Here is a 72089-nt window from a genome sequence, read left to right on the forward strand (position 1 = left end):
GGTTAACGCAAGACAGAAAGCTGTTCCTGCGCTAACACACAGCAGAAAGCAGAATTCTCCGCATTTTCCGCTGTTGGAGGACTTCCGGACCTCCGAATCCAATTCCGTAAAAAGCTCTACGTCCAGTAAATTACGACACACTCATTTACGGGTTCAATTACAGTTTTTACACAACTTATTCATACAAATATTCAGCACTCATCAAATCCCAATTAGGGTCAATTCAAGGTTATCACTACCTATTACATATGACCCCATAATACCCGTTAATCAATGATAAACCCCCCTTACCTTAACAATCCGGCAAAATCTTTAAGCTTCAAGCTTTCGTTCTCCAACCTTTGCTCTTCAGCTCCTCTTCTCTGCCCTTTTCCCTTTTCACGATGCTTCTCTGTTTCACGTGAATGTTTTTCTTCCAAAAATGAGAACTTTTCCTTATTCCAACATATATATATTTTCCAATAATAATAATCCAAAATAATAATAATAAATTTTCTAATTATTCAATTAAATTAATAATTACATTATTAACTCAATTTAAATAATTATTTTATTATTATCGGGGTGTTACAATCATCAGATACGTGTGAAAACTGAGGATATTCAGAAGACTGCTTTCAGAACAAGGTATGGACATTATGAGTATTCTGTAATGCCTTTTGGTGTGACTAATGCGCCTGGAGTATTTATGGAGTATATGAATAGGATTTTCCATCCGTACCTAGATAAGTTTGTTGTAGTGTTTATTGATGATATTTTGGTGTATTCGAAATCTGAAGAAGAGCATGCTGAGCATTTGAGAGTGGTTTTAGAAGTTCTCCGAGAAAAGAAGTTATTTGCTAAACTCTCTAAATGTGAATTTTGGTTAGAAGAGGTTAGTTTTCTTGGTCATGTGATTTCAAGAGGCGGTGTTGCTGTTGATCCTTCTAAGATAGAAGCGGTAGCTAAGTGGGAAGCTCCGAAGTCTGTTGCTGAGATTCGAAGTTTCCTTGGATTGGCTGGTTATTATAGGAAGTTCATTGAGGGATTTTCGAAGTTGGCGTTACCGTTGACGATGTTGACCAGAAAGGGGCAAGCATTTGTTTGGGACTCAAAATGTGAAGAAGGTTTCCAAGAGTTAAAGAGAAGGTTGACTACTGCTCCTATTCTGATATTACCGAGTTCGTCGGAACCGTTTGAGGTTTACTGTGATGCTTCATTGTTGGGTTTGGGTGGTGTGCTGATGCAGAATAAGCAGGTTATAGCTTATGCTTCGAGACAACTGAGGGTTCATGAGAGGAACTATCCGACACACGATTTAGAGTTGGCAGCTGTGGTATTTGTTCTGAAGTTATGGAGGCATTACTTGTATGGGTCAAGATTTGAAGTTTTCAGTGACCATAAAAGTTTAAAGTATTTGTTTGATCAGAAAGAGCTGAATATGAGACAGAGGAGATGGTTAGAATTTCTGAAGGATTATGACTTTGGTTTGAATTACCATCCGGGTAAAGCAAACGTAGTAGCTGATGCATTGAGTCGGAAATCATTGCATATGTCTATGTTAATGGTTAAGGAATTGGATTTAATTGAGCAGTTTAGAGACTTGAGTTTGGTGTGTGAGAGTACTCACAATAGTGTTAAATTGGGAATGTTGAAGTTAACGAGTGGTATTCTGGATGAGATTAGAGAAGGTCAGAAATCCGATATGCTCTTGGTTGACAAGTTGACTTTAGTGAATCAAGGTCAAGGTGGTGAATTCAGAGTCGATGAGAATGGTGTCTTGAAATTTGGTAATCGGGTGTGCATTCCGGATGTTATTGAACTTAAGAAGAGCATTCTTGAAGAAGGACATCGTAGTGGTTTGAGTATTCATCCTGGAGCTACGAAGATGTATCATGATTTGAAAAAGTTATTTTGGTGGCCGGGAATGAAGAGAGAAATTGCGAGTTTTGTTTATTCTTGTTTGACTTGTCAGAAGTCAAAGATTGAGCATCAGAAGCCGTCTGGGTTAATGCAACCGTTGGCTATTCCAGAGTGGAAGTGGGATAGTATCAGTATGGATTTTGTTTCTGGTTTACCGAGGACAACTAAGAATTTTGAAGCTATTTGGGTGATTGTGGACAGGTTGACAAAATCGGCTCATTTCATTCCGATCAGAATGGATTATCCGTTAGAGAGATTGGCGGAGTTGTATATTGAGAAGATTGTAAGTTTGCATGGTATTCCGTCGAGTATTGTTTCGGACAGAGATCCTAGATTTACATCGAAGTTCTGGGAAGGTTTGCAGAGGGCTTTGGGAACTAAGCTGAGATTGAGTTCTGCATATCATCCGCAGACTGATGGTCAGACTGAGAGGACGATTCAGTCATTAGAGGATCTTTTGAGAGCTTGTGTTTTGGAAAAGGGAGGTGCTTGGGATTGTTATTTACCTTTGATTGAGTTTACCTACAACAATAGTTTTCATTCGAGCATTGGTATGGCACCGTTTGAAGCTTTGTATGGTAGGAGATGTCGGACACCTTTATGTTGGTATGAGTCCGGTGAGAGTGCTGTGATTGGACCGGAGATTGTTCAACAGACTACGGAAAAGATTAAGATGATTCAGGAGAAGATGAGAATTGCTCAGAGTCGTCAGAAGAGTTATCATGACAAGAGGAGGAAGTCACTTGAGTTCCAAGAGGGAGATCATGTATTTCTTCGTGTTACTCCGATAACTGGGGTTGGTCGAGCTTTGAAGTCGAAGAAGTTGACACCTCGATTTATTGGTCCTTATCAGATTTTGGAAAGGATAGGGGAAGTAGCCTATCGTATCGCTTTACCGCCGTCGCTTGCGAATTTGCATGAGGTTTTTCATGTGTCTCAGCTGAGGAGGTACATTCATGATCCGTCGCATGTAGTCCAAATAGATGATGTACAGGTGAGAGATAACCTGACTGTTGAAACATCACCTATGAGGATTGAGGATCGAGAGTTGAAGCAGTTGCGGGGTAAAGAGATTGCCTTGGTGAAGGTAGCTTGGGGAGGACCAGCAGGTGGCAGTGTGACTTGGGAACTGGAGAGTCAGATGAAGGAGTCTTATCCAGAGTTGTTCGCTTGAGGTATGTTTTCGAGGACGAAAACTCTTTTAGTGGGGGAGAGTTGTAACACCCAATAAAATGAAATAATTATTTAAATTGAGTTAATAGTCTATTATTAATTTAATTAATAATTGGATTAATATTATTGGATTATTAATATTATTATTTGGATAATATTATTGGGTTTTATTATTGGAGTATATAAGTTGTAACAATAAAAAGTCCCAATTTTTGGAAAAAGGGTTTTCACGTGAAAAGGAACAGAGAAACGGCTGAAAGAGAGAAAGGGCAAAGAGAAAGAGCAAGGGAAGAGGAAAAGCTTGAGGCTAACGGAATTGCCGGATAAACTCAGGTAAGGGGGGTTTATCATCGTTTGATGGGTCTTATGGGATGGCATGTGCTGGGTAGTGATAAACCTCCGATTTTGACTCTGATTGAAATGATATGTGATGAATTTGTGAAATATTGATGAACGAAATTGGATGATAATTGATGAAAATTCGTAGGGATTAGATGTAGTAAGGTTAGTGATTTGAGAAGTTGAATGTGTCTGACCTGTATCTGATAAAACGAACGAAGTGTATGAAAATTTAACTGTAGAAGGTCGGAATTAGAGAGATCTCGTAGCAGAGAAAACCCATAGCAGATCTGGAAATTTGATTCTGGTCATACGCGTATGGCACTAGGCAATACGCGTACGGAATGGCTTGAAAATGGGAGTTTTGGCGCTGGTACGCGCCATACGTATGTGATACGCGTATCCCTGGGTTGGTACGCGTATGGTGTATACCATACGCGTATGAGTGAAAAAGATGATGTTTTGAACGTGAAATTGTCTCTGTTGGTACGCGCATGAGGATGTGGTACGCGTAGCATACGCGTATGAGAGTGGGCATTACGCGTATGGACTTTGTCAGGTTTGGGCAATACGCGTATGGGCGTAGGCAATACGCGTATGGGCAGAATTGTGGTTTTTCTGAACTGTTGCTGTGCAGTTTTTGGTTGTTTAGGCTGAGTGATGTACTTAGCTGAGGTATGATGTTGTAGGGATCATTTCCCGTTATTTTGAATAGTACAGGTATTAGTAGAGTGTGCTAACACTATGATTGATTATGTGGCATGATATGATATTGCTTTTGTTGATGATATGTGATGGTATACAGGATGATGTGAATGTATGCATATTGTGGCCTTTAAGGTGGTAGCTAATTCCCATGGTGAGGAATTAGTGAGTAAATCATTTTGGTTGTTGTTGTTGATGTTTGCATGCTAGGTGATTAGCGTGCATAGCATGGCCCATTTGGGGTGGTAGCTAATTCCCATGGTGAGGAATTAGTGAGTGAGTCACTATGTCTCAAATGAGTGGGACTAGTGAGCTTGGTAGCCGTGCCTGGATTTGGACGGTGAGGTTGAACTATATGTTCACAAAATAGTCGGTACCGCATGCATGGAGTCTCATTGCATAATATATGTATGGCGTGTAATATGAATGGATGTATTCCAATATTACACGTGTGTTTGTGTTGGTATTGTTGTGTTGTTATTAAGTATGATGTTGGAATTAATATGCTGTTCCTGAATGGGTGCTTTGATTAGGGTGATGAAGTGTGTTGAATCACTTAACATAACATGATATTTATAATACTCATTATATTGATTGAGGAACTCACCCTTACAACTGTTTTTCAGGTAACGAGCAGTGATTGAGTAGGAGCTAGTACTTGGAGTCTAGAAGTAGTTCCTTAGTGGGTCATGCTCTGATAGATGTAACATCGGGACGGGACGTTTTACTTGTTTTCGTTGATGATTGTTGAATAAGCTTACATGTATTGTGTTGCATGTTTTGTATTGATATTGGATTTTATTCCGCTGCGAGTTATGCAAATGTTTTATTTGATTAAATAAATGAGCATGACAGGATAATTTGGAACATGGTGTGAAAATGTTGTGTGACACCCTTCGGGGCATAATTACTCTGATTGATATTTTCATTATTTTAATTAAACATTTGGGGTATTTTAGAAGGGTGTTACATTAGTGGTATCAGAGCATAGTCGGTCGAGTCGAGTCGTAATTATTCTGTTTCCCCTGTACGGGATAGGTGTTGTGTAACCCTATCAGTACTTATTGTTTTAACTTGTTGGGTTTTCAGAATAGAGATGGCTGGAAGAGGTAGAGATGATGCTGCAATTGCTGAGGCTCTGGGTATGCTAGCTGGAGTACTTGGAGGAAATCCGAATGTTGTGGGAATGGGAGCTGCTCGTAAAATTTCATGGGTCTTTCATCATTCCCATAATTCAATCAAATTTCATGGGTTTAACAATAACATTTTCATCATTCCCATAATTCAATTAAATTTCATCGGTTTAACATCAACATTTTCATCATTCACAAAATTCAATTAGTTTTATGGGTTTAACAAAATAATTTTCATCATTCACATATTTCAATCAAATTTCATGGTTTTAACAACAATATTTTCATTTAATCACACAATTCAATCAAATTTCATGGGTTTAACATCATCATTTTCGTCATTCCCACAATTCAATCAAATTTTATGGGATTAACATCATCATTTTCATCATTCCCTCAATTCAATCAAATTTCATGTTTTTAACTTCATCATTTTTATCATTCACACAATTCAATCGAATTTCATAGGTTTAACAACAACATTTTCATCATTCACACAATTTAACCAAATTTCATGTGTCTAATAACAACATTTTCATTATTCCCACAATTCAATAAAATTTCATGGGTTTAACAACAACATTTTCATTATTCACAGAATTCTTTCAAATTTCATGGGTCAAACATCAACATTTCATCATTTCCACCATTCAATCAAATTTGATAGATGTAACAACAACGTTTTCATCATTCACACAATCCAATTCAATTTCCTGGGTTTAACATCAACATTTTCATCATTCCCAAAATTCAATCAAATTTCATGGGTTTAACATCAACATATTCATTATTCACAAAATTCAATCAAATTTCATGGGTTTCACATCAACATTTTCATCATTTCAACAATTCAATCAAATTTCATAGGTTTAACAACAACATATTCATCATTCACACAATTCAATCAAATTTCATAGGTTTAACAACAAAATTTTCATCATTCCCATAAATCAATCAAATTTCATGGGTTTAACAACAACATTTTCATCATTCCCATAATTCAATAAAATTTCATGGGTTTAACAACAACATTTTCATTATTCCCACAATTCAATAAAATTTCATGGGTTTAACAACAACATTTTCATCATTACCACAATTCAATCAAATTTCATGGGTTTAACATCATCATTTTCATCATTCACACAGTTCAATCAAATTTCATGGGTTTAACATCAACATTTTCATCATTTCAACAATTTAATCAAATTTCATAGGTTTAACAACAACATATTCATCATTCACAAAATTAAATCAAATTTCATAGGTTTAACAACATCATTTTCATCATTCCCATAATTAAATCAAATTTCATGGGTTTAACAACAACATTTTCATCATTCCCATAATTCAATCAAATTTCATCGGTTTAACATCAACATTTTCATCATTCACACAATTCAATCAGTTATATGGGTTTAACAAAAAAAAAATTCATCATTCACACAATTCAATCAAATTTCATGGGTTCAACATCAACATTTTCATCATTCACACAATTCAATAAAATTTCATGTGTCTAATAACAACATTTTCATCATTCCCACAATTCAATAAAATTTCATGTGTTTAATAACAACATTTTCATCATTCCCACAATTCAATCAAATTTCTGAGGTCTATTATCAACATTTCATCATTTCCATAATTCAATCAAATTTGATAGATGTAACAACAACGTTTTCATCATTCACACAATCCAATTAAATTTCCTGGTTTTAATATCAACATTTTCATCATTCCCAAAATTCAATCAAATTTCTTGGGTTTAACAATAACATTTTCATTATTCACACTATTCAATCAAATTTCATGGGTTTAACATCAACATTTCATCATTTAAACAATTCAATCAAATTTCATAGGTTTAACAACAGCACTTTCATCATTCACATAATTCAATCAAATTTTATAGGTTTAACAACAACATTTTTATCATTCCCATAACTCAATCAAATTTCATGGGTTTAAAATTAACATTTTCATCATTCTTACAATTCAATCAAATTTCATGGGGTTAACAACAACATTTCTATCATTCACACAGATCAATTAAATTTTATGGGTTTAACTACAAAATTTTCATCATTCACATAATTCAATCAAATTTCATGGTTTTAACAACAATATTTTAATTTATTCCCACAATTCAATCGAATTTCATGGGTTTAACATCATCATTTTCATCATTCTCACAATTCAATCAAATTTCATGGGTTTAACATCAATATTTTCATCATTCCCACAATTCAATCAAATATGGTTTAACATCATCATTTTCATCATTCCCACAATTTAATCAAATTTCATGGGTTTAACATCAACATTTTCATCATTCCCATAATTCAATCAAATTTCATGTGTTTAACATCATCATTTTCATCATTCCTGTAACACCCCGATGAAATAAGGATAATTATTTAATTTAAATTAATATAATATTTTAATAGTTTAATTAATTAATTGGATTTTATTATTGGAATTGTTATTATTGGGTTATTATTTTATTGGAATAAAAGTTGGAATTTAGAAAAGGTTCCATTTGGTAAAAAGAGTTATTTTCACGTGAAAAGGGAAAAGAGACAGAAAAGTGGAAAAGGGCAAAGAAAGCCAGAGAACAAGGGTTGAAGGAAGGAAAAGCTTGAAGCTCAGAGATTTGCCGGATTAACTCAGGTAAGGGGGGTTTATCATCGTTTAATGGGTATTATGGGATAATATGTAATGGGTAGTGATAAACCATTGATTTACCTCTGATTGGAATGATTATGCTGAAAATTGTGAACTTTTGGGATGAACGAATCTGGATTAAAATTGAAGGAAATTCGTAGGAATTAGATGCAATAGTGTTAGGATTTGTGAGATTGAATAAGATATGATTTGTGTTAGAAGATATGAACGAATATTGTGTAAAATTGAACTGTGGAAGGTTGAATTGGATAGACCTCGTAGCAGAGAAAGCCATAGCAGATCTGGAAGTCTGGTTCTGGTCATACGCGTATGGCACTAGGCAATACGCGTATGAGATGGTCTGGTACGCGTATGGCCCTAGGCAGTACGCGTATGGATGAGGAAGATGATGTTTTGAACGTAGTTTGGTCTCTGTTGGTACGCGTATGGGGAAGTGATACGCGTAGCATACGCGTATGAGACGGTGTTACGCGTATGAGATTTGATCAGGAGATGGGCCATACGCGTATGGGACTAGGCAATACGCGTATGGGCAGGATTGTGATTTTTCTGTGCTATTGTTGTGCAGTTTTTGGTTGTTCAGCTGAGTAATGTAATTTAGCTGATGTATGATAGAGTAGGGATCATTTCCCGTGGTTTGAGTAGCATAGGTATTAGTAGAGTGTGCTAATGCTGTGATTGACTATGTAGTATGACATGATATGATTATGTGGTGAATATGTTGATGATGTATGATGATATGCATAATGTTGTGAGTGTATCTATCATGTATGAAATTATGAATGGACTGTTTATGGCTTACAGTGTGAGCATATGTCCATTGTGGATGATTGTTGATGTTTGCATGACTAAGTGATTTAGCTTGCATATTGTGGCCTTTATGGTGGTAGCTAATTCCCATGGTGAGGAATTAGTGAGTTAGTATTGTGGATTGTTGTTGATGTTTGCATGCTAGGTGATTAGCGTGCATATCATAGCCCTTGGGGTGGTAGCTAATTCCCATGGTGAGGAATTAGTGAGTGAGTCACTAGGTCTCAAATGAGTGGGACTAGTGAGCTTGGTAGCCGTACCTGGATTTGGTCGGTGAGGTGAACTCTATGTTCACAAATAGTCGGTACCGCATGCATGGAGTCTCATTGCATAATATGTGTATGGCGTATAATATGAATGGATGTATTCCAATATTATACGTGTGTTGTATTGATATTGAGTATGAGCATGAGTTGTATTGTATTGAGTATGATAATTGAATTGATGTGCCGTTACCGAATGTGTGATGTGATTAGGGTGATTAATGTGTTAAATTACTTAACATGACATGATATTTTATAATGCTCATTATATTGATTGAGGAACTCACCCTTACAACTATTTTTCAGGTAACGAGCAGTGATTGAGTAGAAGCTAGTGCTTGGAGTCTAGTGTAGTCTCCTTAGTGGTCATGCTCTGATAGATGTGACATCGGGATGGGATGTTTTAATTGTTTTATTGTTGGTTGTTGAACTAGTTTACATGTAATGTATTACATGGTTTGAATGTCGCTAGTTTGTATCCACTGCGTATTATGCAAATGTTTTATTTTGATTAAATAAATGAGCATGACAGGATATCTTGGAAAATATTGTGAAATGATTGTGTGACACCCTTGAATTGCATATTTACTCTGACTTATGTTTACAATGTTTTAATTAAATATTGGGGTGTTTTAGGAGGGTGTTACAATTCCCATAATTCATATAAATTTCATGGGTTTAACATCAACATTTTCATCATTCCCACAATTCCATCAAATTTCATGGGTTTAACAACAACATTTTCATTATTCCCACAATTCCATCAAATTTCATGGGTTTAACATCAACATTTTCATCATTCCCAGAATTCGATCAAATTTCATGGGTTTAACAACAACATTTTCATCATTCACACAATTCAATCAAATTTTATGGGTTTAGCAAAATAATTTTCATCATTCACATATTTCAATCAAATTTCATGGTTTTAACAACAATATTTTCAATTATTCCCAAAATTCAATCAAATTTCATGAATTTAACATCAACATTTTCACCATTCCCACAATTTAATCAAATTTCATGTTTTTAACATCATCATTTTTATCATTAACACAATTCAATAAAATTTCATGGGTTTAACAACAACATTTTCATTATTCCCACAATTCAATAAAATTTCATGGGTTTAACAACAACATTTTCATTATTCACACAATTCATTCAAATTTCATGGGTCTAACATCAACATTTCATCATTTCCACCATTCAATCAAGTTTGATAGATGTAACAACAACGTTTTCATCATTCACACAATCCAATTCAATTTCCTGGGTTTAACATTAACATTTTCATCATTCCCAAAATTCAATCAAATTTCATGGGTTTAACATCAACATATTCATTATTCACACAATTCAATCAAATTTCATGGGTTTCACATCCACATTTTCATCATTTCAACAATTCAATCAAATTTCATAGGTTTAACAACAACATATTCATCATTCACACAATTCAATCAAATTTCATAGGTTTAACAACAAAATTTTCATCATTCCCATAAATCAATCAAATTTCATGGGTTTAACAACTACATTTTCATCATTCCCATAATTCAATAAAATTTCATGGGTTTAACAACAACATTTTCATTATTCCCACAACTCAATAAAATTTCATGGGTTTAACAACAACATTTTCATTATTCACACAATTCATTCAAATTTCATGGGTCTAACATCAACGTTTTCATCATTCCCACAATTCAATCAAATTTTATGGGATTAACATCATCATTTTCATCATTCCCACAATTCAATCAAATTTCATGTTTTTAACTTCATCATTTTTATCATTCACACAATTCAGTCGAATTTCATAGGTTTAACAACAACATTTTCATCATTCACACAATTTAACCAAATTTCATGTGTCTAATAACAACATTTTCATTATTCCCACAATTCAATAAAATTTCATGGGTTTAACAACAACATTTTCATTATTCACACAATTCATTCAAATTTCATGGGTCAAACATCAACATTTCATCATTTCCACCATTCAATCAAATTTCATGGGTCAAACATCAACATTCATCATTCACACAATCCAATTCAATTTCCTGGGTTTAACATCAACATTTTCATCATTCCTAAAATTCAATCAAATTTCATGGGTTTAACATCAACATATTCATTATTCACACAATTCAATCAAATTTCATGGGTTTAACATCAACATTTACATCATTTCAACAATTCAATCAAATTTCATAGGTTTAACAACAACATATTCATCATTCACACAATTCAATCAAATTTCATAGGTTTAACAACAAAATTTTCATCATTCCCATAATTCAATCAAATTTCATGGGTTTAACAACAACATTTTCATCATTCCATAATTCAATAAAATTTCATGGGTTTAACAACAACATTTTCATTATTCCCACAATTCAATAAAATTTCATGGGTTTAACAACAACATTTTCATTATTCACACAATTCATTCAAATTTCATGGGTCTAACATCAACATTTCATCATTTCCACCATTGAATCAAATTTGATAGATGTAACAACAACGTTTTCATCATTCACACAATTCAATAAAATTTCATAGGTTTAACAACAACATTTTCATCATTACCACAATTCAATCAAATTTCATGGGTTTAACATCATCATTTTCATCATTCACACAGTTCAATCAAATTTCACGGGTTTAACATCAACATTTTCATCATTTCAACAATTTAATCAAATTTCATAGGTTTAACAACAACATATTCATCATTCACAAAATTAAATCAAATTTCATAGGTTTAACAACATCATTTCATCATTCCCATAATAAATCAAATTTCATGGGTTTAACAACAACATTTTCATCATTCCCATAATTCAATCAAATTTCATCGGTTTAACATCAACATTTTCATCATTCACACAATTCAATAAGTTATATGGGTTTAACAAAAAAAAATTCATCATTCACACAATTCAATCAAATTTCATGGGTTCAACATCAACATTTTCATCATTCACACAATTCAATAAAATTTCATGTGTCTAATAACAACATTTTCATCATTCCCACAATTCAATAAAATTTCATGTGTTTAATAACAACATTTTCATCATTCCCACAATTCAATCAAATTTCTGAGGTCTATTATCAACATTTCATCATTTCCATAATTCAATCAAATTTGATAGATGTAACAACAACGTTTTCATCATTCACACAATCCAATTAAATTTCCTGGTTTTAACATCAACATTTTCATCATTCCCAAAATTCAATCAAATTTCATGGGTTTTACAATAACATTTTCATTATTTACACTATTCAATCAAATTTCATGGGTTTAACATCAACATTTCATCATTTTAACAATTCAATCAAATTTCATAGGTTTATTAACAACACTTTCATCATTCACATAATTCAATCAAATTTTATAGGTTTAACAACAACATTTTCATCATTCCCATTACACAATCAAATTTCATGGGTTTAACAATAACATTTTCATCATTCCTACAATTCAATCAAATTTCATGGGGTTAACAACAACATTTCTATCATTCACACAGATCAATTAAATTTTATGGGTTTAACTACAAAATTTTCATCATTCACATAATTCAATCAAATTTCATGGTTTTAACAACAATATTTTAATTTATTCCCACAATTCAATCGAATTTCATGGGTTTAACATCAACATTTTCATCATTCACAAAATTCAATTAGTTTTATGGGTTTAACAAAATAATTTTCATCATTCACATATTTCAATCAAATTTCATGGTTTTAACAACAATATTTTCATTTAATCACACAATTCAATCAAATTTCATGGGTTTAACATCATCATTTTCATCATTCCCACAATTCAATCAAATTTTATGGGATTAACATCATCATTTTCATCATTCCCTCAATTCAATCAAATTTCATGTTTTTAAATTCATCATTTTTATCATTCACACAATTCAATCGAATTTCATAGGTTTAACAACAACATTTTCATCATTCACACAATTTAACCAAATTTCATGTGTCTAAGAACAACATTTTCATTATTCCCACAATTCAATAAAATTTCATGGGTTTAACAACAACATTTTCATTATTCACACAATTCATTCAAATTTCATGGGTCCAACATCAACATTTCATCATTTCCACCATTCAATCAAATTTGATAGATGTAACAACAACGTTTTCATCATTCACACAATCCAATTCAATTTCCTGGGTTTAACATCAACATTTTCATCATTCCCTAAATTCAATCAAATTTCATGGGTTTAACATCAACATATTCATTATTCACACAATTCAATCAAATTTCATGGGTTTCACATCAACATTTTCATCATCTCAACAATTCAATCAAATTTCATAGGTTTAACAACAACATATTCATCATTCACACAATTCAATCAAATTTCATAGGTTTAACAACAAAATTTTCATCATTCCCATAAACCAATCAAATTTCATGGGTTTAACAACAACATTTTCATCATTCCCATAATTCAATAAAATTTCATGGGTTTAACAACAACATTTTCATTATTCCCACAATTCAATAAAATTTCATGGGTTTAACAACAACATTTTCATTATTCACACAATTCATTCAAATTTCATGGGTCTAACATCAACATTTCATCATTTCCACCATTCAATCAAATTTGATAGATGTACCAACAAAGTTTTCATAATTCACACAATTCAATCAAATTTCATAGGTTTAACAACATCATTTTAATCATTTCCATAATTAAATTCAATTTCATGGGTTTAACAACAGCATTTTCATCATTCCCATAATTCAATCGAATTTCATCGGTTTAACATCAACATTTTCATCATTCACACAATTCAATCAGTTTTATGGGTTTAACAAAATAATTTTCATCATTCACATATTTCAATCAAATTTCATGGTTTTAACAACAATATTTTCATTTAATCACACAATTCAATCAAATTTCATGGGTTTAACATCATCATTTTCATCATTCCCACAATTCAATCAAATTTCATGGGTTTAACATCAACATTTTCATCATTCCCATAATTCAATCAAATTTCATGTGTTTAACATCATCATTTTCACCATTCCCACAATTTAATCAAATTTCATGTTTTTAACGTCATCATTTTTATCATTCACACAATTCAATCAAATTTCATGTGTTAAATAACAACATTTTCATTATTCCCACAATTCAATAAAATTTCATGGGTTTAACAACAACATTTTCATTATTCACAAAATTCATTCAAACTTCATGGGTCTAACATCAACATTTCAACATTTCCACCATTCAATCAAATTTGATAGATATAACAACAACGTTTTCATCATTCACACAATCCAATTAAATTTCCTTGGTTTAACATCAACATTTTCATCATTCCCAAAATTCAATCAAATTTCATGGATTTAACATCAACATTTCATCATTTTCACAATTCAATCAAATTTCATAGGTTTAACAACAACACTTTCATCATTCACACAATTCAATCAAATTTCATAGGTTTAACAACAACATTTTCATCATTCCCATAATTCAATCAAATTTCATGGGTTTAACAATAACATTTTCATCATTCCCATAATTCAATTAAATTTCATCGGTTTAACATCAACATTTTCATCATTCACAAAATTCAATTAGTTTTATGGGTTTAACAAAATAATTTTCATCATTCACATATTTCAATCAAATTTCATGGTTTTAACATTAATATTTTCATTTAATCACACAATTCAATCAAATTTCATGGGTTTAACTTCATCAACTTCATCATTCCCACAATTCAATCAAATTTTATGGGATTAACATCATCATTTTCATCATTCCCACAATTCAATGAAATTTCATGTTTTTAACTTCATCATTTTTATCATTCACACAATTCAATCGAATTTCATAGGTTTAAAAACAACATTTTCATCATTCACACAATTTAACCAAATTTCATGTGACTAATAACAACATTTTCATTATTCCCACAATTCAATAAAATTTCATGGGTTTAACAACAACATTTTCATTATTCACACAATTCATTCAAATTTCATGGGTCAAACATCAACATTTCATCATTTCCACCATTCAATCAAATTTCATGGGTCAAACATCAACATTCATCTTTCACACAATCCAATTCAATTTCCTGGGTTTAACATCAACATTTTCATCATTCCTAAAATTCAATCAAATTTCATGGGTTTAACATCAACATATTCATTATTCACACAATTCAATCAAATTTCATGGGTTTAACATCAACATTTTCATCATTTCAACAATTCAATCAAATTTCATAGGTTTAACAACAACATATTCATCATTCACACAATTCAATCAAATTTCATAGGTTTAACAACAAAATTTTCATCATTCCCATAATTCAATCAAATTTCATGGGTTTAACAACAACATTTTCATCATTCCCATAATTCAATAAAATTTCATGGGTTTAACAACAACATTTTCATTATTCCCACAATTCAATAAAATTTCATGGGTTTAACAACAACATTTTCATTATTCACACAATTCATTCAAATTTCATGGGTCTAACATCAACATTTCATCATTTCCACCATTGAATCAAATTTGATAGATGTAACAACAACGTTTTCAGCATTCACACAATTCAATAAAATTTCATAGGTTTAACAACAACATTTTCATCATTACCACAATTCAATCAAATTTCATGGGTTTAACATCATCATTTTCATCATTCACACAGTTCAATCAAATTTCATGGGTTTAACATCAACATTTTCATCATTTCAACAATTTAATCAAATTTCATAGGTTTAACAACAACATATTCATCATTCACAAAATTAAATCAAATTTCATAGGTTTAACAACATCATTTTCATCATTCCCATAATTAAATCAAATTTCATGGGTTTAACAACAACATTTTCATCATTCCCATAATTCAATCAAATTTCATCGGTTTAACATCAACATTTTAATCATTCACACAATTCAATCAGTTATATGGGTTTAACAAAAAAAAATTCATCATTCACACAATTCAATCAAATTTCATGGGTTCAACATCAACATTTTCATCATTCACACAATTCAATAAAATTTCATGTGTCTAATAACAACATTTTCATCATTCCCACAATTCAATAAAATTTCATGTGTTTAATAACAACATTTTCATTATTCACAAAATTCATTCAAACTTCATGGGTCTAACATCAACATTTCAACATTTCCACCATTCAATCAAATTTGATAGATGTAACAACAACGTTTTCATCATTCACACAATCCAATTAAATTTCCTTGGTTTAACATCAACATTTTCATCATTCCCAAAATTCAATCAAATTTCATGGGTTTAACATCAACATTTCATCATTTTCACAATTCAATCAAATTTCATAGGTTTAACAACAACACTTTCATCATTCACACAATTCAATCAAATTTCATAGGTTTAACAACAACATTTTCATCATTCCCATAATTCAATCAAATTTCATGGGTTTAACAATAACATTTTCATCATTCCCATAATTCAATTAAATTTCATCGGTTTAACATCAACATTTTCATCATTCACAAAATTCAATTAGTTTTATGGGTTTAACAAAATAATTTTCATCATTCACATATTTCAATCAAATTTCATGGGTTTAACTTCATCAACTTCATCATTCCCACAATTCAATCAAATTTTATGGGATTAACATCATCATTTTCATTATTCCCACAATTCAATGAAATTTCATGTTTTTAACTTCATCATTTTTATCATTCACACAATTCAATCGAATTTCATAGGTTTAACAACAACATTTTCATCATTCACACAATTTAACCAAATTTCATGTGACTAATAACAACATTTTCATTATTCCCACAATTCAGTAAAATTTCATGGGTTTAACAACAACATTTTCATTATTCACACAATTCATTCAAATTTCATGGGTCAAACATCAACATTTCATCATTTCCACCATTCAATCAAATTTCATGGGTCAAACATCAACATTCATCTTTCACACAATCCAATTCAATTTCCTGGGTTTAACATCAACATTTTCATCATTCCTAAAATTCAATCAAATTTCATGGGTTTAACATCAACATATTCATTATTCACACAATTCAATCAAATTTCATGGGTTTAACATCAACATTTTCATCATTTCAACAATTCAATCAAATTTCATAGGTTTAACATCAACATATTCATTATTCACACAATTCAATCAAATTTCATGCATTTAACATCAACATTTTCACCATTCCCACAATTTAATCAAAATTCATGTTTTTAACATCATCATTTTTATCATTCACACAATTCAATTAAATTTCATGTGTTTAATAACAACATTTTCATTGTTCCCACAATTCAATAAAATTTCATGGGTTTTACAACAACATTTTCATTATTCACAAAATTCATTCAAATTTCATGGGTCTAACATCAACATTTCATCATTTCCACCATTCAATCAAATTTGATAGATGTAACAACAACGTTTTCATCATTTACACAATTCAATCAAATTTCATAGGTTTAACAACATCATTTTAATCATTTCCATAATTCAATCCAATTTCATGGGTTTAACAACAACATTTTCATCATTCCCATAATTCAATCGAATTTCATCGGTTTAACATCAACATTTTCATCATTCACACAATTCAATCAGTTTTATGGGTTTAACAAAATAATTTTCATCATTCACATATTTCAATCAAATTTCATGGTTTTAACAACAATATTTTCATTTAATGACACAATTCAATCAAATTTCATGGGTTTAACATCATCATTTTCATCATTCCCACAATTCAATCAAATTTTATGGGATTAACATCATCATTTTCATCATTCCCACAATTCAATCAAATTTCATGTTTTTAACGTCATCATTTTATCAGTCACACAATTCAATCGAATTTCATAGGTTTAACAACAACATTTTCATCATTCACACAATTCAATGAAATTTCATGGTTTTAACAACAATATTTTTATTTATTACCACAATTCAATCGAATTTCATGGGTTTAACATCATCATTTTCATCATTCCCACAATTCAATCAAATTTCATAGGTTTAACATCACATTTTCATCATTCCCACAATTCAATCAAATTTTATGGATTTCACAATAGCATTTTCATTATTCACAGAATTCAATCAAATTTCATGGATTTAACATCAACATTTTCATCATTCCCACAATTCAATCAAATTTCATAAGTTTAACAACAAGATTTTCGTCATACACACAATTCAATAAAATTTCATGGGTTTAACATCAACAGATTAATCATTCCCACAATTCAATCAAATTTCATGGGTTTAACAACAACATTTTCATTACTCACACAATTCAATCAAATTTCATGGGTTTAACATCAACATTTCATCATTTCCATAATTCCATCAAATTTCATAGGTTTAACAAAAACGTATTCATCATTCACACAATCCAATCAAATTTCATAGGTTTAACAACAACATTTTCATCATGCACACAATTCTATTAAATTTCATTGGTTTAACAGCAACATTTTCATCATTCACACAATTCAATCAAATTTCATGGGTTTAACATCAACATTTTCATCATTCCCACAATTCAATCAAATTTCATGGGTTTAGCAACAACATTTTCATCATTCACACAATTCAATCAAATTTAACGGGTTTAACAACAATATTTTCATTTATTCCCAAAACTCAATCAAATTTCATGAGTTTAACATCATCATTTTTATCATTCCCACAATTCAATCATATTTCATGGGTTTAACATCAACATCTTCATCATTCCCACAATTCAATCCAATTTCTCGGTTTAACATCAACATTTCATCATTTTCAATCAAATTTCATGGGTTTAACAACAACATTTTCATCATTCACACAATTCAATCAAATTTTATGGGTTTAACAACAATTTTTTTATCATTCACATAACTCAATCAAATTTCATGTTTTAACAACAATATTTTCATTTATTCCCATAATTCAACCAAATTTCATGGGTTTAACCTCATATTTACATCATTCCCACAATTCTATCAAATATTATGGGTTTAACAATAATATTTTCATTATTCACATAATTCACTCCAATTTCATGGGTTTAACATCAACATTTTCATCATTCCCATAATTCAATTAAATTTCATGGGTTTAACATCATCATTTTCATCATTCCCACAATATAATCAAATTTCATGGGTTTAACATAAACATTTTTGTTATTCACACAAATCAATCAAATTTCATGGGTATAACATCAACATTTCATCATTTCCACCATTCAATCAAATTTCATAGGTTTAACAACAACATTTTCATCATTCACACAACTCAATCAAATTTCATGGTTTTAACAACAATATTTTCATTTATTCCCACAATTCAATCAAATTTCATGGGTTTAACATCATCATTTTTATCATTCCCACAATTCAATCAAATTTCATGGGGTTAACATCAACATTTTCATCATTCCTACCATTCAATCGAATTTCATGGGTTTAGCATCAACATTTTCATCATTCCCAATTTTCAATCAAATTTCATGGGTTTAACATCAACATTTTCCTCATTCCCACAATTCAATCAAATTTCATGGGTTTAACATCATCCTTTTAATCATTCCCACAATTCAATCAAATTTCACGGGTATAACAGCAACATTTTCCTTATTCCTATAATTCAATCAAATTTCATGGGTTTAGCATCAACATTTTCATCATTCCCACAATTCAATCAAATTTCATGGGTTTAACATAAACATTTTCGTTATTCACACAATTCAATCAAATTTCATGGGTTTAACAACAACATTTTCATCATTCACACAATTCAATCAAATTTATGAGTTTAAGAATAAAATTTTCATCATTCACACAATTCAATGAAATTTCATGGTTTTAACAACAATATTTTCATTTATTCTCACAATTCAATCAAATTTCATGGGTTTAACATCACAATTTTCATCATTCCCACAATTCAATCAAATTTCATAGGTTTAACATCACATTTTCATCATTCCCACAATTCAATCAAATTTTATGGATTTCACAATAACATTTTCATTATTCACACAATTCAATCAAATTCCATGGATTTAACATCAACATTTTGATCATTTCCACAATTCAATCAAATTTCATAAGTTTAACAACAACATTTTCAAAATACACACAATTTAATAAAATTTCATGGGTTTAACATCAACATTTTAATCATTCCCACAATTCAATCAAATTTCATGGGTTTAACAACAACATTTTCATTACTCACACAATTCAATCAAATTTCATGGGTTTAACATCAACATTTCATCATTTCCATAATTCCATCAAATTTCATAGGTTTAACAAAAACGTTTTCATCATTCACACAATCCAATCAAATTTCATAGGTTTAACAACAACATTTTCATCATGCACACAATTCTATTAAATTTCATTGGTTTAAATGCAACATTTTCATCATTCACACAATTCAATCAAATTTCATGGGTTTAACATCAACATTTTCATCATTCCCACAATTCAATCAAATTTCATGGGTTTAGCAACAACATTTTCATCATTCACACAATTCAATCAAATTTAACGGGTTTAACAACAATATTTTCATTTATTCCCAAAACTCAATCAAATTTCATGAGTTTAACATCATCATTTTTATCATTCCCACAATTCAATCATATTTCATGGGTTTAACATCAACATCTTCATCATTCCCACAATTCAATCCAATTTCTCGGTTTAACATCAACATTTCATCATTTTCAATCAAATTTCATGGGTTTAACAACAACATTTTCATCATTCACACAATTCAATCAAATTTTATGGGTTTAACAACAATTTTTTTATCATTCACATAACTCAATCAAATTTCATGTTTTAACAACAATATTTTCATTTATTCCCATAATTCAACCAAATTTCATGGGTTTAACCTCATATTTACATCATTCCCACAATTCTATCAAATATTATGGGTTTAACAATAATATTTTCATTATTCACATAATTCACTCCAATTTCATGGGTTTAACATCAACATTTTCATCATTCCCATAATTCAATTAAATTTCATGGGTTTAACATCATCATTTTCATCATTCCCACAATATAATCAAATTTCATGGGTTTAACATAAACATTTTTGTTATTCACACAAATCAATCAATTTCATGGTATAACATCAACATTTCATCATTTCCACCATTCAATCAAATTTCATAGGTTTAACAACAACATTTTCATCATTCACACAACTCAATCAAATTTCATGGTTTTAACAACAATATTTTCATTTATTCCCACAATTCAATCAAATTTCATGGGTTTAACATCATCATTTTTATCATTCCCACAATTCAATCAAATTTCATGGGGTTAACATCAACATTTTCATCATTCCTACCATTCAATCGAATTTCATGGGTTTAGCATCAACATTTTCATCATTCCCAATTTTCAATCAAATTTCATGGGTTTAACATCAACATTTTCCTCATTCCCACAATTCAATCAAATTTCATGGGTTTAACATCATCCTTTTAATCATTCCCACAATTCAATCAAATTTCACGGGTATAACAGCAACATTTTCCTTATTCCTATAATTCAATCAAATTTCATGGGTTTAGCATCAACATTTTCATCATTCCCACAATTCAATCAAATTTCATGGGTTTAACATAAACATTTTCGTTATTCACACAATTCAATCAAATTTCATGGGTTTAACAACAACATTTTCATCATTCACACAATTCAATCAAATTTTATGAGTTTAAGAATAAAATTTTCATCATTCACACAATTCAATGAAATTTCATGGTTTTAACAACAATATTTTCATTTATTCTCACAATTCAATCAAATTTCATGGGTTTAACATCACAATTTTCATCATTCCCACAATTCAATCAAATTTCATAGGTTTAACATCACATTTTCATCATTCCCACAATTCAATCAAATTTTATGGATTTCACAATAACATTTTCATTATTCACACAATTCAATCAAATTCCATGGATTTAACATCAACATTTTGATCATTTCCACAATTCAATCAAATTTCATAAGTTTAACAACAACATTTTCAAAATACACACAATTTAATAAAATTTCATGGGTTTAACATCAACATTTTAATCATTCCCACAATTCAATCAAATTTCATGGGTTTAACCACAACATTTTCATTACTCACACAATTCAATCAAATTTCATGGGTTTAACATCAACATTTCATCATTTCCATAATTCCATCAAATTTATTAGGTTTAACAAAAACGTTTTCATCATTCACACAATCCAATCAAATTTCATAGGTTTAACAACAACATTTTTATCATGCACACAATTCAATTAAATTTCATTGGTTTAACAGCAACATTTTCATCATTCACACAATTCAGTCAAATTTCATGGGTTTAACATCAACATTTTCATCATTCCCACAATTCAATCAAATTTCATTGGTTTAGCAACAACATTTTCATCATTCACACAATTCAATCAAATTTAACGGGTTTAACAACAAAATTTTCATCATTCACATAATTCAATCAAATTTCTTGGTTTTAACAACAATATTTTCATTTATTCCCAAAACTCAATCAAATTTCATGAGTTTAACATCATCATTTTTATCATTCCCACAATTCAATCATATTTCATGGGTTTAACATCAACATTTTCATCATTCCCACAATTCAATCCAATTTCATGGGTTTAACATCAAAATTTCATCATTTTCACAATTCAATCAAATTGCATAGGTTTAACAACAAAGTTTTCATCATTCACACAATTCAATCAAATTTCAAAGGTTTAACAACAATATTTTCATCATTCACACAATTCAATCAAATTTCATGGGTTTAATAACAACATTTTCATCATTCCCACAATTCAATCAAATTTCATGGGTTTAACATCAACATTTTCATCATTCACACAATTCAATCAAATTTCATGGGTTTAACATCATCATTTTCATTATTCCCACAATTCAATCAAATTTCATGGGTTTAACTTCAACATTTTCATCATTCCCACAATTCAATCAATTTCATGGGTTTACAATAACATTTTCATGATTCCCACAATTCAATCAAATTTCATGGGTTTAACAACAACATTTTCATCATTCACACAAGTCAATCAAATTTTATGGGTTTAACAACAATTTTTTTATCATTCACATAATTCAATCAAATTTCATGTTTTAACAACAATATTTTCATTTATTCCCATAATTCAACCAAATTTCATGGGTTTAACCTCATATTTACATCATTCCCACAATTCTATCAAATCTTATGGGTTTAATAATAATATTTTCATTATTCACTTAATTCACTCCAATTTCATGGGTTTAACATCAACATTTCATCATTCCCACCATTCAATCAAATTTCATAGGTTTAACAACAACGTTTTCATATTTCACACAATTCAATCAAATTTCATGGGATTAACAACAACATTTTCATCATTCACACAATTCAATCAAATTTTATGGGTTTAAGAATAAAATTTTCATCATTCACATAATTCAATCAAATTTCATGGTTTTAACAACAATATTTTCATTTATTCCCACAATTCAATCAAATTTCATGGGTTTAACATCATCATTTTTATCATTCCCACAATTCAATCAAATTTCATGGGTTTAACATCAACATTTCCATCTTTCCTACCATTCAATCAAATTTCATGGGTTTAGCATCAACAATTTCATCATTCCCAATTTTCAATCAAATTTCATGGGTTTAACATCATCATTTTTATCATTCCCACAATTCAATCAAATTTCATGGGTTTAACATCAACATTTTCATCATTCGCACAATTCAATCCAATTTCATAGGTTTAACAAAAACGATTTCATCATTCACACAATCCAATCAAATTTAAAAGGTTTAACAACAACATTTTCATCATTCACACGATTCAATCAAATTTCACGGGTTTAACATCAACATTTTCATCATGCCCACAATTCAATCAAATATGGTTTAACATCATCATTTTCATCATTCCCACAATTTAATCAAATTTCATGGGTTTAACATCAATATTTTCATCATTCCCATAATTCAATCAAATTTCATGTGTTTAACATCATCATTTTCATCATTCCCACAATTCATATAAATTTCATGGGTTTAACATCAACATTTTCATCATTCCCACAATTCCATCAAATTTCATGGGTTTAACAACAACATTTTCATTATTCCCACAATTCCATCAAATTTCATGGGTTTAACATCAACATTTTCATCATTCCCAGAATTCGATCAAATTTCATGGGTTTAACAACAACATTTTCATCATTCACACAATTCAATCAAATTTTATGGGTTTAGCAAAATAATTTTCAACATTCACATATTTCAATCAAATTTCATGGTTTTAACAACAATATTTTCAATTATTCCCACAATTCTATCAAATTTCATGAATTTAACATCAACATTTTCACCATTCCCACAATTTAATCAAAATTCATGTTTTTAACATCATCATTTTTATCATTCACGCAATTCAATTAAATTTCATGTGTTTAATAACAACATTTTCATTATTTCCACAATTCAATAAAATTTCATGGGTTTTACAACAACATTTTCATTATTCACAAAATTCATTCAAATTTCATGGGTCTAACATCAACATTTCATCATTTCCACCATTCAATCAAATTTGATAGATGTAACAACAACGTTTTCATCATTCACACAATTCAATCAAATTTCATAGGTTTAACAACATCATTTTAATTATTTCCATAATTCAATCCAATTTCATGGGTTTAACAACAACATTTTCATCATTCCCATAATTCAATCGAATTTCATCGGTTTAACATCAACATTTTCATCATTCACACAATTCAATCAGTTTTATGGGTTTAACAAAATAATTTTCATCATTCACATATTTCAATCAAATTTCATGGTTTTAACAACAATATTTTCATTTAATCACACAATTCAATCAAATTTCATGGGTTTAACATCATCATTTTCATCATTCCCACAATTCAATCAAATTTTATGGGATTAACATCATCATTTTCATCATTCCCAAAATTCAATCAAATTTCATGTTTTTAACGTCATCATTTTTATCATTCACACAATTCAATCGAATTTCATAGGTTTAACAACAACATTTTCAGCATTCACACAATTTAACCAAATTTCATGTGTCTAATAACAACATTTTCATTATTCCCACAATTCAATAAGATTTCATGGGTTTAAGAACAACATTTTCATTATTCACATAATTCATTCAAATTTCATGGGTCTAACATCAACATTTCATCATTTCCACCATTCAATCAAATTTGATAGATGTAACAACAACGTTTTCATCATTCACACAATCCAATTAAATTTCCTGGGTTTAACATCAACATTTTCATCATTCCCCAAATTCAATCAAATTTCATGGGTTTAACATCAACATTTTCATTATTCACACAATTCAATCAAATTTCATGGGTTTAACATCAACATTTCATCATTTCCATAATTCCATCAAATTTCATAGGTTTAACAAAAACGTTTTCATCATTCACACAATCCAATCAAATTTCATAGGTTTAATGTAACACCCCGATAAAATAAGATAATTATTTAAATTAAGTTAATAATATATTTATTAATTTAATTAAATAATTGGGATATTTTATTGGAATTATTATTATTGGATTATTATTTTATTGGAATAAAAGTTGGAATTTAGAAAAGGTCCCATTTAGTAAAAAGGTTTATTTTTCACGTGAAAAGGAAAAAGGGACAGAAAAGTGGAAAAAAAGGAAAAGGGCAAAGAGCCAGAGAACGAGGGTTGAAGAGAGGAAGAGCTCGAAGCTAAAGGATTGCCGGATTAACTCAGGTAAGGGGGGTTTATCATCGTTTAATGGGTATTATGGGATAATATGTAATGGGTAGTGATAAACCATTGATTTACCTCTGAATTGAATGATGTATGATGAAAATTGTGAAATATTGGATGAACGAAATTTGGATTATAATTGAAGGAAATCCGTAGGAATTAGATGTAATAACGGTAGGGATTGTGAAATCGAATAGGGTATGAATTGTGTTAGATGATATGAACGAATAATGTGTAAAATTGGACTGTGGAAGGTTGAATTGGATAGATCTCGTAGCAGAGAAAGCCATAGCAGATCTGGAAATTCTGGCTTCTGGTCATACGCGTATGGCACTAGGCAATACGCGTATGAGAGGGTCTGGTACGCGTATGGCACTAGGCAATACGCGTATGGATGAGGAAGATGATGTTTTGAACGTAGTTTGGTCTCTGTTGGTACGCGTATGGAGAAGTGGTACGCGTAGCATACGCGTATGAGATGGTGTTACGCGTATGGGAATTGGTCAGGAGATGGGCCATACGCGTATGGGGTTAGGCAATACGCGTATGGGCAGGATTGTGATTTTTCTGTGCTGTTGTTGTGCAGTTTTTGGTTATTCAGCTGAGTAATGTGATTTAGCTGATGTACGATATATTAGGGATCATTTCTCGTTGTTTTGAGTAGTATAAGTATTAGTAGAGTGTGCTAATACTGCGGTTGTTCTTTGGCATGATCTGATATGCTTATGTGATAAAATACTGATGATGTGTGATGGTATGCATGATCTTGTGAATGTATCAGTTATGTGTGCATTTGTGAATAGACTGTTTTATGGCTTAGAGTGTGAGCATATGTCTATTCTTAAATTGTGGTTGATGATTTAGCATTGCTAGGTGATTAGCATGCATATTGTGGCCTTTATGGTGGTAGCTAATTCCCATGGTGAGGAATTAGTGAGTTAGTCATTTTGGACTGTTGTTGATGTTTGCATGCTAGGTGAATTAGCGTGCATAGCATGGCCCTTGGGGTGGTAGCTAATTCCCATGGTGAGGAATTAGTGAGTGAGTCACTAAGTCTCAAATGAGTGGGACTAGTGGGCTTGGTAGCCGTGCCTGGATTTGGACGGTGAGGTGAACTATATGTTCACAAATAGTCGGTACCGCATGCATGGAGTCTCATTGCATAATATGTGTATGGTGTATAATATGAATGGATGTATTCCAATATTATACGTGTGTTCGTGTTGATATTGAGTATGAGCATGAGTTGTATTTGTATTGAGTATGATATTTGAATGGATGTGCCGTTACCGAATGTGTGAGGTGATTAGGGTGATTAATGTGTTAAATTACTTAACATGACATGATATTTTATAATGCTTATTATATCGATTGAGGAACTCACCCTTACAACTATTTTTCAGGTAACGAACAGTGATTGAGTAGAAGCTAGTCCTTGGAGTCTAGTGTAGTTCCTTAGTGGGTCATGCTCTGGTAGATGTAACATCGGGACGGGATGTTTTACCTTATTTTCATTATTGGTTGTTGAATAATTTTGCATGTAATATGTTACATGGTTTTCATGTTGTTGTTAACTTCTATCCGCTGCGAATTATGCAAATGTTTATTTTGATAAACAAATGAGTATGACCAGATATTTTGGAACACGGTGTGAAGTGATTGTGTGACACCCTTGAACTGCATATTTACTCTGATTTATGTTTTGTTATTTTAATTAAATATTGGGGTATTTTAGAAGGGTGTTACATTAGTGGTATCAGAGCATAGTCGGTCGAGTCGATTCGTAGTTATTCTGTTCCCCTGTACGGGATAGGTGTTGTGTAACCCTATCAGTACTTATTGTTTTTTAGCTTGTTGGGTTTTCAGAATAGAGATGGCTGGAAGAGGTAGAGATGATGCTGCGATTGCTGAGGCTCTGGGTATGCTAGCTGGAGTACTTGGAGGGAATCCGAATGTTGTGGGAATGGGAGCTGCTCGTCAACTGAGTGAGTTCCAGAAGAACAATCCTCCAATGTTTAAGGGAGCATACGATCCAGATGGTGCTCAGAAGTGGTTGAAAGAGATCGAGAGGATATTCCGAGTGACTGAGTGTGCCGATAACCAGAAGGTCAGGTTCGGTACGCATATCTTGTCAGAAGAAGCAGATGATTGGTGGGTTGCTACCCGCACTGAGTTGGAATCTGCTGGGAATGCTGAGATCACTTGGGCGGTGTTAAGAGAGAGATTTCTGAGGAAGTACTTTCCAGAGGATGTCAGAGGAAAGAAAGAGATAGAGTTCTTGGAATTGAAGCAGGGCAATCGGTCTGTTACTGAGTATGCTGCTAAGTTCACAGAGCTGTCGAAGTATTACACTCCCTATAACGAGGCTACTGGGGAATTTTCAAAGTGTGTGAAGTTTGAGAACGGGTTGCGTCCCGAGATTAAGCAGGCTATTGGGTATCAGCGGATCAGAGTGTTTTCTGACTTGGTTGACTGTTGCAGGATTTTTGAACAGGATTCCAAGGCTAGAGCGGAGAGCTATCAGCAAAGGGTTGATAGGAAAGGCAAGAATCAGAATGATCGTGGGAAACCGTATGCAACTGGCAAAGGTTTCCAGAGACAAAGTGGGATGAAGAGGCCTAGTGGGGGAGACTCTAGTGCCCCTGCTAAGTGTTATAGATATGGTCAGGCTGGACATCGTATCCATGAGTGTACTAGTAATGAGAAGAAGTGTTTCAAGTGTGGAAAAGGTGGTCACTTGGCTGCAGATTGTCGGTTGAAGACTGTGACTTGTTTCAACTGTGGAGAGGTGGGTCATATCAGCCCACAGTGTCCTAAGCCGAAGAGAGAGAACCAGTCGGGAGGCAAGGTCTTTGCTTTATCGGGTTCTGAGACTTCTGCAGATGATCGTTTGATCCGAGGTACGTGTTATATTAATGGCTTTCCTCTTGTAGCTATTATTGACACAGGTGCGACTCATTCCTTTATATCTTTGGATTGTGCTGTGAAACTTAAGTTAGAGATATCTGACATGCATGGAAGTATGGTGATTGATACTCCTGCGAAGGGTTCAGTGACTACTACTTCAGTTTGTTTAAATTGTCCTTTGAGTATTTTTGGTAGAGACTTTGGGATGGACCTTGTGTGTCTTCCACTAGTGCAGGTTGATGTTATCTTTGGTATGAACTGGTTGGTGTTTAACCGAGTCTATATCAACTGTTTTGATAAGACTGTGATCTTTCCTGAGATTGAGGAAGGAAAGAGTTTGTTTCTATCAGCGAGGCAGGTGAATGAGGCAGTAGCAGATGGGGCAGAGTTGTTTATGATGTTAGCGACTTTGGAGGCTAAAGATAAACTGGTGATTTGCGATCTAGTTGTGGTGTGTGATTTTCCTGATGTGTTTCCGGAAGAAGTGAATGAATTACCACCAGAGCGTGAAGTTGAGTTCTCGATTGATTTGGTACCTGGTACTAGGCCGATATCGATGGCTCCGTACCGTATGTCTGCTGTTGAGTTAACTGAATTGAAGAGTCAGTTGGAAGATCTGTTGGATAAGAAATTTATTCGTCCGAGTGTGTCACCGTGGGGTGCACCAGTGTTGTTGGTTAAGAAGAAAGAAGGTACTATGAGGTTGTGTGTGGACTACAGGCAACTGAATAAAGTGACGATCAAGAATCGGTATCCTTTGCCGAGGATTGATGATTTGATGGATCAGTTGGTTGGTGCGAGTGTGTTCAGCAAAATAGATTTGAGATCGGGGTATCATCAGATACGTGTGAAAACTGAGGATATTCAGAAGACTGCTTTCAGAACAAGGTATGGACATTATGAGTATTCTGTAATGCCTTTTGGTGTGACTAATGCGCCTGGAGTGTTTATGGAGTATATGAATAGGATTTTCCATCCGTACCTAGACAAGTTTGTTGTGGTGTTTATTGATGATATTTTGGTGTATTCGAAATCTGAAGAAGAGCATGCTGAGCATTTGAGAGTGGTTTTAGGAGTTCTACGAGAAAAGAAGTTATTTGCTAAACTGTCAAAGTGTGAATTTTGGTTAGAAGAGGTTAGTTTTCTTGGTCATGTGATTTCAAGAGGTGGTGTTGCTGTTGATCCTTCTAAGATAGAAGCGGTATCTAAGTGGGAAGCTCCGAAGTCAGTTTCTGAGATAAGGAGTTTTCTTGGTTTGGCTGGTTATTATAGGAAGTTCATTGAGGGATTTTCTAAGTTGGCGTTACCGTTGACGATGTTGACTAGAAAGGGGCAAGCGTTTGTTTGGGACTCAAAATGTGAAGAAGGTTTCCAAGAGTTAAAGAGAAGGTTAACTACTGCTCCTATTTTGATATTACCGAGTCCGTCAGAACCATTTGAGGTTTACTGTGATGCTTCATTGTTGGGTTTGGGTGGTGTGTTGATGCAGAATAAGCAGGTTATAGCTTATGCTTCGAGACAACTGAGGGTTCATGAGAGGAACTATTCGACACACGATTTAGAGTTGGCAGCTGTGGTATTTGTTCTGAAGTTGTGGAGGCATTACTTGTACGGGTCAAGATTTGAGGTTTTCAGTGACCATAAAAGTTTAAAGTATTTGTTTGATCAGAAAGAGCTGAATATGAGACAGAGGAGATGGTTAGAGTTTCTGAAGGATTATGACTTTGGTTTGAATTACCATCCGGGTAAAGCAAACGTAGTGGCTGATGCATTGAGTCGGAAATCATTGCATATGTCTATGTTAATGGTTAAGGAATTGGATTTAATTGAGCAGTTTAGAGACTTGAGTTTGGTGTGTGAGAGTACTCACAATAGTGTTAAATTGGGACTGTTGAAGTTAACAAGTGGTATTCTGGATGAGATCAGAGAGGGTCAGAAATCCGATGTGCTTTTGGTTGATAAGTTGACTCTAGTGAATCAAGGTCAAGGTGGTGAATTCAGAGTTGATGAGAATGGTGTTTTGAAATTTGGTAATCGGGTGTGTATTCCGGATGTTACCGACCTTAAGAAGAGTATTCTTGAGGAAGGACATCGTAGTGGTCTGAGTATTCATCCTGGGGCTACGAAGATGTATCATGATTTGAAAAAGTTATTTTGGTGGCCGGGAATGAAAAGAGAAATTGCGAGTTTTGTTTATTCTTGTTTGACTTGTCAGAAGTCAAAGATTGAGCATCAGAAGCCGTCTGGGCTAATGCAACCGTTGGCTATTCCAGAGTGGAAGTGGGATAGTATCAGTATGGATTTTGTTTCTGGTTTACCGAGGACAATTAAGAATTTTGAAGCTATTTGGGTGATTGTTGACAGATTGACAAATCGGCTCATTTCATTCCGATCAGAATGGATTATCCGTTAGAGAGATTAGCCGAGTTGTATATTGAGAAGATTGTAAGTTTGCATGGTATTCCGTCGAGTATTGTTTCGGACAGAGATCCTAGATTTACATCGAAGTTCTGGGAAGGTTTGCAGAGGGCTTTGGGAACTAAGCTGAGATTGAGTTCTGCATATCATCCGCAAACTGATGGTCAGACTGAGAGGACGATTCAGTCACTAGAGGATCTTTTGAGGGCTTGTGTTTTGGAAAAGGGAGGTGCTTGGGATTGTTATTTACCTTTGATTGAGTTTACCTACAACAATAGTTTTCATTCGAGCATTGGTATGGCACCGTTTGAAGCTTTGTATGGTAGGAGATGTCGGACACCTTTATGTTGGTATGAGTCCGGTGAGAGTGCTGTGGTTGGACCGGAGATTGTTCAACAAACTACGGAAAAGATTAAGATGATTCAGGAGAAGATGAGGATTGCTCAGAGTCGTCAGAAGAGTTATCACGACAAGAGGAGGAAGTCACTTGAGTTCCAAGAGGGAGATCATGTGTTTCTTCGTGTTACTCCGATAACTGGGGTTGGTCGAGCTTTGAAGTCGAAGAAGTTGACACCTCGATTTATTGGTCCTTATCAGATTTTGGAGAGGATAGGGGAGGTAGCCTATCGTATCGCTTTACCGCCGTCACTTGCGTATTTGCATGAGGTTTTTCATGTGTCTCAGTTGAGGAGGTACATTCCTGATCCGTCGCATGTGGTCCAAGTAGATGATATACAGGTGAGAGATAACCTGACTGTTGAAACATCACCTATGAGGATCGAGGATCGAGAGTTGAAGCAGTTGCGGGGTAAAGAGATTGCTTTGGTAAAGGTAGCTTGGGGAGGACCAGCAGGTGGCAATGTGACTTGGGAACTTGAGAGTCAGATGAAGGAGTCTTATCGTGAGTTGTTCGCTTGAGGTATGTTTTCGAGGACGAAAACTCTTTTAGTGGGGGAGAGTTGTAACACCCCGATAAAATAAGATAATTATTTAAATTAAGTTAATAATATATTTATTAATTTAATTAAATAATTGGGATATTTTATTGGAATTATTATTATTGGATTATTATTTTATTGGAATAAAAGTTGGAATTTAGAAAAGGTCCCATTTAGTAAAAAGGTTTATTTTTCACGTGAAAAGGAAAAAGGGACAGAAAAGTGGAAAAAAAGGAAAAGGGCAAAGAGCCAGAGAACGAGGGTTGAAGAAAGGAAGAGCTCGAAGCTAAAGGATTGCCGGATTAACTCAGGTAAGGGGGGTTTATCATCGTTTAATGGGTATTATGGGATAATATGTAATGGGTAGTGATAAACCATTGATTTACCTCTGAATTGAATGATGTATGATGAAAATTGTGAAATATTGGATGAACGAAATTTGGATTATAATTGAAGGAAATCTGTAGGAATTAGATGTAATAACGGTAGGGATTGTGAAATCGAATAGGGTATGAATTGTGTTAGATGATATGAACGAATAATGTGTAAAATTGGACTGTGGAAGGTTGAATTGGATAGATCTCGTAGCAGAGAAAGCCATAGCAGATCTGGAAATTCTGGCTTCTGGTCATACGCGTATGGCACTAGGCAATACGCGTATGAGAGGGTCTGGTACGCGTATGGCACTAGGAAATACGCGTATGGATGAGGAAGATGATGTTTTGAACGTAGTTTGGTCTCTGTTGGTACGCGTATGGAGAAGTGGTACGCGTAGCATACGCGTATGAGATGGTGTTACGCGTATGGGAATTGGTCAGGAGCTGGGCCATACGCGTATGGGGTTAGGCAATACGCGTATGGGCAGGATTGTGATTTTTCTGTGCTGTTGTTGTGCAGTTTTTGGTTATTCAGCTGAGTAATGTGATTTAGCTGATGTACGATATATTAGGGATCATTTCCCGTTGTTTTGAGTAGTATAAGTATTAGTAGAGTGTGCTAATACTGCGGTTGTTCTTTGGCATGATCTGATATGCTTATGTGATAAAATACTGATGATGTGTGATGGTATGCATGATCTTGTGAATGTATCAGTTATGTGTGCATTTGTGAATAGACTGTTTTATGGCTTAGAGTGTGAGCATATGTCTATTCTTAAATTGTGGTTGATGATTTAGCATTGCTAGGTGATTAGCATGCATATTGTGGCCTTTATGGTGGTAGCTAATTCCCATGGTGAGGAATTAGTGAGTTAGTCATTTTGGACTGTTGTTGATGTTTGCATGCTAGGTGAATTAGCGTGCATAGCATGGCCCTTGGGGTGGTAGCTAATTCCCATGGTGAGGAATTAGTGAGTGAGTCACTAAGTCTCAAATGAGTGGGACTAGTGGGCTTGGTAGCCGTGCCTGGATTTGGACGGTGAGGTGAGTGAGTCACTAAGTCTCAAATGAGTGGGACTAGTGGACTAGTGGACTAGTGAGCCTACATTTAACAACAATATTTTCATCATGCACACAATTCAATTAAATTTCATTGGTTTAACAGCAACATTTTCATCATTCACACAATTCAATCAAATTTTATGGGTTTAACAACAATTTTTTTATCATTCACATAATTCAATCAAATTTCATGGTTTTAACAACAATATTTTCATTTATTCCCATAATTCAATCAAATTTCATGGGTTTAACCTCATATTTACATCATTCCCATAATTCAATCAAATTTCATGGGTTTAACATCATCATTTTTATCATTCCCACAATTCCATCAAATTTCATGGGTTTAACATCAACATTTTTATTCATTCCTACCATTCAATCGAATTTCATGGGTTTAGCATCAACATTTTCATCATTCCCACAATTCAATCAAATTTCATGGGTTAAACATCACATTTTCGTCATTTCCATAATTCAATCAAATTTCATAGGTTTAACAAAAACGTTTTCATCATTCACACAATCCAATCAAATTTCATAGGTTTAACAACAACATTTTCATCATGCACACAATTAAATTAAATTTCATGGGTTTAACAACAACATTTTCATCATACACACAATTCAATCAAATTTCATGGGTTTAACATAAACATTTTCATCATTCCCACAATTCAATCAAATTTCATGGGTTTAGCAACACCATTTTCATCATTCACACAATTCAATCAAATTTCATGGGTTTAACATCAACATTTTCATCATTCCCGCAATTCAATCAAAATTCATGGGTTTAACAAAAACATTTTCATCATTCCCACAATTCAATCAAATTTCATGGGTTAAACATCACATTTTCATCATTTCCATAATTCAATCAAATTTCATAGGTTTAACAAAAACGTGTTCATCATTCACACAATCCAATCAAATTTCATAGGTTTAACAACAACATTTTCATCATGCACACAATTAAATTAAATTTCATGGGTTTAACAACAACATTTTCATCATTCACACAATTCAATCAAATTTAATGGGTTTAACATCAACATTTTCATCATTCCCACAATTCAATCAAATTTCATGGGTTTTGCAACACCATTTTCATCATTCACACAATTCAATCAAATTTCATGGGTTTAACATCAACATTTTCATCATTCCCGCAATTCAATCAAAATTCATTGGTTTAACAAAAACATTTTCATCATTCCCACAATTCAATCAAATTTCATGGGTTAAACATCACATTTTCATCATTTCCATAATTCAATCAAATTTCATAGGTTTAACAAAAACGTTTTCATCATTCACACAATCCAATCAAATTTCATAGGTTTAACAACAACATTTTCATCATGCACACAATTAAATTAAATTTCATGGGTTTAACAACAACATTTTCATCATTCACACAATTCAATCAAATTTCATGGGTTTAACATCAACATTTTCATCATTCCCACAATTCAATCAAATTTCATGGGTTTAGCAACACCATTTTCATCATTCACACAATTCAATCAAATTTCATGGGTTTAACATCAACGTTTTCATCATTCCCGCAATTCAATCAAAATTCATGGGTTTAACAAAAACATTTTCATCATTCACACAATTGAATCAAATTTTATGGGTTTAATAACAAACTTTTCATCATTCACATAATTCAATCAAATTTCTTGGTTTTAACAACAATATTTTCATTTAATCCCACAATTCAATCAAATTTCATGGGTTTAACATCATCATTTTTATCATTCCCACAATTCAATCAAATTTCATGGGTTTAACAACAACATTTTCATCATTCACACAATTCAATCCAATTTCATGGGTTTAACATCAACATTTCATCATTTTCACAATTCAATCAAATTTTATAGGTTTAACAACAACGTTTTCATCATTCACACAATTCAATCAAATTTCAAAGGTTTAACAACAATATTTTCATTATTCACACAATTCAATCAAATTTCATGGGTTTAATAACAACATTTTCATCATTCCCATAATTCGATAAACTTTCATGGGTTTAACATCAACATTTTCATTTATTCCCATAATTCAACCAAATTTCATGGGTTTAACCTCATATTTACATCATTCCCACAATTCAATCAAATCTTATGGGTTTAACAATAATATTTTCATTACTCACACAATTCACTCAAATTTCATTGGTTTAACAACAACATTTTCATCATTCCCACAATTCAAACAAAATTCATGGGTTTAACATCATCTTTTTCATTATTCCCACAATTCAATCAAATTTCATGAGTTTAACATCCACATTTCATCATTTCCACAATTCAATCAAATTTCATAAGTTTAACAACAATGTTTTCATCATTCACACAATCCAATCAAATTTCCTAGGTTTTCCATCACATTTTCATCATTTCCATAATTCAATCAAATTTCATAGGCTTAACAAAAACGTTTTCATCATTCCCACAATCCAATCAAATTTCATAGGTTTAACAACAACATTTTCATCATGCACACAATTAAATTAAATTTCATGGGTTTAACAACAACATTTTCATCATACACACAATTCAATCAAATTTCATGGGTTTAACATCAACATTTTCATCATTCCCACAATTCAATCAAATTTCATGGGTTTAGCAACACCATTTTCATCATTCACACAATTCAATGAAATTTCATGGGTTTAACAGAATCATTTTCATCATTCCCACAATTCAATCAAATTTCATGGGTTTAACCTCACATTTTCATCATTCCCACAATTCATTCAAATTTTATGGGTTTAACAATAACATTTTCTTTATTCACACAATTCAATAATATTTCATGGGTTTAACATCAACATTTTCATCATTCCCATAATTCAGTCAAATTTCATGGGTTTAACAACAACATTTTCATTATTCACACAATTCAATCAAATTTCAGGGGTATAACATCAACATTTCATCATTTCCATAATTCAATCAAATTTCATAGATTTAACAACAACGTATTCATCATTCACACAATCCAATATAATTTCCTAGGTTTACCAACATCATTTTCATCATGCACACAATTCAATTAAATTTCAAGGGTTTAACAACAACATTTTCATCATTCCCATAATTCAATCAATTTTCATGGGTTTAACATCATCTTTTTCATTATTCCCACAATTCAATCAAATTTCATGGGTTTAACATCATCACTTTTATCATTCCTATAATTCAATCAAATCTTATGGGTTTAAAAATAATATTTTCAATATTTACACAACTCACTCAAATTTCATGGGTTTAACAACAACATTTTCATTATTCATACAATTCAATCAAATTTCATGAGTTTAACATCCACATTTCATCATTTCAACAATTCAATCAAATTTCATAAGTTTAACAACAATGTTTTCATCATTCACACAATCCAATCAAATTTCCTAGGTTTACCAACACTTTCATCATGCACATAATTCAATCAAATTTCATGGTTTTAACAACAATATTTTCATTTATTCCCATAATTCAATAAAATTTCATGGGTTTAACATCATCATTTTCATCATTCCTACAATTCAATCAAATTTCATGGGTTTAACTTTATCATTTTTATCATTCACACAATTCACTCATATTTCATTGGTTTAACAACAACATTTTCATCATTCCAACAATTCAATCTAATTTCATGGGTTTAACATCATCTTTTTCATTATTCACACAATTCAATCAAATTTCATGAGTTTAACATCCACATTTCAATCAAATTTCATAAGTTTAACAACAATGTTTTCATCATTCACACATTCCAATCAAATTTCCTAGGTTTACCAACATTTTCATCATGCACACAATTCAATTAAATTTCAAGGGTTTAACAACAACATTTTCATCATTCCCACTATTCAATCAAGTTTCATGGGTTTAACATCATGATTTTCATCATTCCCACAATTCAATCAAATTTCATGGGTTTAACATCATCATTTTTATCATTCCCACAATTCAATCAAATTTCATGGGTTTAACATCAACATTTTCTTCATTCCTACCATTCAATCGAATTTCATGGGTTTAACATCAACATTTTCATCATTCCCACAATTCAATCAAATTTCATGGGTTAAACATCACATTTTCATCATTTCCATAATTCAATCAAATTTCATAGGTTTAACAAAAACGTTTTCAACATTCACACATTCCAATCAAATTTCATAGGTTTAACAACAACATTTTCATCATGCACACAATTCAATTAAATTTCATGGGTTTAACAACAACATTTTCATCATTCACACAATTCAATCAAATTTCATGGGTTTAGCAACACCATTTTCATCATTCACACAATTCAATGAAATTTCATGGGTTTAACAGAATCATTTTCATCATTCCCACAATTCAATCAAATTTCATGGGTTTAACCTCACATTTTCATCATTCCCACAATTTATTCACACAATTCAATAAAATTTCATGGGTTTAACATCAACATTTTCATCATTCCCATAATTCAATCAAATTTCATGGGTTTAACAACAACATTTTCATTATTCACACAATTCAATCAAATTTCAGGGGTATAACATCAACATTTCATCATTTCCATAATTCAATCAAATTTCATAGATTTAACAACAACGTATTCATCATTCACACAATCCAATATAATTTCCTAGGTTTACCAACATCATTTTCATCATGCACACAATTAAATTAAATTTCAAGGGTTTAACAACAACATTTTCATCATTCCCACAATTCAATCAAATTTCATGGGTTTAACATCATCATTTTTATCATTCCCATAATTCAATCAAATCTTATGGGTTTAAAAATAATATTTTCATTATTCACACAACTCACTCAAATTTCATGGGTTTAACAACAACATTTTCATTATTCATATAATTCAATCAAATTTCATGAGTTTAACATCCACATTTCATCATTTCAACAATTCAATCAAATTTCATAAGTTTAACAACAATGTTTTCATCATTCACACAATCCAATCAAATTTCCTAGGTTTACCAACACTTTCATCATGCACATAATTCAATCAAATTTCATGGTTTTAACAACAATATTTTCATTTATTCCCATAATTCAATAAAATTTCATGGGTTTAACATCATCATTTTCATCATTCCTACAATTCAATCAAATTTCATGGGTTTAACTTTATCATTTTTATCATTCACACAATTCACTCATATTTCATTGGTTTAACAACAACATTTTCATCATTCCCACAATTCAATCTAATTTCATGGGTTTAACATCATCTTTTTCATTATTCACACAATTCAATCAAATTTCATGAGTTTAACATCCACATTTCATCATTTCAACAATTCAATCAAATTTCATAAGTTTAACAACAATGTTTTCATCATTCACACATTCCAATCAAATTTCCTAGGTTTACCAACATTTTCATCATGCACACAATTCAATTAAATTTCAAGGGTTTAACAACAACATTTTCATCATTCCCACTATTCAATCAAGTTTCATGGGTTTAACATCATGATTTTCATCATTCCCACAATTCAATCAAATTTCATGGGTTTAACATCATCATTTTTATCATTCCCACAATTCAATCAAATTTCATGGGTTTAACATCAACATTTTCATCATTCCTACCATTCAATCGAATTTCATGGGTTTAGAATCAACATTTTCATCATTCCCACAATTCAATCAAATTTCATGGGTTAAACATCTTATTTTCATCATTTCCATAATTCAATCAAATTTCATAGGTTTAACAAAAACGTTTTCATCATTCACACAATCCAATCAAATTTCATAGGTTTAACAACAACATTTTCATCATGCACACAATTCAATTGAATTTCATGGGTTTAACAACAACATTTTTATCATTCACACAATTCAATCAAATTTGATGGGTTTAACATCAGAATTTTCATCATTCCCACAATTCAATCAAATTTCATGGGTTTAGCAACACCATTTTCATCATTCACACAACTCAATGAAATTTCATGGGTTTAACAGAATCCTTTATATCATTCCCACAATTCAATCAAATTTCATGGGTTTAACCTCACATTTTCATCTTTCCCACAATTCATTCAAATTTTATGGGTTTAACAATAACATTTTCTTTATTCACACAATTCAATAAAATTTCATGGGTTTAACATCAACATTTTCATCATTCCCATAATTCAATCAAATTTCATGGGTTTAACAACAACATTTTCATTATTCACACAATTCAATCAAATTTCAGGGGTATAATATCAACATTTCATCATTTCCATAATTCAATCAAATTTCATAGATTTAACAACAACGTATTCATCATTCACACAATCCAATATAATTTCCTAGGTTTACCAACATCATTTTCATCATGCACACAATTCAATTAAATTTCAAGGGGTTAACAACAACATTTTCATCATTCCCACAATTCAATTAATTTTCATGGGTTTAACATCATCTTTTTCATCATTCCCACAATTCAATCAAATTTCATGGGTTTAACATCATCATTTTTATCATTCCCATAATTCAATCAAATCTTATGGGTTTAAAAATAATATTTTCATTATTCACACAATTCACTCAAATTTCATGGGTTTAACAACAACATTTTCATTATTCATACAATTCAATCAAATTTCATGAGTTTAACATCCACATTTCATCATTTCAACAATTCAATCAAATTTCATAAGTTTAACAACAATGTTTTCATCATTCACACAATCCAATCAAATTTCCTAGGTTTACCAACACTTTAATCATGCACATAATTCAATCAAATTTCATGGTTTTAACAACAATATTTTCATTTATTCCCATAATTCAATAAAATTTCATGGGTTTAACATCATCATTTTCATCATTCCTACAATTCAATCAAATTTCATGGGTTTAACTTTATCATTTTTATCATTCACACAATTCACTCATATTTCATTGGTTTAACAACAACATTTTCATCATTCCCACAATTCAATCTAATTTCATGGGTTTAACATCATCTTTTTCATCATTCCCACAATTGAATCAAATTTCATGGGTTTAGTAACAACATTGTCATCATTCACACAATTCAATCAAATTTCAGGGGTTTAACAGCATCATTTTCATCATTCCCACAATTCAATCAAGTTTGATGGGTTTAACCTCACCTTTTCATCATTCCCACAATTCAATCAAATTTTATGGGTTTAACAATAACATTTTCATTATTCATACAATTCAATCAAATTTCATGGGTTTAACATCAACATTTTCATCATTCCCGCAATTCAATCAAAATTCATGAGTTTAACAACAACATTTTCATCATTCCCACAATTCAATCAAATTTTATGGGTTTAACAACAAACTTTTCATCATTCACATAATTCAATCAAATTTCTTGGTTTTAACAACAATATTTTCATTTAATCCCACAATTCAATCAAATTTCATGGGTTTAACATCATCATTTTTATCATTCCCACAATTCAATCAAATTTCATGGGTTTAACATCAACATTTTCATCATTCATACAATTCAATCCAATTTCATGGGTTTAACATCAACATTTCATCATTTTCACAATTCAATCAAATTTCATAGGTTTAACAACAACATTTTCATCATTCACACAATTCAATCAAATTTCAAAGGTTTAACAACAATATTTTCATCACTCACACAATTCAATCAAATTTCATGGGTTTAATAACAATGTTTTCATCATTCCCATAATTCGATCAACTTTCATGGGTTTAACATCAACATTTTCATTATTCCCACAATTCAATCAAATTTCATGGCTTTAACATCATCATTTTCATCATTCCCATAATTCAATATAATTTCATGGGTTTAACATCAACATTTTCATCATTCCCACAATTCAATCAATTTCATGGTTTAACAATAACATTTTCATGATTCACATTGTTCAATCAAATATCATGGGTTTAAAATTAAGATTTACATCATTCCCACAATTAAATCAAATTTCAGTGGTTTAACAACAACATTTTCATCATTCACACAATTCAATCAAATTTTATGGGTTTAACAACAATTTTTTTATCATTCATATGATTCAATCAAATTTCATGGTTTTAACAACAATATTTTCATTTATTCCCATAATTCAATCAAATTTCATGGGTTTAACCTCATATTTACATCATTCCCACAATTCAATCAAATCTTATGGGTTTAACAATAATATTTTCATTATTCACACAATTCACTCATATTTCATTGGTTTAACAACAACATTTTCATCATTCCCATAATTCAAACAAAATTCATGGGTTTAACATCATCTTTTTCATTATTCCCACAATTCAATCAAATTTCATGAGTTTAACATCCACATTTCATCATTTCCACAATTCAATGAAATTTCATAAGTTTAACAACAATGTTTTCATCATTCACACAATCCAATCAAATTTCCTAGGTTTACCAACATTTTCATCATGCACACAATTCAATTAAATTTCAAGGGTTTAACAACAACATTTTCATCATTCCCACTATTCAATCAAATTTCATGGGTTTAACATCATCATTTTCATCATTCCCACAATTCAATCAAATTTCATGGGTTTAACATCATCATTTTTATCATTCCCACAATTGAATCAAATTTCATGGGTTTAACATCAACATTTTCATTATTCCTACCATTCAATCGAATTTCATGGGTTTAGCATCAACATTTTCATCATTTCCATAATTCAATCAAATTTCATAGGTTTAACAAAAACGTTTTCATCATTCACACAATCCAATCAAATTTCATAGGTTTAACAACAACATTTTCATCATGCACACAATTCAATTAAATTTCATGGGTTTAACAACAACATTTTCATCATTCACACAATTCAATCAAATTTCGTGGGTTTAACATCAACATTTTCATCATTCCCACAATTCAATCAAATTTCATGGGTTTAGCAACACCATTTTCATCATTCACACAATTCAATCAAATTTCATGGGTTTAACAGAATCATTTTCATCATTCCCACAATTCAATCAAATTTCATGGGTTTAACCTCACATTTTCATCATTCCCACAATTCATTCAAATTTTATGGGTTTAACAATAACATTTACTTTATTCACACAATTCAATCAAATTTCATGGGTTTAACATCAACATTTTCATCATTCCCATAATTCAATCAAATTTCATGGGTTTAACAACAACATTTTCATTATTCACACAATTCAATCAAATTTCATGGGTATAACATCAACATTTCATCATTTCCATAATTCAATCAAATTTCATAGATTTAACAACAACGTATTCATCATTCACACAATCCAATATAATTTCCTATGTTTACCAACATCATTTTCATCATGCACACAATTCAATTCAATTTCAAGGGTTTAACAACAACATTTTCATCATTCCCACAATTCAATCAAATTTCATGGGTTTAACATCATCTTTTTCATTATTCCCACAATTCAATCAAATTTCATGGGTTTAACATCATCATTTTTATCATTCCCATAATTCAATCAAATCTTATGGGTTTAAAAATAATATTTTCGTTATTCACACAATTCACTCAAATTTCATGGGTTTAACAACAACATTTTCATTATTCATACAATTCAATCAAATTTCATGAGTTTAACATCCACATTTCATCATTTCAACAATTCAATCAAATTTCATAAGTTTAACAACAATGTTTTCATCATTCACACAATCCAATCAAATTTCCTAGGTTTACCAACACTTTCATCATGCAAACAATTCAATTAAATTTTATGGGTTTAACAACAACATTTTCATCATTCCCACTATTTAATCAAATTTCATGGCTTTAACATCATCATTTTCATCATTCCAACAATTCAATCAAATTTCATGGGTTTAACTTTATCATTTTTATCATTCCCACAATTCAATCAAATTTCATGGGTTTAACATCAATATTTTCATCATTCCTACCATTCAATCGAATTTCATGGGTTTAACAACAACTTTTTCATTATTCACACAATTCAATCAAATTTCATGAGTTTAACATCCACATTTCATCATTTCAACAATTCAATCAAATTTTATAAGTTTAACAACAATGTTTTCATCATTCACACAATCCAATCAAATTTCCTAGGTTTACCAACATTTTCATCATGCACACAATTCAATTAAATTTCAAGGGTTTAACAACAACATTTTCATCATTCCCACTATTCAATCAAGTTTCATGGGTTTAACATCATCATTTTCATCATTCCTACAATTCAATCAAATTTCATGGGTTTAACATCATCATTTTTATCATTCCCACAATTCAATCAAATTTCATGGGTTTAACATCAACATTTTCATCATTCCTACCATTCAATCGAATTTCATGGGTTTAGCATCAAGATTTTCATCATTCCCACAATTCAATCAAATTTCATGGGTTTAACATCACATTTTCATCATTCCTACAATTCAATCAAATTTCATGGGTTTAACAACAACGTTTTCATCATTCACACAATCCAATAAAATTTCATAGGTTTAACAACAACATTTTAATCATGCACACAATTCAATTAAATTTCATGGGTTTAACAACAACATTTTCATCATACACACAATTTGTAACACCCTTCTAAAATACCTCAATAATAATTAAAACAACAAATATAAATCAGAGTAGATATGCAATTTAAGGGTGTCACACTTGACACTTCACACCATTCACACTTGTCATGCTCATTTATTAATCAAAAATAAAACATTGCACATTTCGCAGTGGATAGAGATCTAATCAATCATGCAAACCATGTAATCACATTACATGTAAAACTGTTCAACAACCACAATTGAAAACAAGGTAAAACATCCCGTCCCGATGTTACATCTACCAGAGCATGACCCACTAAGGAACTACACTAGACTCCAAGCACTAGCTTCTACTCAATCACTGCTCGTTACCTGAAACATAGTTGTAAGGGTGAGTTCCTCAATCGATATAATAAGCATTATAAAATATCATGTAATGCTAAGTAAATTAACACATTTCATCACCCAATCTATTTTGCTGAACACACTCGCACCAACCAACTGATCCATCAAATCATCAATCCTCGGCAAAGGATACCGATTCGTGATCGTCACTTTATTCAGTTGCCTGTAGTCCACACACAACCTCATAGTACCTTCTTTCTTCTTAACCAATAACACCGGTGCACCCCACAGTGACACACTCGGACGAATAAATTTCTTATCCAACAGATCTTCCAGCTGACTCTTCAATTCAGCTAACTCAACAGCAGACATACGGTACGGAGCCATCGACATCGGCCTAGTACCAGGTACTAAATCAATCGAGAACTCAACTTCACGCTCGGGCAATAATTCATTCACTTCTTCAGGAAACACATCAGGAAAATCACACACCACGGCTAGATCGCAAATCACCAGTTTATCTTTAGCCTCCAAAGTCGCTAACAGCATAAACAACTCTGCCCCATCTGCTACTGCCTCATTCACCTGCCTTGCTGATAGAAACAAACTCTTTCCTTCCTCAATCTTAGGAAAAATCACAGTCTTATCAAAATAGTTGAGATAAACTCGGTTAAACACCAACCAGTTCATACCCAGGATAACATCAATCTGCACTAGTGGAAGACACACAAGGTCCATCCCAAAGTCTCTACCAAAAATACTCAAAGGTCAATTTAAACAAACTGAAGTAGTAGTCATTGAACCCTTCGCAGGAGTATCAATCACCATACCCCCATGCATCTCAGATATCTCTAATTTAAGTTTCACAGCACAATCCAACGATATAAAGGAATGAGTCGCACCTGTGTCAATAATAGCTACAAGAGGAAAGCCATTAATATAACACGTACCTCAGATCAAACGATCATCTGCAGAAGTCTCAGAACCCGATAAAGCAAAGACCTTGCCTCCCGACTGGTTCTCTTTCTTCGGCTTAGGACACTGCGGACTGATATGACCCACCTCTCCACAGTTGAAACAAGTCATAGTCTTCAACCGGCACTCTGCAGCCAAGTGACCACCTTTGCCACACTTGAAACACTTCTTCTCAGTACTGGTACACTCATGGATACGATGTCCAGCCTGACCACATCTGTAACACTTAGCAGGGGCACTGGAGTCTCCCCCACTAGGTCTCTTCATCCCACTCTGTCTCTGGAAACCTTTGCCAACTGCATACGGCTTCCCACGATCATTCTGATTCTTGCCTTTCCTATCAACCCTCTGCTGATAGCTCTCTGCTCTGGCCTTGGTATCCTGTTCAAAAATCCTGCAACAGTCAACCAAGTCAGAAAACACTCTAATCCGCTGATACCCAATAGCCTGCTTGATCTCGGGACGTAACCCGTTCTCAAACTTCACACATTTTGAAAATTCCCCAGTAGCCTCATCATAGGGAGTGTAATACTTCGACAGCTCTGTGAACTTAGCAGCATACTCAGTAACAGACCGGTTGCCCTGCTTCAATTCGAAGAACTCTATCTCTTTCTTTCCTCTGACATCCTCTGGAAAGTACTTTCTCAGGAATCTCTCTCTGAACACCGCCCAAGTGATCTCAGCACTCCTAGCAGCTTCCAACTCAGTGCGGGCAGCAACCCACCAATCATCTGCTTCCTCTGACAGCATATGCGTACCGAACCTGACCTTCTGGTTATCGGCACACTCAGTCACTCGGAAGATCCTCTCGATCTCCTTCAACCACTTCTGAGCACCATCTGAATCGTATGCTCCCTTGAACATTGGAAGATTATTCTTCTGGAACTCACTCAGTTGACGAGCAGCTCCCAGTCCCACAACATTCGGATTTCCTCCAAGTACTCCAGCTAGCATACCCAGAGCCTCAGCAATCGCAGCATCGTCTCTACCTCTTCCAGCCATCTCTATTCTGAAAACCCAACAAGCTAAAACAATAAGTACTGATAGGGTTACACAATGTAACACCCCGATAATAATAAAATAATTATTTAAATTGAGTTAATAATGTAATTATTAATTTAATTGAATAATTAGAAATTTTATTATTATTATTTTTGGATTATTATTATTGGAAAATATATATATATGTTGGAATAAGGAAAAGTTCTCATTTTGGAAGAAAAACATTCACGTGAAACAGAGAAACATCGTGAAAAGGGAAAAGGGCAGAGAAGAGGAGCTGAAGAGCAAAGGTTGGAGAACGAAAGCTTGAAGCTCAAAGATTTTGCCGGATTGTTAAGGTAAGGGGGGTTTATCGTTGATTAACGGGTATTATGGGATCATATGTAATAGGTAGTGATAAGCTGTTGATTGACCCTAATTGGGAATTGTGAATGCTGAAATTTTGTTGGATGAATCGTGTTAGAAGTTGAAATTAAATCGGTAATTGAGTCTGTTGTAATTTTCCGATAGTATAGCTTTTTACGGAATCGGATTCGGAGGTCCGGAAGTCCTCCAACGGCGGAAATTGCGGAGAATTCTGCGTTCTGCTTTGAGTTAGCGCAGGAACAGCTTCTGTCTTGCGTTAACCGGTTAACCCAGCGTGTTAACCGGTTAACACTGTGTTGAATTGTGAATGATTGCTGTTTTGTCTGCGTTAACCGGTTAACCCAGGGTGTTAACCGGTTAACACTGTTGTGATTTCTGATATATGGCTGTTTGTGCTGCGTTAACCGGTTAACCCAGGGCGTTAACCGGTTAACACTGTTAAGTTTTGAGACAGGAGGCGTGTTGTGCTGCGTTAACCGGTTAACCCAGGGCGTTAACCGGTTAACGCTGTAGCAGAATGGAAAAATTGTTGTTTAAATGTTGTGTACCTATTTGAGGGTTGGTCTATGTTGACCTATGGTGTAATAGGGATAAATTCCCGCGGTTTTGAGCAGTATATGAAATATTGAAATGTACAAATATTGTAGTTGTTGTTTGGCATAATCTGACATGCTTATGTGATGAAAGATTGATGATGTATAATGAGGTACATGATGCTGTGAATGTATATATTATGCATGTATGTGTGAATGGACTGTTGTATGGCTTAGAGTGCGAGCATGTGTCTATTCTTGAATCGTTGTTGATGTTGTATTGCTAGGTGATTAGCATGCGTAGTTTAGCCTTTGGGGCTGTAGCTGATTCCCATGGTGAGGAATCAGTGAGTTGTGGATTTGTTGTTGATGTTTGCATACTAGATGATTAGTGTGCATAGTCTAGCCTTCGGGGCTGTAGCTAATTCCCATGGTGAGGAATTGGTGAGTGAGTCATTAGATCTCGAATGAGTGGGACTAGTGAGCTTAGTAGCCGTATCTGGAGGGATCGGTGAGCTTGAACTATATGTTCGAGAAGAGTCGGTACCGCATTTCATGGAGTCTCATTGCATAATGAATGCATGGCATAGCCTGTGGGGCTGTAGCTAATTCCCATTGTGAGGAATTAGTGAGTAAATCGTTGTGTTGTGTTGTTGGTGTTGAATATGGTTGAGGATGATACATATGATATATATATTATTGTTGAATATGATGTTTGGACGGATATTGCCGTTGCTGAATGCGTAGCCTGGTTAGGGTGAATTGATGTGTATTTACTTAGCATTACATGTTGTTCTATAATGCTTATTATATTGATTGAGGAACTCACCCTTACACCTATTTTTCAGGTAACGAGAAATGAGTTGCATAGAGACTAAGGCTTGGAGTCTAGTGTAGTCTCCGTAGTGGGTCATGCTCTGATAGATGTAACATCGGGAGGGAACATTTTAAATGTTTTATTGTTGGTGGTGACCCATTTTACATGTAATGTGTTACATGTTTGATATGATTGAATTGACTTTATATCCGCTGCGAAATTATGCAAATTGCTGTTTTGAATAAATAAGAGCATGACTGAACATTTTTGGTGTGAAATAATGTGTGACACCCTTGGTGCATAAATTACTCTGATTTTGTATTGCTATTTTAAATAATTATTTGGGGTAGTTAGTAAGGGTGTTACATTAGTGGTATCAGAGCATAGTCGGTCGAGTCGAGTTATAATCATTCTGTTCCCCCTGTACGGTATAGGTGTTGAGTAACCTATCAGTACTTATTGTTTTAGTTTGTTTGGGTTTCAGAATAGAGATGGCTGGAAGAGGTAGAGATGATGCTGCAATTGCTGAGGCTCTGGGTATGCTGGCTGGAGTACTTGGAGGGAATCAGAATGTTATGGGAATGGGAGCTGCTCGTCAACTGAGTGAGTTCCAGAAGAACAATCTTCCAATGTTCAAAGGAGCATACGATCCAGATGGTGCTCAGAAGTGGTTGAAGGAGATTGAGAGAATCTTCAGAGTAACTGAGTGTGCTGATAACCAGAAGGTCAGGTTCGGTACACATATGCTGTCAGAAGAAGCTGATGATTGGTGGGTTACTACCCGCACTGAGTTGGAAGCTGCTGGGAATGCTGAGATTACTTGGGCTGTGTTCAGGGAGAGATTTCTGAGGAAGTATTTTCCAGAGGATGTCAGAGGGAAGAAAGAAATAGAATTCTTGGAATTGAAACAGGGTAACAGGACTGTTACTGAGTATGCTGCGAAGTTCACAGAGCTGTCAAAGTACTATACTCCCTATAATGAGGCTGTTGGAGAATTTTCGAAGTGTGTGAAGTTTGAGAACGGGTTGCGTCCCGAGATCAAGCAGGCGATTGGATATCAGAGGATTAGAGTGTTTTCTGATTTGGTTGACTGTTGCAGGATTTTTGAACAGGATTCCAAGGCTAGGGCAGAGAGCTATCAGCAGAGGGTTGATAGGAAGGGTAAGAATCAGATGGATCGTGGGAAACCGTATGCAGCTGGCAAAGGTTTCCAGAGGCAGAGTGGGATGAAGAGGCCTAGTGGGGGAGATTCTAGTGCTCCTGCTAAGTGTTACAGATGTGGTCGGGCTGGACATCGCGTTCATGAGTGTACCAGTGCTGAGATGAAGTGTTTCAAGTGTGGCAAAGGTGGTCATTTGGCTGCAGAGTGCCGGCTGAAGACTGTAACTTGTTTCAACTGTGGAGAGTTGGGTCATATCAGTCCCCAGTGTCCTAAGCCGAAGAAGGAGAACCAGTCGGGAGGCAAGGTTTTTGCTCTATCAGGTTCTGAGACTTCTGCAGATGATCGTTTGATCAGAGGTACGTGTTATATTAATGGCTTTCCTCTTATAGCTATTATTGACACAGGTGCTACTCATTCTTTTATATCTGTGGATTGTGCTGTGAGACTTAAGTTAGAGATATCTGAGATGCGTGGAAGTATGGTGATTGATACTCCTGCAAAGGGTTCAGTGACTACTACTTCGGTTTGTTTGAGTTTTCCTTTGAATATTTTTGGTAGAGATTTTGGGATAGACCTTGTGTGTCTTCCATTAGTGCAGATTGACGTTATCTTGGGTATGAACTGGTTGGTGTTTAACCGAGTTTCTATCAACTGTTTTGATAAGACGGTGATATTTCCTGAGATTGAGGAAGGGCAGAGTCTGTTTCTATCAGCCAGGCAGGTGAATGAGGAAGTAGCAGATGGGGCAGAGTTGTTTATGCTGTTGGCAACTTTAGAGGCTAAAGATAAACTGGTGAGTCGTGATCTAGCAGTGGTGTGTGACTTTCCTGATGTGTTTCCGGAAGAAGTGAATGAGTTACCGCCAGAACGTGAAGTTGAGTTCTCGATTGATTTGGTACCTGGTACTAGACCGATATCGATGGCTCCGTACCGTATGTCTGCTGTTGAGTTAGCTGAATTAAAAAGTCAGTTGGAAGATTTGTTGGATAAGAAGTTTATTCGTCCAAGTGTGTCACCGTGGGGTGCACCAGTGTTATTGGTTAAGAAGAAAGAAGGTACTATGAGGTTGTGTGTGGACTACAGGCAACTGAATAAAGTGACGATCAAGAATCGGTATCCTTTGCCGAGGATTGATGATTTGATGGATCAGTTGGTTGGTGCAAGTGTGTTCAGCAAAATAGATTTGAGATCTGGGTATCATCAGATACGTGTGAAAACTGAGGATATTCAGAAGACTGCTTTCAGAACGAGGTATGGACATTATGAGTATTCTGTAATGCCTTTTGGTGTGACTAATGCGCCTGGAGTATTCATGGAGTATATGAATAGGATTTTCCATCCGTACTTGGATCAGTTTGTGGTGGTGTTTATTGATGACATTTTGGTGTATTCGAAATCTGAAGAAGAGCATGCCGAGCATTTGAGGGTGGTTTTGGAAGTGCTACGGGAAAAGAAATTATTTGCTAAACTGTCGAAGTGTGAATCTTGGTTAGAAGAAGTGAGTTTTCTTGGTCATGTGATTTCCAAAGGTGGTGTTGCTGTTGATCCTTCTAAGATAGAAGCGGTATCTAAGTGGGAAGCTCCGAAGTCTGTTGCTGAGATTCGAAGTTTCCTTGGTTTGGCCGGTTATTATAGGAAGTTCATTGAAGGATTTTCTAGGTTGGCGTTACCGTTAACGATGTTGACTAGAAAGGGGCAAGCGTTTGTTTGGGACTCAAAATGTGAAGAAGGTTTCCAAGAGTTAAAGAGAAGGTTGACTACTGCTCCTATTTTGATATTACCAAGTTCGTCGGAATTATTTGAGGTTTATTGTGATGCTTCACTGTTGGGTTTAGGTGGTGTGTTGATGCAGAATAAGCAGGTTATAGCTTATGCTTCGAGACAGCTGAGGGTTCATGAGAGGAACTATCCTACACATGATTTAGAGTTGGCAGCTGTGGTATTTGTTCTGAAGTTATGGAGGCATTACTTGTATGGGTCAAGATTTGAAGTTTTCAGTGACCATAAGAGTTTAAAGTATTTGTTTGATCAGAAAGAGCTGAATATGAGACAAAGGAGATGGTTAGAGTTTCTGAAGGATTATGACTTTGGTTTGAATTACCATCCGGGTAAAGCAAATGTAGTGGCTGATGCATTGAGTCGGAAATCATTACATATGTCTATGTTAATGGGTAGGGAATTGGATTTGATTGAGCAGTTTAGAGACTTGAGTTTGGTGTGTGAGAGTACTCACAATAGTGTTAAATTGGGAATGTTGAAATTAACGAGTAGTATTCTGGAGGAGATCAGAGAGGGTCAGAAATCTGATATGCTTTTGGTTGATAAGTTGACTTTAGTGAATCAAGGCCAAGGTGGTGAATTCAGAGTTGATGAGAATGGTGTTTTGAAATTTGGTAGTCGGGTGTGTATTCCGGATGTTACCGAGCTTAAGAAGAGTATTCTGGAGGAAGGACATCGTAGTGGTTTGAGTATCCATCCTGGAGCTACGAAGATGTATCTTTATTTGAAAAGGTTATTTTGGTGGCCGGGAATGAAGAAAGAAATTGCAAGTTTTGTGTATTCCTGTTTGACTTGTCAGAAGTCGAAGATTGAGCATCAGAAGCCGTCTGGGCTATTGCAACCGTTGGCTATTCCAGAGTGGAAGTGGGATAGTATCAGTATGGATTTTGTTTCTGGTTTGCCGAGGACAAATAAGAATTTTGAAGCCATTTGGGTGATTGTGGACAGGTTGACAAAGTCGGCTCATTTCATTCCGATCAGAATGGATTATCCGTTAGAGAGATTAGCCGAGTTGTATATTGAGAAGATTGTAAGCTTGCATGGTATTCCGTCGAGTATTGTTTCGGACAGAGATCCTAGATTTACATCGAAGTTCTGGGAGGGTTTGCAGAAGGCTTTGGGAACTAAGTTGAGATTGAGTTCTGCATATCATCCGCAGACTGATGGTCAGACTGAGAGGACTATTCAGTCACTAGAGGATCTTTTGAGAGCTTGTGTTTTGGAAAAAGGAGGTGCTTGGGATTGTTATTTGCCTTTGATTGAGTTTACCTACAACAATAGTTTTCATTCGAGCATTGGTATGGCACCGTTTGAAGCTTTGTATGGTAGGAGATGTCGGACACCTTTATGTTGGTATGAGTCCGGTGAGAGTGCTGTGGTTGGACCGGAGATTGTTCAACAAACTACGGAAAAGATTAAGATGATTCAGGAAAAGATGAGAATTGCTCAGAGTCGTCAGAAGAGTTATCATGATAAGAGGAGGAAGTCACTTGAGTTCCAAGAGGGAGATCATGTGTTTCTTCGTGTTACTCCGATAACTGGTGTTGGTCGAGCCTTGAAGTCGAAGAAGTTGACACCTCGATTTATTGGTCCTTATCAGATTTTGGAGAGGATAGGAGAAGTAGCCTATCGTATCGCCTTACCGCCGTCGCTTGCGAATTTGCATGAAGTTTTTCATGTGTCTCAGTTGAGGAGGTACATTCAAGATCCGTCACATGTTGTCCAAGTAGATGATGTACAGGTGAGAGATAACCTGACTATTGAAACATCACCTATGAGGATCGAGGATCGAGAGTTGAAGCAGTTGCGGGGTAAAGAGATTGCCTTAGTGAAGGTAGCTTGGGGAGGACCAGCAGGTGGCAACGTGACTTGGGAACTGGAGAGTAAGATGAAGGAGTCTTATCCAGAGTTGTTCGCTTGAGGTATGTTTTCGAGGACGAAAACTCTTTTAGTGGGGGAGAGTTGTAACACCCCGATAATAATAAAATAATTATTTAAATTGAGTTAATAATGTAATTATTAATTTAATTGAATAATTAGAAATTTTATTATTATTATTTTTGGATTATTATTATTGGAAAATATATATATATGTTGGAATAAGGAAAAGTTCTCATTTTGGAAGAAAAACATTCACGTGAAACAGAGAAACATCGTGAAAAGGGAAATAGGCAGAGAAGAGGAGCTGAAGAGCAAAGGTTGGAGAACGAAAGCTTGAAGCTCAAAGATTTTGCCGGATTGTTAAGGTAAGGGGGGTTTATCGTTGATTAACGGGTATTATGGGATCATATGTAATAGGTAGTGATAAGCTGTTGATTGACCCTAATTGGGAATTGTGAATGCTGAAATTTTGTTGGATGAATCGTGTTAGAAGTTGAAATTAAATCGGTAATTGAGTCTGTTGTAATTTTCCGATAGTATAGCTTTTTACGGAATCGGATTCGGAGGTCCGGAAGTCCTCCAACGGCGGAAATTGCGGAGAATTCTGCGTTCTGCTTTGAGTTAGCGCAGGAACAGCTTCTGTCTTGCGTTAACCGGTTAACCCAGGGTGTTAACCGGTTAACACTGTGTTGAATTGTGAATGATTGCTGTTTTGTCTGCGTTAACCGGTTAACCCAGGGTGTTAACCGGTTAACACTGTTGTGATTTCTGATATATGGCTGTTTGTGCTGCGTTAACCGGTTAACCCAGGGCGTTAACCGGTTAACACTGTTAAGTTTTGAGACAGGAGGCGTGTTGTGCTGCGTTAACCGGTTAACCCAGGGCGTTAACCGGTTAACGCTGTAGCAGAATGGAAAAATTGTTGTTTAAATGTTGTGTACCTATTTGAGGGTTGGTCTATGTTGACCTATGGTGTAATAGGGATAAATTCCCGCGGTTTTGAGCAGTATATGAAATATTGAAATGTACAAATATTGTAGTTGTTGTTTGGCATAATCTGACATGCTTATGTGATGAAAGATTGATGATGTATAATGAGGTACATGATGCTGTGAATGTATATATTATGCATGTATGTGTGAATGGACTGTTGTATGGCTTAGAGTGCGAGCATGTGTCTATTCTTGAATCGTTGTTGATGTTGTATTGCTAGGTGATTAGCATGCGTAGTTTAGCCTTTGGGGCTGTAGCTGATTCCCATGGTGAGGAATCAGTGAGTTGTGGATTTGTTGTTGATGTTTGCATACTAGATGATTAGTGTGCATAGTCTAGCCTTCGGGGCTGTAGCTAATTCCCATGGTGAGGAATTGGTGAGTGAGTCATTAGATCTCGAATGAGTGGGACTAGTGAGCTTAGTAGCCGTATCTGGAGGGATCGGTGAGCTTGAACTATATGTTCGAGAAGAGTCGGTACCGCATTTCATGGAGTCTCATTGCATAATGAATGCATGGCATAGCCTGTGGGGCTGTAGCTAATTCCCATTGTGAGGAATTAGTGAGTAAATCGTTGTGTTGTGTTGTTGGTGTTGAATATGGTTGAGGATGATACATATGATATATATATTATTGTTGAATATGATGTTTGGACGGATATTGCCGTTGCTGAATGCGTAGCCTGGTTAGGGTGAATTGATGTGTATTTACTTAGCATTACATGTTGTTCTATAATGCTTATTATATTGATTGAGGAACTCACCCTTACACCTATTTTTCAGGTAACGAGAAATGAGTTGCATAGAGACTAAGGCTTGGAGTCTAGTGTAGTCTCCGTAGTGGGTCATGCTCTGATAGATGTAACATCGGGAGGGAACATTTTAAATGTTTTATTGTTGGTGGTGACCCATTTTACATGTAATGTGTTACATGTTTGATATGATTGAATTGACTTTATATCCGCTGCGAAATTATGCAAATTGCTGTTTTGAATAAATAAGAGCATGACTGAACATTTTTGGTGTGAAATAATGTGTGACACCCTTGGTGCATAAATTACTCTGATTTTGTATTGCTATTTTAAATAATTATTTGGGGTAGTTAGTAAGGGTGTTACACACAACACCTATCACGTACAGGGGAAACAGAATAATTACGACTCGACTCGACCGACTATGCTCTGATACCACTAATGTAACACCCTTCTAAAATACCCCAATAATAATTAAAACAACAATTATAAATCAGAGTAGATATGCAATTTAAGGGTGTCACACTTGACACTTCACACCATTCACACTTGTCATGCTCATTTATTAATCAAAAATAAAACATTGCACATTTCGCAGCGGATAGAGATCTAATCAATCATGCAAACCATGTAATCACATTACATGTAAAACTGTTCAACAACCACAATTGAAAACAAGGTAAAACATCCCGTCCCGATGTTACATCTACCAGAGCATGACCCACTAAGGAACTACACTAGACTCCAAGCACTAGCTTCTACTCAATCACTGCTCGTTACCTGAAACATAGTTGTAAGGGTGAGTTCCTCAATCGATATAATAAGCATTATAAAATATCATGTAATGCTAAGTAAATTAACACATTTCATCACCCAATCAGATCACACATTCAGCAACGGCAACATCAACTCAAAATCATAATCATACTCAACCCAACACAAAACACACGTATAATATTGGAATACATCCATTCATATTATACGCCATACATATATTATGCAATGAGACTCCATGCATGCGGTATCGACTATTCATGAACACATAGTTCAACCTCACCGATCAAACCCAGATACGGCTACCAAGCTCACTAGTCCCACTCATTTGAGACCTAGTGACTCACTCACTAATTCCTCACCATGGGAATTAGCTACCACCCCAAGGGCTATGCTATGCACGCTAAATCACCTAGCATGCAAACATCAACAACAATCCACAATAACTCACTCACTAATTCCTCACCATGGGAATTAGCTACCACCATAAAGGCCATACTATGCACGCTAAATCACCTAGCATGCAACATCAACAACAATCCACAATGGACATATGCTCATACTCTAAGCCATAAACAGTCCATTCACAATTTCATACATAATAGATATATTCACAGCATTATGCATATCATCATACGTCATCAGCATATTTATCACAGAATCATATTCATATCATGCCAAATAATAAATCACAGTATTAGCACACTCTACTAATACCTATACTGCTCAAAACAACGGGAAATGATCCCTACTATATCATCCACCGATATAGGCCAATCATCCAATATGTCCACAATATTTAAATATCAATTTTTCACTTTTCCAACAGTGTTAACCGGTTAACGCCCTGGGTTAACCGGTTAACGCAACACAGAACACGCTTCCTGGCACATTTTAACAGTGTTAACCGGTTAACGCCCTGGGTTAACCGGTTAACGCAAGACAGACAACAATTTCTCATAATTCATAACAGTGTTAACCGGTTAACACCCTGGGTTAACCGGTTAACGCAAGACAGAAAGCTGTTCCTGCGCTAACACGAACAGAATGCAGAATTACCCGCATTTTTCGCCGTCAGAGGACTTCCGGACCTCCGATTTCAATTCCGTAAAAAGCTACACGTCCAGAAAATCACAACTCATCCAAACATAGATTCAATCACATTTTTTAACGTAATTTGGTCATCACAATTCGCAACATTCATCATCCAAATTAGGGTCAAATCAATGGCTTATTACTACCCATTACATGTTAACCCATAATACCCATTAAACGACGATAAACCCCCCTTACCTGAGTTAATCCGGCAAATCTTTTAGCTTTAAGCTTTTCCCTTCTTCAACCCTTGCTCTCTTGCTCTTCCTCTTTGCCCTTTTCCACTTTCTGTCGCTTCTCTGGTTTTCACGTGAAAAACCCTCTTTACCAAATGGAACTCTTTATATATATTCCAACTTATTATTCCAATAATAATAATCCAATAATATTCCAATAATAATCTAATTATTTAATTAAATTAATAAATATACTACTAACTTAATTTAAATAATTATCATATTTTATCGGGGTGTTACAACTCTCCCCCACTAAAAGAGTTTTCGTCCTCGAAAACATACCTCAAGCGAATAACTCTGGATAAGACTCCTTCATCTGACTCTCAAGTTCCCAAGTCACATTGCCACCTGCTGGTCCTCCCCAAGCTACCTTAACATCAACATTTTCATCGTTCCCACAATTCAATCAATTTCATGGTTTAACAATAACATTTTCATGATTCACATTGTTCAATCAAATATCATGGGTTTAAAATCCAGATTTACATCATTCCCACAATTAAATCAAATTTCAGTGGATTAACAACAACATTTTCATCATTCACACAATTCAATCAAATTTTATGGGTTTAACAACAATTTTTTTATCATTCACATAATTCAATCAAATTTCATGGTTTTAACAACAATATTTTCATTTATTCCCATAATTCAATCAAATTTCATGGGTTTAACCTCATATTTACATCATTCCCACAATTCAATCAAATCTTATGGGTTTAACAATAATATTTTCATTATTCACACAATTCACTCATATTTCATTGGTTTAACAACAACATTTTCATCATTCCCACAATTCAAACAAAATTCATGGGTTTAACATCATCTTTTTTATTATTCCCACAATTCAATCAAATTTCATGAGTTTAACATCCACATTTCATCATTTCCACAATTCAATGAAATTTCATAAGTTTAACAACAATGTTTTCATCATTCACACAATCCAGTCAAATTTCCTAGGTTTACCAACATTTTCATCATGCACACAATTCAATTAAATTTCAAGAGCTTAACAACAACATTTTCATCATTCCCACTATTCAATCAAATTTCATGGGTTTAACATCATCATTTTCATCATTCCCACAATTCAATCAAATTTTATGGGTTTGACATCATCATTTTTATCATTCCCACAATTGAATCAAATTTCATGGGTTTAACATCAACATTTTCATCATTCCTACCATTCAATCGAATTTCATGGGTTTAGCATCAACATTTTCATCATTCCCACAATTCAATCAAATTTCATGGGTTAAACATCACATTTTCACCATTTCCATAATTCAATCAAATTTCATAGGTTTAACAAAAACGTTTTCATCATTCACACAATCCAATCAAATTTCATAGGTTTAACAACAACATTTTCATCATGCACACAATTCAATTAAATTTCATGGGTTTAACACCAACATTTTCATCATTCACACAATTCAATCAAATTTCGTGGGTTTAACATCAACATTTTCATCATTCCCACAATTCAATCAAATTTCATGGGTTTAGCAACACCTTTTTCATCATTCACACAATTCAATCAAATTTCATGGGTTTAACAGAATCATTTTCATCATTCCCACAATTCAATCAAATTTCATGGGTTTAACCTCACATTTTCATCATTCCCACAATTCATTCAAATTTTATGGGTTTAACAATAACATTTACTTTATTCACACAATTCAATCAAATTTCATGGGTTTAACATCAACATTTTCATCATTCCCATAATTCAATCAAATTTCATGGGTTTAACAACAACATTTTCATTATTCACACAATTCAATCAAATTTCATGGGTATAACATCAACATTTCATCATTTCCATAATTCAATCAAATTTCATAGATTTAACAACAACGTATTCATCATTCACACAATCCAATATAATTTCCTATGTTTACCAACATCATTTTCATCATGCACACAATTCAATTCAATTTCAAGGGTTTAACAACAACATTTTCAACATTTCCCACAATTCAATCAAATTTCATGGGTTTAACATCATCTTTTTCATTATTCCAAAAATTCAATCAAATTTCATGGGTTTAACATCATCATTTTTATCATTCCCATAATTCAATCAAATCTTATGGGTTTAAAAATAATATTTTCGTTATTCATACAATTCACTCAAATTTCATGGGTTTAACAACAACATTTTCATTATTCATACAATTCAATCAAATTTCATGAGTTTAACATCCACATTTCATCATTTCAACAATTCAATCAAATTTCATAAGTTTAAGAACAATGTTTTCATCATTCAGACAATCCAATCAAATTTCCTAGGTTTACCAACACTTTCATCATGCACACAATTCAATTAAATTTTATGGGTTTAACAACAACATTTTCATCATTCCCACAATTCAATCAAATTTTATGGGTTTGACATCATCATTTTTATCATTCCCACAATTGAATCAAATTTCATGGGTTTAACATCAACATTTTCATCATTCCTACCATTCAATCGAATTTCATGGGTTTAGCATCAACATTTTCATCATTCCCACAATTCAATCAAATTTCATGGGTTAAACATCACATTTTCATCATTTCCATAATTCAATCAAATTTCATAGGTTTAACAAAAACGTTTTCATCATTCACACAATCCAATCAAATTTCATAGGTTTAACAACAACATTTTCATCATGCACACAATTCAATTAAATTTCATGGGTTTAACAACAACATTTTCATCATTCACACAATTCAATCAAATTTCGTGGGTTTAACATCAACATTTTCATCATTCCCACAATTCAATCAAATTTCATGGGTTTAGCAACACCATTTTCATCATTCACACAATTCAATCAAATTTCATGGGTTTAACAGAATCATTTTCATCATTCCCACAATTCAATCAAATTTCATGGGTTTAACCTCACATTTTCATCATTCCCACAATTCATTCAAATTTTATGGGTTTAACAATAACATTTACTTTATTCACACAATTCAATCAAATTTCATGGGTTTAACATCAACATTTTCATCATTCCCATAATTCAATCAAATTTCATGGGTTTAACAACAACATTTTCATTATTCACACAATTCAATCAAATTTCATGGGTATAACATCGACATTTCATCATTTCCATAATTCAATCAAATTTCATAGATTTAACAACAACGTATTTATCATTCACACAATCCAATATAATTTCCTATGTTTACCAACATCATTTTCATCATGCACACAATTCAATTCAATTTCAAGGGTTTAACAACAACATTTTCATCATTCCCACAATTCAATCAAATTTCATGGGTTTAACATCATCTTTTTCATTATTCCAACAATTCAATCAAATTTCATGGGTTTAACATCATCATTTTTATCATTCCCATAATTCAATCAAATCTTATGGGTTTAAAAATAATATTTTCGTTATTCATACAATTCACTCAAATTTCATGGGTTTAACATCAACATTTTCATCATTCCTACCATTCAATCGAATTTCATGGGTTTAGCATCAACATTTTCATCATTCCCACAATTCAATCAAATTTCATGGGTTAAACATCACATTTTCATCATTTCCATAATTCAATCAAATTTCATAGGTTTAACAAAGACGTTTTCATCATTCATACAATCCAATCAAATTTCATAGGTTTAACAACAACATTTTCATCATGCACACAATTCAATTAAATTTCATGGGTTTAACAACAACATTTTCATCATTCACACAATTCAATCAAATTTCGTGGGTTTAACATCAACATTTTCATCATTCCCACAATTCAATCAAATTTCATGGGTTTAGCAACACCATTTTCATCATTCACACAATTCAATCAAATTTCATGGGTTTAACAGAATCATTTTCATCATTCCCACAATTCAATCAAATTTCATGGGTTTAACCTCACATTTTCATCATTCCCACAATTCATTCAAATTTTATGGGTTTAACAATAACATTTACTTTATTCACACAATTCAATCAAATTTCATGGGTTTAACATCAACATTTTCATCATTCCCATAATTCAATCAAATTTCATGGGTTTAACAACAACATTTTCATTATTCACACAATTCAATCAAATTTCATGGGTATAACATCAACATTTCATCATTTCCATAATTCAATCAAATTTCATAGATTTAACAACAACGTATTTATCATTCACACAATCCAATATAATTTCCTATGTTTACCAACATCATTTTCATCATGCACACAATTCAATTCAATTTCAAGGGTTTAACAACAACATTTTCATCATTCCCACAATTCAATCAAATTTCATGGGTTTAACATCATCTTTTTCATTATTCCAACAATTCAATCAAATTTCATGGGTTTAATATCATCATTTTTATCATTCCCATAATTCAATCAAATCTTATGGGTTTAAAAATAATATTTTCGTTATTCATACAGTTCACTCAAATTTCATGGGTTTAACAACAACATTTTCATTATTCATACAATTCAATCAAATTTCATGAGTTTAACATCCACATTTCATCATTTCAACAATTCAATCAAATTTCATAAGTTTAACAACAATGTTTTCATCATTCAGACAATCCAATCAAATTTCCTAGGTTTACCAACACTTTCATCATGCACACAATTCAATTAAATTTTATGGGTTTAACAGCAACATTTTTATCATTCCCACTATTTAATCAAATTTCATGGGTTTAACATCATCATTTTCATCATTCCCACAATTCAATCAAATTTTATGGGTTTGACATCATCATTTTTATCATTCCCACAATTGAATCAAATTTCATGGTTAACATCAACATTTTCATCATTCCTACCATTCAATCGAATTTCATGGGTTTAGCATCAACATTTTCATCATTCCCACAATTCAATCAAATTTCATGGGTTAAACATCACATTTTCATCATTTCCATAATTCAATCAAATTTCATAGGTTTAACAAAAACGTTTTCATCATTCACACAATCCAATCAAATTTCATAGGTTTAACAACAACATTTTCATCATTCCCACAATTCAATCAAATTTCATGGGTTTAACCTCACATTTTCATCATTCCCACAATTCATTCAAATTTTATGGGTTTAACAATAACATTTACTTTATTCACACAATTCAATCAAATTTCATGGGTTTAACATCAACATTTTCATCATTCCCATAATTCAATCAAATTTCATGGGTTTAACAACAACATTTTCATTATTCACACAATTCAATCAAATTTCATGGGTATAACATCGACATTTCATCATTTCCATAATTCAATCAAATTTCATAGATTTAACAACAACGTATTTATCATTCACACAATCCAATATAATTTCCTATGTTTACCAACATCATTTTCATCATGCACACAATTCAATTCAATTTCAAGGGTTTAACAACAACATTTTCATCATTCCCACAATTCAATCAAATTTCATGGGTTTAACATCATCTTTTTCATTATTCCAACAATTCAATCAAATTTCATGGGTTTAACATCATCATTTTTATCATTCCCATAATTCAATCAAATCTTATGGGTTTAAAAATAATATTTTCGTTATTCATACAATTCACTCAAATTTCATGGGTTTTTAACAAAATTTCATCATTCCTACCATTCAATCGAATTTCATGGGTTTAGCATCAACATTTTCATCATTCCACAATTCAATCAAATTTCATGGGTTAAAAATCACATTTTCATCATTTCCATAATCAATCAAATTTCATAGGTTTAACAAAGACGTTTTCATCATTCATACAATCCAATCAAATTTCATAGGTTTAACAACAACATTTTCATCATGCACACAATTCAATTAAATTTCATGGGTTTAACAACAACATTTTCATCATTCACACAATTCAATCAAATTTCGTGGGTTTAACATCAACATTTCATCATTCCCACAATTCAATCAAATTTCATGGGTTAGCAACACCATTTTCATCATTCACACAATTCAATCAAATTCATGGGTTTAACAGAATCATTTTCATCATTCCACAATTCAATCAAATTTCATGGGTTTAACCTCACATTTCATCATTCCACAATTCATTCAAATTTTATGGGTTTAACAATAACATTTACTTTATTCACACAATTCAATCAAATTTCATGGGTTTAAACATCAACATTTTCATCATTCCCATAATTCAATCAAATTTCATGGGTTTAACAACAACATTTCATTATTCACACAATTCAATCAAATTTCATGGGTATAACATCAACATTTCATCATTTCCATAATTCAATCAAATTTCATAGATTTAACAACAACGTATTTATCATTCACACAATCCAATATAATTTCCTATGTTACCAACATCATTTTCATCATGCACACAATTCAATTCAATTTCAAGGGTTAACAACAATTTTCATCATTCCCACAATTCAATCAAATTTCATGGGTTTAACATCATCTTTTTCATTATTCCAACAATTCAATCAAATTTCATGGGTTTAATATCATCATTTTATCATTCCCATAATTCAATCAAATCTTATGGGTTTAAAAATATATTTCGTTATTCATACAGTTCACTCAAATTTCATGGGTTTAACAACAACATTTTCATTATTCATACAATTCAATCAAATTTCATGAGTTTAACATCCACATTTCATCATTTCAACAATTCAATCAAATTTCATAAGTTTAACAACAATGTTTTCATCATTCAGACAATCCAATCAAATTTCCTAGGTTTACCAACACTTTCATCATGCACACAATTCAATTAAATTTTATGGGTTTAACAGCAACATTTTTATCATTCCCACTATTTAATCAAATTTCATGGGTTTAACATCATCATTTTCATCATTCCCACAATTCAATCAAATTTTATGGGTTTGACATCATCATTTTTATCATTCCCACAATTGAATCAAATTTCATGGGTTTAACATCAACATTTTCATCATTCCTACCATTCAATCGAATTTCATGGGTTTAGCATCAACATTTCATCATTCCCACAATTCAATCAAATTTCATGGGTTAAACATCACATTTTCATCATTTCCATAATTCAATCAAATTCATAGGTTTAACAAAAACGTTTTCATCATTCACACAATCCAATCAAATTTCATAGGTTTAACAACAACATTTTCATCATGCACACAATTCAATTAAATTTCATGGGTTTAACAACAACATTTTCATCATTCACACAATTCAATCAAATTTCGTGGGTTTAACATCAACATTTTCATCATTCCCACAATTCAATCAAATTTCATGGGTTTAGCAATACCATTTTCATCATTCACACAATTCACTCAAATTTCATGGGTTTAACAGAATCATTTTCATCATTCCCACAATTCAATCAAATTTCATGGGTTTAACCGCACATTTTCATCATTCCCACAATTCATTCAAATTTTATGGGTTAACAATAACATTTACTTTATTCACACAATTCAATCAAATTTCATGGGTTTAACATCAACATTTTCATCATTCCCATAATTCAATCAAATTTCATGGGTTAACAACAACATTTTCATTATTCACACAATTCAATCAAATTTCATGGGTATAACATCGACATTTCATCATTTCCATAATTCAATCAATTTCATAGATTTAACAACAACGTATTATCATTCACACAATCCAATATAATTTCCTATGTTTACCAACATCATTTTCATCATGCACACAATTCAATTCAATTTCAAGGGTTAACAACAACATTTCATCATTCCCACAATTCAATCAAATTTCATGGGTTTAACATCATCTTTTCCTTATTCCAACAATTCAATCAAATTTCATGGGTTTAACATCATCATTTTTATCATTCCCATAATTCAATCAAATCTTATGGGTTTAAATAATATTTTCGTTATTCATACAATTCACTCAAATTTCATGGGTTTAACACCACATCTTCATATTATTCATACAATTCAATCAAATTTCATGAGTTTAAATCCACTTTCATCATTTCAACAATTCAATCAAATTTCATAAGTTTAACAACAATGTTTTCATCATTCACACAATCAATCAAATTCTAGGTTTACCAACACTTTCATCATGCACACAATTCAATTAAATTTTATGGGTTTAACAACAACATTTTTATCATTCCCACTATTAATCAAATTTCATGGCTTTAACATCATCATTTTCATCATTCCTACAATTCAATCAAATTTCATGGGGTAACTTTATCATTTTTATCATTCCCACAATTCAATCAAATTTCATGGGTTTAACATCAACATTTCATCATGCCTACCATTCAATCGAATTTCATGGGTTTAACAACAACATTTTCATTATTCACACAATTCAATCAAATTTCATGTGTGTTTAACATCCACATTTCATCATTTCAACAATTCAATCAAATTTATAAGTTTAACAACAATGTTTTCATCATTCACACAATCCAATCAAATTTCCTAGGTTTACAACATTTTCATCATGCACACAATTCAATTAAATTTCAAGGGTTTAACAACAACATTTTCATCATTCCCTATTCAATCAAGTTTCATGGGTTTAACCTCATCATTTTCATCATTCCTACAATCAATCAAATTTCATGGGTTTAACATCATCATTTTTATCATTCCCACAATTCAATCAAATTTCATGGGTTTAACATCAACATTTTCATCATTCCTACCATTCAATCGAATTTCATGGGTTTAGCATCAAGATTTTCATCATTCCCACAATTCAATCAAATTTCATGGGTTTAACATCACATTTTCATCATTTCCATAATTCAATCAAATTTCATAGGTTTAACAACAACGTTTTCATCATTCACACAATCCAATAAAATTTCATAGGTTTAACAACAACATTTTAATCATGCACACAATTCAATTAAATTTCATGGGTTTAACAACAACATTTTCATCATACACACAATCCAATCAAATTGCATGGGTTTAACATTAACATTTTCATCATTCCCACAATTGAATCAAATTTCATGGGTTTAGTAACAACATTTTCATCATTCACACAATTCAATCAAATTTCATGGGTTTAACAGCATCATTTTCATCATTCCCACAATTCAATCAAGTTTCATGGGTTTAACCTCACCTTTTCATCATTCCCATAATTCAATCAAATTTTATGGGTTTAACAACAAACTTTTCATCATTCACATAATTCAATCAAATTTCATGGGTTTAACAACAATATTTTCATTTAATCCCACAATTCAATCAAATTTCATGGGTTTAACATCATCATTTTTATCATTCCCACAATTCAATCAAATTTCATGGGTTTAACATCAACGTTTTCATCATTCACACAATTCAATCCAATTTCATGGGTTTAACATCGACATTTCATTATTTTCACAATTCAACCAAATTTCATAGGTTTAACAACAACGTTTTCATCATTCACACAATTCAATCAAATTTCAAAGGTTTAACAACAATATTTTCATCATTCACACAATTCAATCAAATTTCATGGGTTTAATAACAACGTTTTCATCATTCCCATAATTCGATCAACTTTCATGGGTTTAACATCAACATTTTTATTATTCCCCCAATTCAATCAAATTTCATGGGTTTAACATCATCATTTTCATCATTCCCACAATTCAATCTAATTTCATGGGTTTAACATCAACATTTTCATCATTCCCACAATTCAATCAATTTCATGGTTTAACAATAACATTTTCATGATTCACATTGTTCAATCAAATATCATGGGTTTAAAATCAAGATTTACATCATTCCCACAATTAAATCAAATTTCATGTGGTTAACAACAACATTTTCATCATTCACACATTCAATCAAATTTTATGGGTTTAACAAAAATTTTTTTATCATTCACATAATTCAATCAAATTTCATGGTTTTAAAAACAATATTTTCATTTATTCCCATAATTCAATCAAATTTCATGGGTTTAACCTCATATTTACATCATTCCCACAATTCAATCAAATCTTAGGGTTTAACAATAATTTTCATTATTCACACAATTCACTCATATTTCATTGGTTTAACAACAACATTTCATCATTCCACAATTCAAACAAAATTCATGGGTTTAACATCATCTTTTTCATTATTCCACAATTCAATCAAATTTCATGAGTTTAACATCCAAATTTCATCATTTCCACAATTCAATGAAATTTCATAAGTTTAACAACAATGTTTTCATCATTCACACAATCCAATCAAATTCCTAGGTTTACCAACATTTTCATCATGCACACAATTCAATTTAATTTCAAGGGTTTAACAACAACATTTTCATGATTCCACTATCAATCAAATTTCATGGGTTTAACATCATCATTTTCATCATTCCCACAATTCAATCAAATTTCATGGGTTTAACATCATCATTTTATCATTCCCACAATTGAATCAAATTTCATGGGTTTAACATCAAAATTTCATCATTCCTACCATTCAATCGAATTTCATGGGTTTAGCATCAACATTTTCATCATTCCCACAATTCAATCAAATTTCATGGGTTAAACATCACATTTTCATCATTCCATAATTCAATCAAATTTCATAGGTTAACAAAAACGTTTTCATCATTCACACAATCCAATCAAATTTCATAGGTTTAACAACAACATTTTCATCATGCACACAATTCATTAAATTTTATGGGTTTAACACGACATTTCATCATTCACACAATTCAATCAAATTCGTGGGTTTAACATCAACATTTCATCATTCCCACAATTCAATCAAATTTCATGGGTTTAGCAACACCATTTTCATCATTCACACAATTCAATCAAATTTCATGGGTTTAACAGAATCATTTTCATCATTCCCACAATTCAATCAAATTCCATGGGTTTAACATCATCATTTTCATCATTCCCACGATTCATTCAAATTTTATGGGTTTAACATCACATTTTCATCATTCCAACAATTCAATCAAATTTCATGGGTTTAACATCACATTTCCATCATTCCTACAATTCAATCAAATTTCATGGGTTTAACATCATCATTTTCATCATTCCCACCACAATACAATCATATTTCATGGGTTTAACATAAACATTTCCTTAATCCCCAAATCAATCAAATTTCATGTGTGTAACATCATCATTTTCATCATTCCCACAATTCATTAAAATTTCATGGGTTTAACATCATCATTTTCATCATTCCCATAATTCAATCAAATTCATGGGTTAACATCAACATTTTATCATTCTTACAATTCAATCAAATTTCATGGGTTTGACATCAACATTTTCCTTAATCCATAACTCAATCAAATTTCATGTGTGTAACATCATCATTTCATCATTCCCACAATTCATTAAAATTCATGGGTTTAACATCATCATTTCATCATTCCCATAATTCAATCAAATTTTATGGGTTAACATCAACATTTTATCATTCTCACAAATCAATCAAAATCATGGGTTTAACATCATCATTTTCATCATTCCACAATTCAATCAAATTTCATGGGTTTAACATCAATATTCCTTAATCCCATAACTCAATCAAATTTCATGTGTGTAACATCATCATTTTCATCATTCCCACAATTCATTAAAATTTCATGGGTTTAACATCATCATTTTCATCACTCCCATAATTCAATCAAATTTCATGGGTTTAACATCAACATTTTTATCATGGGTTTAAATTCAATCAAATATCATGGGTTTAACATCATCATTTTCATCATTCCCACAATTCAGTCAAATTTCATGGGTTTAGCAACAACATTTTCGTTATTCACACAATTCAATCAAATTTCATGGGTTTAACATCAACATTTTCATCATTCCCAGAATTCAATCAAATTTAAAGTGTGTAACATCATCATTTTCATCATTCCCACAATTCATTAAAATTTCATGGTCTAACATCAACATTTCATCATTCCCACAATTCAATCAAATTTCATGGGTTAACAACAACATTTCATATTCACACAGTTCAATCCAATTTCATGGGTTTAACATCAACATTTTCATTATTCCCACAATTCAATCAAATTTCATGGGTTTAAAAACAACATTTTCATTATTCACACAATTCAATCAAATTTCATGGGTTTAACATCAATATTTCATCGTTTCCACATTTCAATCAAATTTCATGGGTTTAACATCAACATTTCATCGATTCCACAATTCAATCAAATTTCATAGGTTTAACAACAACATTTTCATAATTCACACAATTCAATCAAATTTCATGGGTTTAACATCATCATTTTCATCATTCCCACAATTGATTAAAATTTCATGGGTCTAACATCAACATTTTCATCATTCCCACAATTCAATAAAATTTCATGGGTTTAACAACAACATTTTCATTATTCAAACAGTTCAATCCAATTTCATGGGTTTAACATCAACATTTCATCGATTCCACAATTCAATCAAATTTCATAGGTTTAACAACAACATTTTCATAATACACACAATTCAATCAAATTTCATGGGTTTAACATCAACATTTCATCGTTTCCACATTTCAATCAAATTTCATAGGTTTAACAACAACATTTTCATCATTCACACAATTCAATCAAATTTCATGGGTTTAACATCAATATTTCATCGATTCCACAATTCAATCAAATTTCATAGGTTTAACAACAACGTTTTCATAATTCACACAATTCAATCACATTTCATAGGTTTAACAACAATGTTTTCATCATTCACACAACTCAATCAAATTTTATGGGTTTAACAACAACATTTTCATCATTCACACAGTTCAATCAAATTTCATGGGTTTAACATCGACATTTTCATCATTCCCACAATTCAATCAAATTTCATGGGTTTACCAACAACATTTTCATCATTCACCCAATTCAATCAAATTTAAAGTGTGTAACATCATCATTTTCATCATTCCCACAATTCATTAAAATTTCATGGGTCTAACATCAACATTTTCATCATTCCCACAATTCAATCAAATTTCATGGGTTTAACAACAACATTTTCATTATTCACACAGTTCAATCCAATTTCATGGGTTTAACATCAAAAATTTTTTTTATATCCCACAATTCAATCAAATTCATCGGTTTAAAAACAACATTTTCATTATTCACACAATTCAATCAAATTTCATGGGTTTAACATCAACATTTCATCGTTTCCACATTTCAATCAAATTTCATGGGTTTAACATCAACATTTCATCGATTCCACAATTCAATCAAATTTCATAGGTTTAACAACAACATTTTCATAATACACACAATTCAATCAAATTTCATGGGTTTAACATCAACATTTCATCGTTTCCACATTTCAATCAAATTTCATAGGTTTAACAACAACATTTTCATCATTCACACAATTCAATCAAATTTCATGGGTTTAACATCAATATTTCATCGATTCCACAATTCAATCAAATTTCATAGGTTTAACAACAACGTTTCATAATTCACACAATTCAATCACATTTCATAGGTTTAACAACAATGTTTTCATCATTCACACAACTCAATCAAATTTTATGGGTTTAACAACAACATTTTCATCATTCACACAGTTCAATCAAATTTCATGGGTTTAACATCGACATTTTCATCATTCCCACAATTCAATCAAATTTCATGGGTTTACCAACAACATTTTCATCATTCACCCAATTCAATCAAATTTAAAGTGTGTAACATCATCATTTTCATCATTCCCACAATTCATTAAAATTTCATGGGTCTAACATCAAAATTTCATCGATTCCACAATTCAATCAAATTTCATAGGTTTAACAACAACATTTTCATTATTCACACAGTTCAATCCAATTTCATGGGTTTAACATCAACATTTTCATTATTCCCACAATTCAATCAAATTTCATGGGTTTAAAAACAACATTTTCATTATTCACACAATTCAATCAAATTTCATGGGTTTAACATCAACATTTCATCGTTTCCACATTTCAATCAAATTTCATGGGTTTAACATCAACATTTCATCGATTCCACAATTCAATCAAATTTCATAGGTTTAACAACAACTTTTTCATAATTCACACAATTCAATCAAATTTCATGGGTTTAACATCATCATTTACATCATTCCCACAATTGATTAAAATTTCATGGGTCTAACATCAACATTTTCATCATTCCCACAATTCAATCAAATTTCATGGGTTTAACAACAACATTTTCATTATTCAAACAGTTCAATCCAATTTCATGGGTTTAACATCAACATTTCATCGATTCCACAATTCAATCAAATTTCATAGGTTTAACAACAACATTTTCATAATTCACACAATTCAATCAAATTTCATGGGTTTAACATCAACATTTCATCGTTTCCACATTTCAATCAAATTTCATAGGTTTAACAACAACATTTTCATCATTCACACAATTCAATCAAATTTCATGGGTTTAACAACAACATTTTCATTATTCACACAATTCAATCAAATTTCATGGGTTTAACATCAATATTTCATCGATTCCACAATTCAATCAAATTTCATAGGTTTAACAACAACGTTTTCGTAATTCACACAATTCAATCACATTTCATTTGTTTAACAATGTTTTCATCATTCACACAACTCAATCAAATTTTATGGGTTTAACAACAACGTTTTCATCATTCACACAGTTCAATCAACTTTCATGGGTTTAACATCGACATTTTCATCATTCCCACAATTCAATCAAATTTCATGGGTTTACCAACAACATTTTCATCATTCACACAATTCAATCAAATTTTATGTTTTAACATCAAAATTTTCATCATTCATATAATTCAATCAATTTTCTTGATTTTAACAACAATATTTTCATTTATTCCCACAATTCAATCAAATTCCATGGGTTTAACATCATCATTCCCACGATTCAATCAAATTTCATGGGTTTAACATCATCATTTTCATCATTCCCACAATTCAGTCAAATTTCATGGGTTTAGCAACAACATTTTCGTTATTCACACAATTCAATCAAATTTCATGGGTTTAACATCAACATTTTCATCATTCCCATAATTCAATCAAATTTAAAGTGTGTAACATCATCATTTTCATCATTCCCACAATTCATTAAAATTTCA

General features: G+C 32.5%; 1 long non-coding RNA gene across 2 annotated transcripts; it reads left to right on the forward strand.

Moving 5' to 3' along the window:
- The first annotated feature begins 34494 nt into the window (after positions 1–34494).
- Positions 34495–44106, forward strand: LOC127112981 (uncharacterized). 2 transcript variants are annotated; one of them, XR_007799142.1, is made up of 3 exons: positions 34495–34570; positions 42433–43429; positions 43826–44106. It is a non-coding gene; the product is annotated as an uncharacterized LOC127112981 (long non-coding RNA). The 2 variants fall into 2 exon arrangements; XR_007799141.1 differs by lacking the exon at positions 34495–34570 and adding an exon at positions 37647–37841.
- The last annotated feature ends 27983 nt before the right edge of the window (positions 44107–72089 follow it).

Source organism: Lathyrus oleraceus, unplaced genomic scaffold (assembly GCF_024323335.1).
Source record: "Lathyrus oleraceus cultivar Zhongwan6 unplaced genomic scaffold, CAAS_Psat_ZW6_1.0 chrUn0223, whole genome shotgun sequence".
Taxonomy (NCBI): domain Eukaryota; kingdom Viridiplantae; phylum Streptophyta; class Magnoliopsida; order Fabales; family Fabaceae; genus Lathyrus; species Lathyrus oleraceus.